The 72,089-nt window shown below is 32.7% G+C and overlaps 7 protein-coding genes and 1 pseudogene across 7 annotated transcripts; 4 read left to right on the top strand and 4 right to left on the bottom strand.

Annotated features, from left to right (window-relative positions):
• The first annotated feature begins 27,518 nt into the window (after positions 1-27,518).
• On the top strand, positions 27,519-29,028 carry LOC120218690 (heme oxygenase 1, chloroplastic-like). The gene is made up of 4 exons (XM_039215592.1): positions 27,519-28,003; positions 28,143-28,366; positions 28,566-28,673; positions 28,765-29,028. Exons 1-4 carry the CDS (start codon positions 27,574-27,576, stop codon positions 28,855-28,857), a joined length of 855 nt encoding a protein of 284 aa, XP_039071523.1. The 5' UTR covers positions 27,519-27,573; the 3' UTR covers positions 28,858-29,028.
• A 1,608-nt stretch (positions 29,029-30,636) lies between these two features.
• Positions 30,637-32,104, top strand: LOC120218931 (2-alkenal reductase (NADP(+)-dependent)-like). The gene is made up of 5 exons (XM_039215815.1): positions 30,637-30,885; positions 30,984-31,161; positions 31,300-31,466; positions 31,553-31,635; positions 31,726-32,104. The coding sequence occupies exons 1-5, from the start codon at positions 30,652-30,654 to the stop codon at positions 32,102-32,104; spliced, it is 1,041 nt and encodes a 346-aa protein (XP_039071746.1). The 5' UTR covers positions 30,637-30,651.
• Positions 32,105-33,402: 1,298 nt separating this feature from the next.
• Positions 33,403-34,740, top strand: LOC120218880 (probable sugar phosphate/phosphate translocator At4g32390). The gene has a single exon (XM_039215780.1). The coding sequence runs from the start codon at positions 33,563-33,565 to the stop codon at positions 34,652-34,654; it is 1,092 nt and encodes a 363-aa protein (XP_039071711.1). The 5' UTR covers positions 33,403-33,562; the 3' UTR covers positions 34,655-34,740.
• Positions 34,741-34,989: 249 nt separating this feature from the next.
• LOC120218879 (CST complex subunit CTC1-like) lies at positions 34,990-43,192 on the bottom strand. The gene is given in 17 exon segments (XM_039215779.1): positions 34,990-35,437; positions 35,539-35,876; positions 36,452-36,569; positions 36,699-36,816; positions 37,549-37,640; positions 37,732-37,950; positions 37,953-38,318; positions 38,455-39,177; positions 39,294-39,401; positions 40,573-40,714; positions 40,716-40,741; positions 40,880-40,957; positions 41,045-41,107; positions 41,252-41,330; positions 41,404-41,478; positions 41,856-41,974; positions 42,085-43,192. Coding segments are annotated over 17 exon segments (3,855 nt in total). The 5' UTR covers positions 43,111-43,192; the 3' UTR covers positions 34,990-35,272.
• Positions 43,193-44,467: 1,275 nt separating this feature from the next.
• On the bottom strand, positions 44,468-45,027 carry LOC120218878 (histone H3.2-like). The gene has a single exon (XM_039215778.1). It carries the CDS (start codon positions 44,967-44,969, stop codon positions 44,511-44,513), a length of 459 nt encoding a protein of 152 aa, XP_039071709.1. The 5' UTR covers positions 44,970-45,027; the 3' UTR covers positions 44,468-44,510.
• A 2,756-nt stretch (positions 45,028-47,783) lies between these two features.
• On the bottom strand, positions 47,784-50,827 carry LOC120218877 (chaperone protein dnaJ 49-like). The gene is made up of 2 exons (XM_039215777.1): positions 49,497-50,827; positions 47,784-47,917 (listed from the first exon to the last, which is right to left on the bottom strand). The coding sequence occupies exon 1, from the start codon at positions 50,618-50,620 to the stop codon at positions 49,511-49,513; it is 1,110 nt and encodes a 369-aa protein (XP_039071708.1). The 5' UTR covers positions 50,621-50,827; the 3' UTR covers positions 47,784-47,917; positions 49,497-49,510.
• A 6,553-nt stretch (positions 50,828-57,380) lies between these two features.
• On the top strand, positions 57,381-60,081 carry LOC120218876 (ribosome biogenesis regulatory protein homolog). Its single transcript, XM_039215776.1, has 8 exons — positions 57,381-57,592; positions 57,877-58,027; positions 58,207-58,258; positions 58,371-58,499; positions 58,668-58,785; positions 59,260-59,443; positions 59,534-59,647; positions 59,741-60,081. Exons 1-8 carry the CDS (start codon positions 57,486-57,488, stop codon positions 59,903-59,905), a joined length of 1,020 nt encoding a protein of 339 aa, XP_039071707.1. The 5' UTR covers positions 57,381-57,485; the 3' UTR covers positions 59,906-60,081.
• An 831-nt stretch (positions 60,082-60,912) lies between these two features.
• Positions 60,913-64,122, bottom strand: LOC120218875 (annotated as a pseudogene).
• Between the last annotated feature and the right edge of the window lie 7,967 nt (positions 64,123-72,089).

The raw sequence follows: 72,089 nt of genomic DNA, 5'->3' as shown, positions 1-72,089 counted from the left end.
AGTCTTCTTGAACAAGCAAGCGAGTAGTTGAATTTTGGTAATAGGTGAATTGTTCTTGAAAATGATTCCCTGGTAATAGGTTTGCACAATGGATTTTATTCTTCATGTCCAAAGGTTGAAGCTGTTGTAGGGTCTACTGTGGAATCTCACTTCAACAATGATCCTACAGGTGCTGCTGACTTGTTTAGGCTTCATTTCCATGACTGATGTCTTCTTATTAACTAATCTTTGGACATATCTTCCTAATGACGGAATGTGAATGGTAACATGATTTTCATACAGGGCTGAGACGGCTTGGAGTTGATCTCTGGCTCTTTCGCTGAGAGAAGTGCATTGCTGAACCTTGGACTTTGAGGACTTGCGGTTATATCTTAAGCATTGGCAGCTTACGATGGTGTCGACTTGGTAGCTTTTTTTCCCCTACTAACATATAATAGCATGTGCGCGCGCGCACATATCCACATGAAATTTCGTTAATTTGATTCATTTCAGAGTGATGGTATAATTTGGACTGTTCCAACCGGAAGAAGGGACGGCAGGGTTTCTTTTATCATCACAAGCCTCAAGTTTACTGTCTCCACTCGAGTCCGTTGCTGCCCAAAGGCAAAAATTTGCTGCAAAGGCGACCACGATCTTGTAACCTTAGTCGGTATGTATATACTACTATATACATAAATTACATAATTTCTTTGCCAACAAACAATAAATAAAGTAACCAAGTTTCTGATTCCGCCTATACAACTCCACTGTAACAGGAAGTGCAGACCCGGCGGTTAAACAATAGTTCTTAGCACAACTTCAATATTTTTGTCCGAGAAAAGGTGCCGGCTCGAAAAGGGTGATATTAGATATAAATAATCAGACAGTTTGAGGTGAGCTTCTTCAAAAACGTTGGCGATGGCAAAGGAGTGTTGGAATCGGACCAAATGCTTTGGGGAGATGTGACTACACGCAACGTGGTGGGAAAATATGCTGGGAACGTAAGAGGATTGTTGGGGTTAAGGTTTGATAATGAGCAGCGTTGAGGTCAAAACTGGTTCCCATTAGAAATGTTCAAATATCAATTAATAACCGATTGCATTAATAGCAGTAACAAAATGCTTGGAAACCCGACGCCTGAGAGATTCAGACTCTCGCGGGATAAACCGATGTACTTAGCAGGCACACACCTTAACCACTCGGCCAAAGCGACTGGATGTTACAGTTACATGCACTATAAGAGTTAGTGGAAGTACGACTGAAGATTCATTGTTGTGGCCAAAAGAGTAAAAAGAATCTATGATAAATTATATAAATATAAGTTACGAGAATTTGTTAACCAAAATGGTACATATTGATCACTATAATTTGATCAAATTGATTAATCCTATCATTAGCTCGCCCCTTATTGTTTTTTTTATTATTGTTGATGTTACTAAAAATTTGGGCTTACGATTTTTTATACTACAACACATTTAATTTCTATATTTAAATTTTTATTTATGATGATCATGTTCATTTTTTGCAGTTTACCCTTTATTTTTGTTTGTACTTTAGTATTTTTAGAACATGAACGAGCACAACAATTTTGTGTCAACATTTTTTATTTTATTTATTGACACCCGTTAATTGAACCGATGAAAACCATTAATTTTTAGTTAATAATGATTAAATAAAAAAACAGTTATTTTTATTGATTTACAACTGTTGGCTTTAAATCCAGTTTAACATCAACAATCGGACCGATCAATTTCCATCTCGATTATCGGATTCAGACAGGTTTAGACAAAACCTGTATGTGACCATTATGAATGAATAGTCTACTCTCCCACCAGAATACGGTGCAAGGTATGCCCCCAATTTGAGACGTGGCAAATTGCATGCCAAGCAACGGGCGGTTAGCCAAAATAATGCAAACTAATATATCTACAGCATAGGTGGAACCAATGGAATCATATGGCACACAATTTAACGAATATTAAAACAAATAAAGTATACCACATTTATTTGTTTTGCCCCACACGACCCACACACTAATATAACGTGTATATAGTTAATTAGCATGTAAAATACCTTTACACGTTAATTTAAACGAAATAACATAGCATAAGTATCCATGAGAACTATGACTGCTTAGTCGATTAATAGATTTTTCCATACGCTAACTTTAAACCTTCAACTTGAGTTCTTGATTACATGACGAAATTATTATCAGTGGTATAAACTCAGTTTGGATTTTTATCGATATTATTAATAATGCGTTTAATGAATTGAATTCTAAAAGTAACATAGGTTTAATAGGAATATTTTTTTATGAGGGAAAATCAATGGCGTTCGAGTAGGGCAAAAGAGTACCCAAATCTATTAATCAAAGATCAAGTATATTGTTTATAATATCCCGAGTAATAATATCAGGATAAACTGTCTAAAAAACATAGAACCACCTGAATGTAAAGCCCAGTTAGTTAAGGCATGAGCAACCCGATTACATTCTCTAAGGACATAGATAATACAAAAATGAGGGTGTTCCTGAAAAAATAGTACGAGCCTCCTGAACATACACCCCCAAGATGGAAATTTCTGTAGCAGTTCGTGTAATCTTATTGACAAGCAACAAACAGTCAGTCTCAAACTGAACATCAGACCATCACATATCACTAGTCATCCTAAGACTAGCAAGCAAGGCATAAAGTTCCGCAAATCCCGCCTCGAAACATCCAACAGAAGGCTGTGCCAAACAACCACAAACCTGGCCACTCTTATCACGAGCTACAATGCCAATAGTTGTTAGTCTTCGCTCCGTAACAAATGCACCATCCATATTTACTTTGATGATACCTCTAAAGGAGGAACCCATCTAGTAACTGTACATGCAACCTGTGACATATTCGTCCCCACACTAAGAGACCGTAAATAGTCTTTATGTAGTACCTTAGCATTGGTCACCAAGATCCAAGCCCGTTGCAACCTATCATTATGAACAAAAGAGTTTTGGTTATTCCAAGCATTCCATAAAATAGTTAAGAAACCAGCAAAAGTGTCAATTCCAGAATTTGAAAAAAAACTTCCTCACCTATAAAAGAGGAGTATCTGTAGCACTCAAATAGACAGAAGCAGGAAAATCTGCCATACGTAAAACCTCCAAAATTATTAGGCAGTCCCTCAGAGCATGTACAATCGTTTCCTCCTGTAACATCCCAAACTATGGGATAGTGACTTAATTGTAAAGTTTCAGAATTTGGTGATTAAAGTAGAAGAATGAATTAGTTCAATGATTTATCTGAAAATAAATTCTAAAAGTTGTTAGTAATTATTAAAGGATTTTAAGGGCAAAGTGGTCATTTGACTTGGAAAGATAAGATAATGATATATATGGGATAAGATTGAGAGATTTCTCCAGAAACTCTCTTTTCTTCCTCTTCTTCCTCTCCTCTCGTATCTCCAAGCTCAAAGGTGAGTCTTCTACTTAGTTAATTATTTGTTAAGTTTAAGATTGGGTTTTGATCATTAGATGATAACTAAGCTTAAGGAAAGCTTAAGTTATCTTAAGATCAAAAGATAAAGGAGATAGAGAAGATTAAAGATTAGAGGTTCTTGAATGAAATATTGGAATAGAGTTCATAACAAGAATTGAAAGTTGGATTTGACTTGTTATCAATCTAAGTAAGAGATATGAAGTAATAGAATTGGATTTAAAACATATTGCAAAATTGATGTAATTATTGAATTACATATGGAAGATAGGATTTTGAGGTTTAAGATGAAATAAATGAATATAGATTGGTTTAAGTATGTGTACTAGAGTTAAGAATGAATAAGGGGATGAAACATAAAGGATTTAATCCAAAATAAATGATTTTCGGGTTCAAAAAGAGGATTCTGGGCAGAGTGCATCGATGCATCAAGGTTAAAACCCAGAAATTTGTTTGAAGGTGTATCGATGCACAGGTAGTGCATCGATGCACTCTTTTAAAATAGAAACATCGAATGCAATTAGTGCATCGATGCATAAGGCATGCATCGATGCATCCCAATAATAATTCAACATCGAATGTATTTTATGCACCGATACATCAGTAGTGCATCGATGCATACCCTTATTGAAAGAAGAAATTGACATTTATCTTAATCTAAAGAGTGAACCATTAGAGTATATTAGTTATAATACTAATATAGATCTATGTATGATTATGTAGATATAGAACGTGATCCCGTTCTGAATCAATTGAAGGATTAGAATCGAATCAAAGCAAAGCTAAGGTGAGTGCACATTATTTAGTATATGATGTTAAATGGAAAATAAGACTTATGATAAGTCTATTTTCAATAGTAAAATGCATGAATTCATAGAGGTATGCATTTGTTATGATTTATATGTGTACATGAGTATATGTGTTATTGATATGATTTTATGATCATAAGATTTAAACTATGTGATAAGTGATAAGTGACTATATGACATTATATGAGAACAAGAGATGACAATGATTTACATGTCATATGAAAACCAGAGAAGTGTTATAAGCAAAGTGACATATATGTGATAAATGAATGATATGAAAAGTGAGATAAACAAAGTATGGTTGATATAGGGTAATATAAGAACAACTCATAGGTTATATGATAAAGATGGAACCATATATGAACATTAGTTGAGTACTTGATAATAAGTCATAAGGTTATATGCATAGGTAATATAAGTTATAAGATGAGAATATATATGAATATCAAATAAGTTATGAGATAACTTATATGAAATTGATATATAGGCTAAATGAAAGTATATACATGAATAAATATATAAGTTTATATGTTATTTTATATGCTATGGGATATACCCATGAACATATGTGATGTGATATATGTTATGAGAAATGACCCATGTGACTAAGTGTGAATTGATATAAGTATGTGATATGAAGTTATGGGTATATGTGTCATATGTTATTATAGGTGATATGAAATATATGAGTTTATGCGATATAAAAGTGTATATGTGAAATAACATGATAGGTGATAAAACCGTGAGCCTATATGATTATGTGTTATATGTTACATGATATGACATGCGAGTTACATGAACAAATGAGAAATGATATAAGTCATATGAAACGATCTGCGTGAATACATGTGTAACATCCCAAATTATGGGTTAGTGACCAATTTGTAAAGTTTCAGAATTTGATGACTAAAGTAGAAGAATGAAATAGTTCAATGATTATTGGATATATGATGAAGGTTATTTAGTAATTATTAAAGGAAATAAAGGGTAAAATGGTCATTTGATCATTTAAGGAATTAAAAATGGAATTATATATACGTGGAAAGGGAGAGAATTCTTCAGAGTTCTCTTCTCTTTTCTTCTTCTTCTTCACGTGGAAGCCAAGAGCCAAAGGTAAGTTTCTTTGTTTATAAATGAATTGTTGATTTTAAGGTTGGGTTTTGGTTATTAGATGATAACTAAGCTTAAGGAAAGCTTAAATCATCTTAAAACAAAGGATGGTGGAATTAGGAGAGATTAAAGATTTTGAGTTTTTGAATGAAATCTTGAAATAAAGTTGATAAGTTGAATTTTAAGTTGAATTTGATTTGTCAATAGTTAAATTAAGAGATTTGGAGTAATAGAATTGGATTTGAAACATATTCCAGAATTGATTTAATAATTGAATTACATATGGAAGATAGGATTTTGAGGTTTAAGATGAAATAAATGAATATAGATTGGTTTAAGTATGTGTACTAGAGTTAAGAATGAAAAAGGGGATGATATATGGAGTGTTTGAGAGGAAATGAAGTAATTTTCGTGCTGAAAAATGATTTCTGGGTTAGGGGGAATCGGTACCCATTCAAAGGGGTACCGATACCCTCTCAAACGACAGAATTCCAGAATGTTAAGGGGGAACTGATACCCCCACAGGAGGGAACCGATTCCCCCTAAAGGAAAATTGTAAATATTGGTTTAATAAGTTCGTTTAAGTTGCTAGTATCAAATTACAAGGTGTAGGTATCTAATAATTGTCTTAAAATGTATAATTATGTAGATTCAGAGCCTAAACGAGTTCCGGAATCATTGACAAGTAATATCGATAAAAAGGGAAGATAAGAGATTGGAATGGACTAGTGAGGCCAGGTGAGTGCAATTTCATTGTACTTATGTTATCGAATAAGCATTGGCTTGCAATGAGCCAGTGACGGAGTTACTATGGTAATAAGTAACTCTTAAAATGTTATTTGATTTGTGAATTTTATGTATGCATGAGTATATGTGACATGATTTATATGATTCATATGATATGTGATACTGAACTACATGAATATATGAGAATATTATATCAGTTGTGTGATATGTTTGACATGTTATTTTATGTGATACGTGTTTACATGATCACAAGACATGAGTTATATGAAAGAGAAAGTATATGTGATATGTTAAAGTGAATCCTATGTTTATATGAATATGAACTCATATGAGAATGGATATGAACTACGTGATTACATGTATATGTGAAGGAAACCATGAGCTTATATGAATAAATGATATGGTTACATGAATATGTAAAAGGATATAAAAGATAATGCCCATGTTATGTGTCATGAGAGCTAGGGGTATAGTTGGCATGCCAAGAGTCGAGGGTCTATGTGGTCCTTCGGGACATATATGTATTCTTTGGAACATGTGTGAAGTCTGGTGAGACACATACTTGATCTTTGGCATATGTATATGATTCTTAAGGAATGATATGTGGTCCTTTGGGACATATATGTATTCTTTGGAACATGTGTGAAGTCTGGTGAGACACATACTTGATCCCTAGTATATGTATATGATTCTTAAGGAATGATATGTGGTCCTTATGGACATTATTATATGGCACTACGGTGCAATTCTACGCGGCACTCCGGTGCAATTATTATATGGCACTACGGTGCAATTCTACACGGCACTCCGGTGCAATTATATGAGCTGTGGTGACAGCATTAGTGCACAACCTCTATGTACTCGCATATCTTTAGTTCTCACATGAGTATCATGGGCTATTAAATAGATAATATTAATAAAATGATATGATAATATGTTTGTTTCCTTGTGGAGTTTCATGGGTGATATTGATTGTACAAATGGTAACTTATAAGACCATATGATGAAAGGAATCAATGATAGTGATAAGATAAGAAAGAAATGAAGATGATAATATAATCGTTTGGGTGTACATGTTTTATGATAGTATATATATATAGTGTACACGACATGATATGTATATGTGCAATTGGTTATGGTATATGTTATATGATATGGACATAAGAGATCATAGGAACATGAGATAAGAGATATGAATGATAACGACATATATGTATGCATATATTTGTTACATGTAAAAGTATGAGTGGTATGAAATGATAGTAGTAATTGTTTAGGTATGATTATTAGTTACCGTTTACCTTATATGTTTATATGCCTCACTAAGTCTTTGACTTAGCGTGTAAGTGATTTACACGTAGGTTTCGAGAAGAGTAAAGAGCAATGTGGAGCAAGACAGGTCAGTTCTTCTTACTAAAGGTCAGATCAGAAAAGATGTGAATAATAGGTATTTTAGTATATAAAGTTCTAGTTGGCATGTTTTCAAAAGAATCTATTGTTTAAGCTATGAACGTTTATAAATGTTTTGAATAGTTATATGTAAATAATAAGTGAAAGATACATGCTCTGATTGGTTTTGTAATAATGAAAATGTCTTTTATGTAAATTAGTTATTTATATGTTATAAAAGTTTTAAATTACTCACTATTTTATACAAGTACATGTTTTTAAAAGTCAATGTGACACATCGGATTCGTATCCGGGTCGGATACGGGTTGGGGTGTTACATTTAATGGTATTAGAGCTACGGTTTAGCCGATTCTAGGCTTAAATCGAAATCACAAGTGTTTTAAAAAGTGTACATGCCAACTCAAAGTGAAAAATTCTGATCTGATAGTGTAAGGAGTATGTTGTCTTGCTAATAAAAAAATAGATTATTATGTGATAATAGAAGTATGATAATAAGAGCTTCGAAAGAAGTGAAAGGTAATAAACCTGAAGGTAATAGCATTCACCTGCCCTGGCCAGGCAGGGAGAAGAGCGAACACCTCAGGAAATGCCTGTATAAAATTTGGAAAATTATTCTTCATGTTGAAGAATGTTTTGATGTGTTTTCAATTTATACTTCTTTAACTCATAGAATGAATGTATCAAATTAGTTGATAAAGTTGCGAGCACCCAAGTTCAAGGGTGGATTTGAGGAAGGTTCTATTTTTTATAGACCTTTGGTTGAATGATATGATAAAGGTTTTCATTTCTTCAAAGTGGAGATGTTGAATTGAGTAGTTTTGTTACTACTTTGGTAAGTTAAAGTATGGTGGACAATTGTCACCATAAGAACGTTAAAAGATTAAATGATGTGATTAGAATTGTATAAGAGTTCAATAATAAGTGCATTGATGACCAGTTTATAAGACAGATGAAACTGGAATACACGAGCTTGAAACAAGGGAATTACACCTTGTATAAGTATGATTATAAGTTTATTAAGCTAAGCAGAATTGCTATTGAGTTAATTCCTACTGAAAATGATACATGTGATTTGTTGTTAGGACTTGCGCCTTAAATTAAAAGAGTGTTACTGGTTTTGAATTTGTTATTGTTTCAAGAAATGGTTAATTGTGTTAAAGCTTTAAAGAGAAAAAGCTCATAACGAAAAGTTTGGAGAAATAAAATCTCAGATGATTAAGAGAATTAGTGCTTCATAGAATTTTAGCACCATCAAAGAAAGGGAGAGATTCTGGTTCAACTTTAAACCAGACATGAATTAGTTGTATTCTCCGTCAGAGAATCAAATCAGATGAGAGTTCGACAGACTCCAACCGTAGGTTTGATCTTGAAAGATTAAACAAATAGTTAATTGAGGATAAGTCAGGGTTAAAGACAACCCTTGTGAATTGGGTTAAAATGTCTTTTAGAAGTTATGTAAATCGAAGCAGAAAAAGTATTTTAAATGGATTAGATGAGTATTGAAATCTGGTGATCTTTTTTTTAACAAGTGGAGAAAACATAAGTATAAGAATGGTAAAGAATAAGGTTTTGTGCGAGTAAAGTTGACTATCAAAGTAATGAAAATGTGATAAGGAGTGATAGTTAAGGATAAATATATGTGATATAAAAGAGCATGAGAGTATGAAGAACATGATATGGTTTAGTTATGTATAAGACAATGCGGATTATAAAAGGATAAATGGATAAAGATCAAGGAATGGATTAAGTGTTTTGCTAGAAATTAAATAATGTGAAGGATAAGAAGTATTTTAAATGTATCAAGTGAGGTAGATACTGTTTTTGTATTTAAGATGGAAAGAGTTAGCGTGGGCTAACAAGATTATGGGACGGAATGTATTGAAATTACAAGATTTCAAGATATGGTAGGTTATGATAACCAAATATGAAGTGAATCTGGATACAGTTGTATACTGTGATTATAGTAAAGTGATAGAGTGAAGGGAGTGAGGATTCGAATGTTTGAGTAAAACTAAGGATTGATAAGAAGAGTTTAAGTATGGGTACATCAATGATCAGTTTATAAATAAAGGAAGTTAGAATGTTAAGCTTGAATAATGAAAGTGACATGGTGTATGAGATTGAATGTTTATTTGATTAGTTGAGTGAACTATTGTTGAAATAATTCTGACTGCAAAGAATGTATATGAATGGTTCGATGAAGGTTTATGTTTTAGATTGGAAGAATCGATGTTGACTAACAGAGTTATAAGATAGTAGTGTATTAAAGTTAAAGGATTTGAAGATGATTTCAGGGTAAGCTAATTATGTATGGTGTGGATTGAGATATGGTTATGTATTTTAATCATTGAAATGAAAGGTAATAAAGGAGACAAGGCATAATACTATATATGAATGAGAGTATGGGTTCAATAAGTGAATTACGCTGGGTTGATTTTAACTGAAATGATGTGTATGATTAATTTGATCAGGGCTTACGCCCTAGATTGAAAAGTTGTTATTAATTAGCTATAGTGGCATGGATGTTAGAATTATCAGATTTGAAGGAAACATAAAGTAAGTTAATCAAATGAGATACGAATCTGGATGTGGTTGTGTATTTTGATCATATAGATATGATATAGGCAAGGAGATAAATATTTATGTGTTTTAAAGAAAATTTTGATGGAAGAAAATACAAGCAAGATACGATAAGAATGAGGTTCTGTATAAGTGAAGTGATTAGTAAAGTTATAAAGATATAATAAAGATTGGTAATCAGAGATGAGTTTAAGTGATAGGAAAATAGTATGTGAACATGAAAGAAAGATATGATTGGTGTATAAGAAGATTTTGAGTTATGAAGAAAATAAAAGGATGAAGTTTAAAGAATTAGATGTGATAAAGATTATGTTGAGATATAGGTTATAAGTTTAACCAGAAGTAAGAAAGGTATGTCAGGTAATATGAGAAATTGTTTAGTTATGCCAAGTGTATGTTTAATCAGTTATGATGAAGATTTAAGGTTATGTTTCTTGGTCAAGTGAATGTAGTCAGAGAAATGAATAAAGATTTATATGTATTAAGGAAGTTTTGGAGTCAGTCAAGTAAGGATGAAATAAAAGTTTGGTGATTCTTGAAAGACAATTGAAGATTGACAAGGAATTTGATTGATTTATGAGTTTGAGTAATAAGAATTAATGTTATTGTCTATCTGATAAGTGACATGATAGGAGATATAAAGTAAAAAGGTAGTCGAATAATTGGAAAGATAAGAACCAAGTTATTAAAGATGATACAAAAGATTAAGTTCAGAAAGCAGCATGAGAACGTTAGAAGATATGTCATTCTCAGGATGTGCAATGAAAATTCGAGGACGAATTTTTTTTAAAGGAGGGGAGACTTGTAACATCCCAAATTATGGGTTAGTGACCAATTTGTAAAGTTTCAGAATTTGATGACTAAAGTAGAAGAATGAAATAGTTCAATGATTATTGGATATATATGATGAAGGTTATTTAGTAATTATTAAAGGAAATAAAGGGTAAAATGGTTATTTGATCATTTAAGGAATTAAAAATGGAATTATATATACGTGGAAAGGGAGAGAATTCTCTATAGTTCTCTTCTCCTTTCTTCTTCTTCTTCACGTGGAAGCCAAGAGCCAAAGGTAAGTTTCTTTGTTTATAAATGAATTGTTGATTTTAAGGTTGGGTTTTGCTTATTAGATGATAACTAAGCTTAAGGAAAGCTTAAATCATCTTAAAAACAAAGGATGGTGGAATTAGGAGAGATTAAAGATTTTGAGTTTTTGAATGAAATCTTGAAATAAAGTTGATAAGTTGAATTTTAAGTTGAATTTGACTTGTCAATAGTTAAATTAAGAGATTTGGAGTAATAGAATTGGATTTGAAACATATTACAGAATTGATGTAATAATTGAATTACATATGGAAGATAGGATTTTGAGGTTTAAGATGAAATAAATGAATATAGATTGGTTTAAGTATGTGTACTAGAGTTAAGAATGAAAAAGGGGATGATATATGGAGTGTTTGAGAGGAAATGAAGTAATTTTCGTGCTGAAAAATGATTTTTGGGTTAGGGGGAATCGGTACCCATTCAAAGGGGTACCGATACCCTCTCAAACGACAGAATTCCAGAATGTTAAGGGGGAACTGATACCCCCACAGGAGGGAACCGATTCCCCCTAAAGAAAAATTGTAAATATTGGTTTAATAAGTTCGTTTAAGTTGCTAGTATCAAATTACAAGGTGTAGGTATCTAATAATTGTCTTAAAATGTATAATTATGTAGATTCAGAGCCTAAACGAGTTCCGGAATCATTGACAAGTAATATCGATAAAAAGGGAAGATAAGAGATTGGAATGGACTAGTGAGGCCAGGTGAGTGCAATTTCATTGTACTTATGTTATCGAATAAGCATTGGCTTGCAATGAGCCAGTGACGGAGTTACTATGGTAATAAGTAACTCTTAAAATGTTATTTGATTTGTGAATTTTATGTATGCATGAGTATATGTGACATGATTTATATGATTCATATGATATGTGATATTGAACTACATGAATATATGATAATATTATATCAGTTGTGTGATATGTTTGACATGTTATTTTATGTGATACGTGTTTACATGATCACAAGACATGAGTTATATGAAAGAGAAAGTATATGTGATATGTGAAAGTGAATCCTATGTTTATATGAATATGAACTCATATGAGAATGGATATGAACTACGTGATTACATGTATATGTGAAGGAAACCATGAGCTTATATGAATATATGATATGGTTACATGAATATGTAAAAGGATATAAAAGATAATGCCCATGTTATGTGTCATGAGAGCTAGGGGTATAGTTGGCATGCCAAGAGTCGAGGGTCTATGTGGTCTTTCGGGACATATATGTATTCTTTGGAACATGTGTGAAGTCTGGTGAGACACATACTTGATCCTTGGCATATGTATATGATTCTTAAGGAATGATATGTGGTCCTTTGGGACATATATGTATTCTTTGGAACATGTGTGAAGTCTGGTGAGACACATACTTGATCCCTAGTATATGTATATGATTCTTAAGGAATGATATGTGGTCCTTATGGACATTATTATATGGCACTACGGTGCAATTCTACGCGGCACTCCGGTGCAATTATTATATGGCACTACGGTGCAATTCTACGCGGCACTCCGGTGCAATTATATGAGCTGTGGTGACAGCATTAGTGCACAACCTCTATGTACTCGCATATCTTTAGTTCTCACATGAGTATCATGGGCTATTAAATAGTTAATATTAATAAAATGATATGATAATATGTTTGTTTCCTTGTGGAGTTTCATGGGTGATATTGATTGTACAAATGGTAACTTATAAGACCATATGATGAAAGGAATCAATGATAGTGATAAGATAAGAAAGAAATGAAGATGATAATATAATCGTTTGGGTGTACATGTTTTATGATAGTATATATATATAGTGTACACGACATGATATGTATATGTGCAATTGGTTATGGTATATGTTATATGATATGGACATAAGAGATCATAGGAACATGAGATAAGAGATATGAATGATAACGACATATATGTATGCATATATTTGTTACATGTAAAAGTATGAGTGGTATGAAATGATAGTAGTAATTGTTTAGGTATGATTATTAGTTACCGTTTACCTTATATGTTTATATGCCTCACTAAGTCTTTGACTTAGCGTGTAAGTGATTTACACGTAGGTTTCGAGAAGAGTAAAGAGCAATGTGGAGCAAGACAGGTCAATTCTTCTTACTAAAGGTCAGATCAGAAAAGATGTGAATAATAGGTATTTTAGTATATAAAGTTCTAGTTTGCATGTTTTCAAAAGAATCTATTGTTTAAGCTATGAACCGTTTTATAAATGTTTCGAATAGTTATATGTAAATAATAAGTGAAAGATACATGCTCTGATTGGTTTTGTAATAATGAAAATGTCTTTTATGTAAATTAGTTATTTATATGTTATAAAAGTTTTAAATTACTCACTATTTTATACAAGTACATGTTTTTAAAAGTAATGTGACACATCGGATTCGTATCCGGGTCGGATACGGGTTGGGGTGTTACAACATGCACTTATGATACATGTGATATGATATGAGATATATGGTTACACATACATGTGGTATGTGACAGAAGAGAAATAACAAGTGATATGAAATGTTATAAATGATAATGCCCATGTTATGTGATATGAGAGCTAGGGGTATAGTTGACATGCCAAGAGTCGAGAGTATACCTATGTTCTACAGAACATATGGACAGAACTACCTATGTCTTTCGAGACATATGGACAGTATACCTATGTTCTAAGGAACATATGGATAGTTTACCTAGGTTCTTCGGGACCTATGGACAGTTACCGAGGATCTTTATGACCTCTGGATAGTTACCGAGGATCTTTGTGACCTCTGGATAGGTCTTTCGGGACATTTATATGAGCTGTGGTGACAGCATATGTGTGCACAACCTCATTGTACTCACATACCTTAAGTTCTCACTAGTGTACATGGGCTAATAAAGAGATTAAACAAACATACTGAATGTGATATGTATATGATGGGTTTATAAATGGTTGTCAAAAGTAAGTGGTTTGAAATGTGTTACATGAACCATATGATGTTATATGTGTTTCTTAATGATAATGATAGAGATTATGATAATGATAGTATATGTTTATGTATGCTTTATGTTATATGAAATATTATATGTTTTATATGCCTCACTAAGTCATCGACTTAGCGTGTGATTGTTTCACACGTAGGTTTGGAAAGCGAAAAGAGAAGTAAAGAGGAACAAGACAGGTCAGTTCTCCTTACCGAATGTCAGATGAGAAGAGAGGTGAATAATATGTATTTTTTTATATATAAAGTTCTAGTTGGCATGTAATCAAAAGAATATATTGTATAAGCTCTGAATAGTTTTGTAAATGTTTTGAATAAGTTAAATGTTATAAAAGTTTTTAAAATTACTCACTATTTTATACGAATAAATGTTTAAAAAGTCAATGTGACACTTCGGACTCGTATCCGGGTTGGATACGGGTTGGGGGTGTTACACCACCTCATTAGAACATACAGGACATAAACCATCACTTACACCCGCACTCTTAAGGCGACTTCCCATAGGCAAAAGAATTTTCAATTTAACCATAATTGACCACAATTTAGATTTCCTCTCATTATCATGAGTCTGTTTCTGCAACCACTAATAACCAGATCTAACTGAATAAAGACTTGAATCGTGATTAGCCCAAACAATAATATTTCCGGCAGAAGGTGCAATAGGAACTGAAAGTGTAATACCCCAAATTTTGGTTAGTGACCAAAATGTAACTTTTGAAAGTTTGATGATCAAAGTATAAAACTTGGAAGAAATTTTAGGGAATTAAGTGAAAAAGTTCCTAAAAAGAATTTTATTTCATAAATAGATAGTTTACTCTTGAGAGTGGGGTTTTATGAAAATCATATTTTTTGATTTGAAATTTTAGTAAAGAAAAATAAGAATGGGTTAAAGTTCTGTAAGGAATCGATAATTTCATATTGAATTGGAATTTTACAAAAAATTTGAAGCATGTTATAAAATGGTTGGAAATATTATTTTAATATTTTGGATCAGAGAAATTTGGTTTGGAAGTGTTCAATTTTTCAGATTTAACCAAAACAGTGAATTTAGTGACTAAAACACAATTTTTGAAAATTCATGGGAATTTTCTTAAATCAAAGTCTAAATAATTCATGTTTGACTTTGAAAGATGATAAGGATGAGGTGTATAGGTTTTATGGTGAATATAGAGATTCATTAATGGCAAAAATGGAATTCCTATTGATTTGAATAAAAAAATTCCATTATGTGATATTATGCCATGTGATGGATTATTTAATATTAGACTATCAATAATGGTGGAGCATTTTCAGCTTCTTCCTCATCCAAGCTGCCCTGGGTTTTCTCATAAGGTAAGAGAAAGCTTCAACTCAATTTTCAAGCAATTTACTTAGGATTTTGAGTAAGTTGTAAATAAAAAATTGTTATATGCGAAAAACGCTATCATTTGGTACCAATATTGCATGATAATCTTGTTGGTGTGTAAAGACCCCAAATTTTATAGTTTTGTGTTCATAAAAGGGATCATGAAATTGATGATGGATCTTGATGTTTGTGAGATAGTTGATTCATATTTAACCATGTATGATGATTAGAACATGTTTAATCTTTCTAGAACTTGTTCTTTAAGTTTTGGCCATGGATTGTTTGAGTGAGAAAATTATGGAAAAATTATATATGGGTTGGAAATGATGAAGAAAGTATTCTACAAGTCTTAGAAAAATTTGAGGACCGTTTCGTAAATTTTGAAAAGTTGGAGATCAATTTGTAAATTCTAGAAAATTGAGGGGTTGTTGTATAAGTGTTGTATAATTAATGTACTATACTGGAAATTGTTGATTGGGAATTTAAATGAGTGTTATATGTGAAAAATAACTATTTTAGAAGTTTGAAATATTTGTGATTTAAGTACAACATTTGTATAGTTGGGGTACTTCAATGTAATTATGCTTTTGTAAAATCATTTGAATGAAAATAAATTCAATGTTGGAATTATTGGTATTAAGAATGTAAGTGATAAAATGGTGAAGGACCATTTTGTGTAAATTGGAAAAGTTTGTTACAATGTTAAAATGAATTATTAAGAGATAAGTATTTTGATAGATAATGAGTTTCAAATATATTATGGAGTTATTTTGGGATATGTTTATGTTAGTACAAAACTAACATATGTATTGTTATGAATTTTTGAATTATATAGATCGTGATTGAATTGTGATCGAAGCAAGTCAAATAGAAAAGGGTTTGTTGTGGACAATAGTGAGGCATATATATATTTAGAAAATTTTAAAGTGTCATGGTGAGTGCAATACATGCATGACATTATACATAGATGTTTTATACATCATCAGGAAGACTGATGATAAGTCGACCTTATTTATATCAGCATGATATTATGTCATATTTTTATAAATTGACATGACATTGATATGTCACAGTATGAAATCAGTATGAAATCATTTTGTATTCATTTCGAAAAATGTGATATTTTACCATGAATGTTTTCGGGTATGATTTGTCCAATGTTAAATATTGATAATATACTTTGCCATGGATGGATCAAATAAAATAGACTGTATGCCCAAATAAGTCATTGAGGGGCAGGGTATAATTGACATGCCATAGAGTCCAGCAGCAGCCTGCATATTCGGGAATACACTAAAGGATACCTAGTGTATATGGTGGGCACGACCTTATGTGTCATATTCGGGACTGTATTTAAGGATACCTAGTACAGATTGTGGACACGATCTTATGTGTCATATCTACATGTATTTGACTTACTTATACTGGGCTATTGTCTATGGTTTTATAGATTATTGGTTAATAAATGGTAAGCATGAAATTAAGCTTACGAGCTTATGGAACAAATGGCAAGTATATTGGTAAGAAATTTTATACTCAGTTATATTATTTTGATCATGGTAAAATATTGGATATGACGATAACATGATTTTAAGGTATTTTGCTTTTATAATGAAATTCATGCATGAGTTGTATGTCACTGTTATTGTTTTAATTGCCTCACTAAGTATATACTTAGCGTGTGATGATTTTCACGCGTAGGTAAAAAGCCAGTAGTGGAATAAAGAGTTCAAGCGACTTAAAGCATCGAGGCGTATATTTGAATATCAGTAAGACATCCTAAGATGTAATGTTGACTTTATTAGTGGCATGTAATTATTAATGTTTTATTTGCTTTGTTGAACAAATTTGGAAACAAAATGGTAATTTTATGAGTTTTGTATATAATGTTGAAATTACTGTAGCAGTGAACAGTAATGAACATTAACCACGTTTGTTAAAAATTTTCCAGTATGTTAAAGGGTAACGATTCCCTGCTATAGGTACTGATACCCTCACTGTTCACTGTTCACATTACTATTCATAAAAAAACTTTTGAATTAAATGGTTATAACGAAACATAATTTATATGATATGATATTTTAATAATATCAGTTATCATTTTAAGAAAATAAATTTTAAATCGCTTTTGAATTGAAAAATGGCTTTAAAAATTCGGGTGACATCTATAATCTGTATAGGTATAATTGTACGAGTTATGGGTGTTACATAAAGAACCTGCAAAACAACGTTCCTGGAAAACAAACTATAAATAAAAGGTTCATTCCAGACATTAGTACCATCAAACATAAGATCAGAACAAGAAAGAATGTTAAGTTCAGAATCATAATAACTTCCTATAAGACAAAAAGCTTTGGAGCCACCCCAACTATCATGATAAACCCGTTTATTACTACAAGCACCAATATGCCAGAACCCCCCCCCCCCCCAGCTCTTGTAAGGTATAGCACAATCCTTTCCAAGCATAGGAACTTCTGTCTTTTAATTTAGTATTCAATAGATCATCGTTTGGAAAATATTTAGCACAAAACACCCTAACCACTAAACTATCTGAATCTTTAATAAAAGCCATAATTGTTTACCCAATAAAGCCAAATTAAAACTATGCAAGTCCCAAAACCCCATTCCACATTCTCTTTTAGGTTTGCACATTGTTTTCCAAGCTACAATTAGACAACCACGTTTATTATCATCACCAGAACATTAATAGTGCCTCATATTATTTCCCAAATCCTGAACTAAACAATCAAGAAGCAGATAGCAGGACATAATATACTGGGGAAGAGCTTGAGCGACAGCTTTAAGAAATACCTCCCGACTACCAAAAGAGAGTAACTGCTTTGTCCACCCTTCAATTCGTTTAGACACCTTTTCCTTCAAATAACCAAAGGTATTTGTCTTATTTTTCCCAATGTGAAGAGGCATACCCAGATAGTGGCCCAACTCAGATACGCGAAATACGGACACGACATCCTTGACTCGTACTTGGACTAAAGTATAAATATGACTTCTTAAGATTTACTTTTTGACCAGATGTAGCTTCATAAACACAAAAAGCATCACGAATAACATAAGCCTCATGCACAAAATTTTTAATGAAGATAATGCTATGATCGGTAAAAAACAGGTGAGTAATCTTAGGCCCATTTTGACTGACCCCCATGCCACGAATATGTTTTTGATCTTGCAAACGATTAAGAATAGCAGATAATCCTTGAATACAAAAAAGAAATAAAAATTGAGGTAAAGGTCTCTTGTCTTAAACCTCGATTCGGTTGAAACTCCTGTATAAGGCTATTGTTGATACGAACGGAGAAAGAGACAGTTTTCACACATCACATAACAAGATTAACCCAATTAGAACATAAGCCAACTTTAATATAACCTTTCACAAAAAATACCACTACACTCTATCGTACGCTTTCTCCATATCCAATTTAATGACAATTCTTTTATTCGGACCATTATTAGAAGAATTCATATTACGAAGAAACTCATGTGCCACCAAGATGTTATCCGATATCTGACGACCAGGAAGAAAGACAACTTGCGTCTCATTAATACAAAATGACATAAGACCCTTAAGTCGACGAACCAATACCTTAGACATAATTTTATACACAACATTACACAGACTTATTGGTCGCAAGTGCTTCATCTGTTGAGGATCAAAAAATTTTGAGATAATAACAATCGTCGTCTTATTAACAGACTCATATCTAACGAGCCATTCAACAATTGCATGCACAACTGGATCATATCAGCTCCAACAATATCCAAATGTAAATGATAAAAACTCGCCAGAAGACCATTAATACCAGGAGTCTTCCTGGGATGAATGTCACAAAAGGCGACAATAATTTCATCAATAGTAAAGTTTGAACAAAGCGCACAATTCATCTCACCGGTAATAATAGGACAAATAGTATCAAGAACAGTATCATCAGATTCATCAGTCGCAGAAGCAAATAAATCCATAAAATAGTGCACATCAATATCCATAATATCATGCTTACATTCCTTCCAGATGCCATGTTTATCCAATAAGCCACGGACATAATTTTTCTTACAACGACCATTAGCACGGGCATGGAAATAAGAAGTATTTCGATCCCCATTAGCCAACCATTGTACTTTAGACCGTTACATCCAATAAACTTCCTCCTTATCAAGCAAATGATGAAATTCCTCTTTATCTCTTTTAATATCATGCATTGCATCCAGCTAAGTATGTCGACTAAGAGAAAAATTAATTTTAGCACGGAGCTCTTTAATTCGGCCACGAGTAGTAGATAAACGTTTTCTTTTCCAAGAACTAAGAGTATGACCAAACTCAGCAATTTTTCCCAGAACATTCGAAGGGGAATGAACCCAAGTATTCTTCACTAAAACTCGACAAGCTTCTTTAGAAGCCCAACATTGTTCAAACCTAAAATAATCATTACATCGCCCTCTATTTGGAGGTTGAACCCAATTAGTGTCCATTAATAAATAGCAGTAATCAGAGGTATCAGCAAACACTGTAAAAACATTTCCATTTGAAAACACCTGAAACCAATACTGGTTAACAACAAAACGATCAATATGTTCCTTAATGGCATGATCATGTGATCCTCTACAATGCCACGAAAACCAACATCTAGCAAGCTTAACATCAAATAAACCATTCTGAGCAAGCACCATACGAAAATCATCCATTTGAACTCTTGTTTTCCTTCGCCCACCTTGTTTTTCAGAATCATGAAAGATTGCATTAAGATCCCCACCCAATAGCCATGGAAGCGTATAAGCATTTCGTAAATAATGAATAGTTGACCAAACCTGAGGCTTGAGATTAGCATGATAACTAGCATATAAACTTCAAAAATGAAATTTTTCAAGCCAACGTCAATAACTGAGTCAATATGAAATCGAGATAACGATAAAATCGAAACATTAGTATTATTATTCCATAAGAGCATTAGGCCAGTACAATCATTGCTTTTATCGACAACAAAACAATTATCCATACCAAGCTTACAACGTATATAATTACTCTTGTTTTTCTTTATTCGAGTCTCACTTAAGAAAACAACATTAGCACTCTTAAGACCGATATATTGGCCAATCGAACGAACTGGCACAACATTGTTTATACCACTACAGTTCCAACACAAGATAATCATTGGTCACGGTGGGGTTGAATCTCAACCGCCCCTACAGAGTTTTTGGAACTGCTCATTCCAGTGTCATTTGTTGGAGTATTTGTGAGTAGTGCTCGTTTAGGCATAATCAGATTAGTAACCTCATATTTGCCATGTAAACCGCACTTAGACAAACGATTAGTTATAATATGTGGACCATCTTTAGGCTCGATATCTACATAAACATAATTTACGAGACAATTATCAAAAGCCTAAACCTTATCATTAACGTATAATAGCTTAAACAAATTTAATGAACCAAACTTCAACTTTCTTTAGGGGGAATCGATTCCCCCCATGAGATATCGGTTCCCTCTGCATAATCTGTAAAATTTACCCAGATTTTACTGTTCAAATCCAAAAATCATCAATTCTTCACTAAAATTTCTCATACAAAGTTCCTTTCATACCACCAAACTTAACTACAATCATTTTAACTAACTTCTATCATTTCAACACTTTAGAATCTCCCCTACTTCATTCAAATTCTTAAAACAAAAAATCATACCCAAATTTCAAACATGTTATTAATCAATTCTAACACTCCATATTCCTGAATTAACCTCTTAACAAGTCAAAAAATCTTATTCAAACTTCAAAAACTCATCCATATCAGAATTTCATCTAAAAACCCATTTTTCAAATCTATCTATAAATCATTTATCTTATTGTTTTAACGTCATATAAGCTTTCCTTTAGCTTATATAACATCCAAACAATCAAAACCCTCTTTAAAATTCCAAAAATTAACCATAAAAATCCAACTTACCCTATAGCCAAAGTCATCGTGAAGAAGAGGAAAACAAGGAGAATAAGAGAAATAGAACTTGGAACCAATTTTGCCTTCTTTTCCTCTTCCACGTGGGTTAATATAAACACATCCAAATTTTTAATTATTTTCCTTGCAAATGACCATTTTGCCCTTTAATTCATTTCATATTTACTAACAATCATTTTTGAACTATTCAATTATTCTACCTTAATTACCAAATTCTGAATTTTTACAATTTAGTCATTAACCCGTTGTTTGGGATGTTACATTTGGAGCTGCTCATTCCAGTGTCATTTGTTGGAGTATTAGTGAGTCGTGCTCGTTTAGGCATAATCGGATTAGTAACCTCATATTTGCCATCTAAACCACACTTAGACAAACGATTAGTTATAATATGTGGACCATCTTTACTATTTCTAACCATCGTAACAGGAGTATTGAAATACTCATTATCCTCCAAAACTAAAGGGGTCTCGACCACCACCTCCGTACCCGTGTTCTCCATGAATTGACCAGGTTCGATTGATGATAGTATTGATAAACATACAAAAATGAACGGTGTAAAAGAATTTTGTTTTAAATTATTCTTTGTATTAAAATTAAAAACACGTAGGATAAAGTACACAAATGGTCATCTAATAGGGCATTGCTTTGTTAAGTCTCCAACAAAATTTTTAAAAAAAATTATTTGGCTCCATCAAAAATTTTTAAAAATTTAGATAAGTTTTAAATTTTTAGAAAATTTTAAATTATAGTTTTAAATTTTGAAATTTTAATTTAAACCATAAATTTTTAAAGTTTTAAGTTACCCAAAACTCTAGTGCCAAGTTCCGCCACTAGACTACTTAGTTTCTTTTCTTCTTTATCTTTTTATCGGTAGCGGCACCAACCGTCTATATTCATTGTTTTTCCTTTATTTTATTATTGTGTATATTTATTTTTTTTATTGTTTTTAAATTTTTAACAATTCTATTGATATGACAAATTTTTCTATGTCTCTATGGCATGATTTTCTCTGCTTTTATGGCATGTTTTCAATTGTTTGGTCATTGTTTATGTTTATCTTTTTTCTCAGGTTTGGATTTAACATCGCCATGATTGATCAAGATGATGCTTATTTGTTATCATGCTGATCTTCCTTGCTTTGGACCCTCAAACTGAATTTGGACATGTGATTTGCGTTCATGTATAATTTTTTCATGTCGCTCGACTCTAATTTACGATTTGTTGGTGTCTTTCAATAACTTAATCTCTTTTTGTAGTTCATTTTCCAATGCGATCAGATCTATTCATATCTACCTTTTGTTCGAGTTTATTTAGTTAGGTTTATAACATTTTCCTTGTTGGTCCTCTAGTAATTTAAGTGGCTAATTTTCTTGTGTGAATGATTATAAAAAAAATGTCCATGTGTTTAGTTTACAGTTATGATTATAAACCTTCATTATAATTTATATTTTTTCTATTTTTAATAAAATTAGTTGTTTCTATTTTTTAAAAATCGAATGTATTTGCAATAGTATATAAGACTAAAAACTTATTTTAATACAAGTGGATCTATTTGCAATAGCTTGTAAGGCTGATAACTTATTTAATATAAGTGGATCTAGTTGCGATAGTATGGAACACTAAAAACTTATTTTAATAGACGTAGAAATAGTTGCAATAGTAAATGGATCTAGTTGCAATAAGAATTTGTTTTAATATAAATGAATATATGATTCACCAAATTTAATATTATTAATAATAATAATCTTATATTATAAAAATATATTTTTATATCTTTATAAAGAAGACTATATTGTGCTAGTAATTTCAATATTATTTATTTTTAAATAATTTTAATATATATTTTATTAAATTATTATTATGCATATTGTTATCTTTTTAATAGAAGTGATGTTTACATTCAACCTAAAAAATTAAACGTGCACAAATCAAGCGATTCCAGTGGTCAATGAATTATTTAATCCCTTGAGATTTTAGGTTTGAGCATCACATATACACGAGTTTATAAGCGTTCATTGTTAAATGATTGAGAGTGTTTGAATATATATTATTTTGTATTTATCTTATATTAATAAAAAATAAATAAAAGAATTAAACGTGGTAATATAGCATATCTCAGACTTTATTATTACATTCTAATAATATTATCAAAGATGATATTATATAACGTAAATCAAACGTTTCTGATTTAATTTCACATGTTTTTATAGTTCTTGTTGGATTTTAATATGTTTAAACTTTTTTATGAAATTTAAAAATATAATTACACTTATTTTTTATGTAAATTTTTAATCTATCTAATCGTATTCTAAATTAATAACAATATATTTTTTGGGTAAGATAATATAAAAAATTTCAAATTAAATAAATTAGTAATATATTTGATTTTCTAAAAATATTTTAATATAAAATGCAATAGCAAGTATGTATACCATAAATAATTCGAAAAGTGAAATTAATTTGACTAATAAAGCTTTTATGTTTCCAATTACCTTTAAATCAGGGTACAGTCAATTACACAAGTGGCCCACATTGTACAATGAAACATGATCGATCGATAAGGGGTTAGAAGAATTGTGTAATTTTTGAAATTTTATAATTTTATATAGATTAAATATTTTTATATTTTTATAATTTATATGTTTTCGTTTTTTTTTTTAAATTTTTTTCTAACTTTATACTCTAAATTTATAATATAAATTTTAAAAGCTCGTACTCTACATATAACTTTATCATTTCGTATTGATAAATTATTTTTATACAATACATAAAATTACTTATAATCTCTAATTTTAAAAAATAAAATATTATATATTAACTTAAATTCTTGATAATTTAATAATTTTAATTTATGAGATTAAATTTATGTATTAGGTTTGCTCTAGTTTTCTCTTTTTTTTTCTTGTCATTAGTTTTTTTTATCTTTATGATAGGCGACAACACCAATTTTGATAATGGTCGTTGAATGTCTGTATTTATTATTTTTAATTTATTTTATTATAGAGATTTTTTTACTTTTTTTTATTTTTAATCTTTTAATAATTTTATCTTTATGATACGTTTTTATCTACATTTATTGTACGTTTTCTTTTACCTTTGTAACACGATTTTGATTGTTTGGTCATTGTTTTTATTAATCATTTTTCTTAGGGTTGGATTTGACATCACAATGACTGATCAAGATGATACTTATTTGTTATCATGTTGATATTCCATGTTTTAGATCTTCGGATTAGATTTGGATATGTGATTTTTGTTCGTATATAGTATTTTCACATTGCTCAACTTTGATTTGCGATTTGTAAACTTGATCCCCTCTTGTTGTCCGTTTGTTTATGCAATTAGATATCTTCTTATCTATCTTTTGATCGATATTATCTGGTTATGATTTTTTAACTTTTTTCTTTTATGGTTCTTATGTAATCTTAAATGACTAATTTTCTTGTGTTAATGGCTATATATACGATAATATTCTTATTATATATTTAGTTAAGATTGTGGTTGTAAATTTTTATTGTAATTCGAATATTTTATATACTTAATTAAAAGAGCGACTTCTATAAAGAAAATAAAAAGTAAAATATTATATATATTTAAATTTACAAAACTACAATCTCCTAAATATTATACTAGCAACAACTTTAATTAAATTTAAACTCAATAACATCCTTTTATTTCAAAGAAAACTACTATTATACCCAATCATTTAATAACTCTATATGAACATTTTTAACACGTGAGTAGGGTGATTTTAGTGATTAAATGCATTTGCCGCCACAGAATTGATTGGTGATTTGGTACTGTTATTAATTAAGATAATATTTACGAAGATTCTTAAAAAAATTACTTTCACCCTAAAAAATGATTAACAGCGAAGTAAAATCAAATAACTTTTCTTTCTTCATTTTTTTCCTTATTTTAGACCAAACATAAAGTAGGAAGTTGTTTTAGTATATGTACCGTTTAAAATAATAGTGTTTATATATATGTATATAAACAATGCCTGAAACCAGCTCAGTCAAGTTCAGCATACAGCACCAAGTATAAAATAAAGGCTAATATATATAAAAGGCAAGATCCGATCAGATGCAAATCTCAATGATTGAAAATCAACTCATATCTTTCCCGTTATAAAAACTCGTATAAACAGTTACGCTACGTCGTCGTCATTTCTCACTTTTTATGTGATCGTATATTATTAACGATGCCTCAAACCAGCTCATATTATGTGATCACAAAGAATTTTATCATTTATCAATGAATTCTTAAATTAATTTATTATTCTTATATAATAAATACTCATTATTTTTTTTAAAAAAAAACATAACATAATTTAAATAAAATAACATATATTAACGTGGCACAATTGTTCAGTATAATCTTTTTACGCACTTTTATTTTTTTGAGTAATATTGTTAAATGAGATTTTATTTGTGTTTGTAAGATCATGTTTAAAATTTTATTTTAATGTGAGTTTAAACGGGAAAAAATTTATCTTTTTTTACTAAATTATTCATTTATATATGCATCTAACTCTGTTTCTTTTGCATATAATAAATCACTAAAATAATATATACTAACAACTGTATTTCTCATTATAAAATAATTTAATTTGCTGTTCCTTTTCTAGTTTTGAGCCCATAACATAAAGATAATATAAATAATACGTGATGATCCGAAAAATCGTTGGAATATAAAAGGATTTATTAATACCCTTGGAACTCAACTACAAGAATTGATTAATCGCATATCACACCTCATCATATCATATTCTGGCCAAAAGGATCCTCTCCTGTATAGTTTATCTACACCATAAAAAAATATTTAAAATATAAAAAAATACGAATATTTCAGTTCACATATGCCATAAATACAATACTAGTTAAACCTCATCCAGTGTAATAATTGATGCGTTCTTTTGGCTAATATCTTATAAAAGTCCTTAAACTATCACACGTTTTTAGACGAGTCCTTATATTTTATTAGCAGTTAAAAAGTCCGTATTATATGAAGTTTACTTAAAGGAGTCCTACTATATTTATAGTTAAATAAGTCCGCATTCTACGAACTTCACTAGTAATAACCCTTCAATTATAGTCTCCCAACTACAGAAGTTATAAAATCGACATTCAATTGAATACAATTAATAATTACCATAAAAAATTTAACACGTGATAATTGATATATTTAATATAATAATATATTTAACCCTTAATTTTGACATTTATTTTAAAGTAGTCTCATCTTAAAATATAAAAGTTGAAGGTTAAATTTATTGTTATACCAATTTAACTAATGGTAAAGTACACAAATGGTCCACCGACTATAAGATAATGCTTTGTTGAGTCCATTGACAATTAAAAGTTACAAAATAATCCTTCAACTACACGGAGTTGCTTTATTGAGTCTCTTGACTATTCATTATATTACAAACTCGTCATTTTTTGTTAAAAAATTAATGACAACCTGAGTTGGACGTTAAATTGCTAACTGAGATATGATAAAATCTAATCTCAAACAACTATCATATCTCAGTTAGCATGTTAATGTGCAGCTTAAATGGCAGTTAATTTTATGACAAAAAATGACGTTTTGGGAACATAAAGAATACTCAGGTGACTATTTTATAACTTTTAATAGTCGGAGTACTCAACAAAACAACTCCTTATAGTCGACGTATCTTTTTGTAACTTTTAATAGTTAGAGGATTCAACAAAGCAATATCTTATAGATGATGTGTACTTTAGTCTTTAATTAATTATAATGTTATCAGTGTTAAATTTTAAATGGCAACAGGTTCATTTGTTATTTTAAAGTCTAATAATCATTTTTAAATTTTATATAGTTGGGAGATTCAACAAAACATGCTTTATAATTGGAGGACTATTTTAGTATTTTACCTATTTTAATTTTGTTTTTACACATCTCGTTTATGTGTTCATCAGTTAAATTTCTATATATAGTATACCCTGTAAGAGCTTTAGCCTTCAAGACGAGTACTTGAACTTCCAATTCAAGCATTTTTAATCCTTTTGGAAAAAGCAAGTAATCTCTCTTTCAATGGCGTCTCTGGCCCCAAGTACACAATGCCGCTTTCTTTTTAAAAAACCAAACCCTAGTATCCTTCCATCACCCAATTTCTCCTCCAGTGTTATCCGGAAGGACTCCCCATATTCCAAATTTCAGCTTCTTAAATTTACCGGCATGGTTACCAGGAACGTTGTGGTATCGGCGGTGACGTCCGAGAAGCCATGGAAGAGGTACCCTGAAGGAGAGACCAAAGGATTTGTGGAGGAGATGAGGTTCGTGGCTATGAAATTGCACACGAGACAGCAAGCATTGGAAGGAGAAATGGAAGCGAAAGCGCCAGAGGAACAGCCCGTAGAGAATTGGGAACCTACTCTGGATGGCTACTTGAAGTTCCTTGTGGATAGCAAGTTGGTTTATGATACGCTTGAGGAGATTATTGATAAGGCTTCTTTTCCTAGCTGTAAGTGAAGTTTTCTGTTTTAGCCATTAAAAACTTTTGATTTACTCGGAAATCGTAATATACATTAGATCGTTGGAGTGAAAATGAATGATTAATTGTGATAAATGGTAAGTGAAATGAATGTTGCATAATGGTGCAGATGCTGAATTCAGAAACACTGGATTGGAGAGGTCTGAAAAGTTGGCGAAGGATTTAGAGTGGTTCAGAGAGAAAGGGTATGCAGTTGGAGAACCGTCAGCTCCTGGTATTACTTATGCTCAGTATCTCAAACAATTATCTGACAAGGACCCTCAAGCTTTCATATGCCATTTCTACAACGTTTATTTTGCCAACTCATCCGGTGGTCGTATCATTTCCAAGAAGGTATACTAAATTTTAATTACCTTATTAACACCCATTTATATATTAAAACCTATTTATATTAGCCTAGGGATAATAATTTTACACGTTTTCATAATATATAGCAATCATTTATTTATAATTGATTTTTATATTATTTAAAATTATTTATCTGAATAACGAATATTGAATTATCTCCGTTCTGACCCCCTCTTTGTATCAGATAACCGAGGAGATCCCGGAGAACAAGGAGTTGGAGTGTTATAAGTGGGACGGTGACCTTTGCCAGCTGTTACAAAATGTAAAGGATAAGCTGAATAAAGTTGCTGAGGTAATTTTCTTTGATTTGTTGCAAAGCTTTCCCTTCTCTCTTTTTAACAGTTGTAAATTTTATGAATAACACCTCACCTATGATGGTTCAGAACTGGTCTAGAGATGACAAGGACCGTTGTTTGGAAGAAACTCAGAAATCATTCAAATTTTACAGGTACATCCTTCGACTCATTTTGACCTAACTCCTACCTGCATTGTTTGTCGCGGACTTCAAAGATCAAATACTAGCGCAACCCAAAATGAACAAGTATATCATGTTAATCCCGAATATACCATGTCCTTCAAATACTCGAATAAATTTATAATTCGTAATATCAATAAAAAACATCTGCTGAAAATGCTTTCATATTCTCTACCAGAATGTTTCTGTTTCGTTGTAAGTTCCGATGATAATTTAGACTCATAATTATTTTATACAACCTATGTTATATAGACTTTCCATAAACTAAAAGCATTGACCGAAGAAGCAAAACAGAGTTACAAAATAAGATCCTGAAATTTTCAGCTTTTTGCTGATCACATCAGTCATCAACTGCTCTCATAAATCCCACAAATAAAATCAGATATTCCATAACAATTCCCACATAAAATCTCCCATCTACCATGCAACAAAACAAGCACCAACTGTATCAAGCTGGTATTGGCGTTTTGCTAATAATGATGCCACAGGATTCGTCAACGGAACAGTGGAATACCTTGCAATTAAGCACTGAGGAGAAAAAACACTTCCAAGATTACGGTCGTAAGACAAATGGTTGAATGGTGCATGAGAAGTGCCAGTATCTTGGAATATTTACATTCATCAAACTTGGGATTCGTAGACTACAAGAGAAGAAAAAGACCAACTCATGCAGTGGTCCGTCTGGGTTTGGAACCAATACTGTTTCCATTTCTACAATGGGTTGAATGGTAGATACGGCCCAGTACTAGGTGTCTGTTTTCAAACATTTTTAATTATCTAAATATTATTTTTTAGTTTTTATCCTAATTTAATTGTAGATGAAAGGGTAATATATTAATTATATATTTGAATAGCTGAAACAAAATATTTTGAAGAAACTTAAAAATATTCAAAATAAAAATAATTTAATGTTTATGTTATAAATCTAAATCTAAATATAATATATAATTTAATATTAGACGTTAAGCCATCCTTCCACCAGAAGTGGATCAAATCCCATGAAAAGGATTATTTGTTTCATCCCACTCATTTTCTTTTAGACCATTTGGATGGTGCCACGTACCAAAATTTGATTGAAAGTTAATTAATTTAACAAAAAAATACATAATTAGAATTAATTAATTTTGTTGACATGACAACACATATGTACATGCTACATCTGCATTTCAACTCACAAGGACATGCCTAATTAGTAAAAAGCATTGATTGTTAGTCATCTAGTAATTTTCAATCAATCAAGAGGTATTTTGTCTCAAAATAAAATATTAAAGATTAAAAAGAATATGAATCAAATTGATAATTTTATCAAAAGTTATGTACTAATTTTATCATTATATTTAAAATTAGATATGAATATAATAAGTATGAATTTATAATAAATTTAAATAAATTGTAACTTATTTATACGTGTAAAAAAGTTGACAAAAAAACAACTGTGATACATGCAAGTATAAATATTAATCTATTAAAATTATATATATTGACAGAGACATTATAAATTGTTTATAAATTTATTTATATTCAGTATACATGAGTTGGGGTAAAAATATAATTTGAACATAACTTTTGTGGTGCAAAAGCAAAGAATTTTGGGGGATGTCCATGTGGCTTTGATGAAAAATCAATTTTCTACCGTGTTTTTGACACGGCATTGCTTCTGTTGCTGATAAGAATTTTTGGGCTGAGAATGCTGAACGCACAACAATAGAACGCTAGGTGTACTCTCAGCAATAATTCCGATATCTTCCGTTTATTAAGATTCGGAAGCACAAAAGAAAGAGCTCCAAGGCTTCAAATGGAAGTTATGAATAGGTACATTACAATCAAAAACCACGTAAATGGTGCGCCCCAAGAATCTGATTTTGAGCTCAAGTCTTCACCCCTTTCTCTTTCCCTGGACCCTGACTCCGATGAAGTCATTGTCCAAAATCTCTACGTTTCAATCGACCCTTACCAGTTAAACCGCATGAAAAGCTATAGCTCCTCACAAGAGAGATCAACGTATGCAGTCGCCTTTACTCCCGGTGAGGTAAAATATTAGTCAAACCACCCCCTTCAGCTAAAACTAAAAGAATCTGTTCAACTATAAAACTCTGTGGACCATTATTTACTTTTTTTTTGAAACAGGCTATCGATACCTATGGCGTTGGCAAAGTTGTGGCTTCTGGGAACCCAAAATTTGAAAAGGGTGATATTGTTGCCGGCCTCCTCCACTGGGGAGAGTTCACGGTCGTAAAACCCGGTGGCATGCTGAACAAGCTCGACCCCATGGGCTTTCCCTTGTCTTACCATGTTGGGATTTTGGGTAAACCTCAGATTCTTTTTTCTCATCACTGATGTTAAATTATGCTTACTCCTCTTTGCAGCATGTTACGTTTTATATGTCATCGGGATATTACCACTTAATTCTCTGCTTTTGTTCAACATGGTATGCATGTTTCAGGGTTCAGTGGACTGACAGCCTATGCTGGATTCTACGAGATATGTAAGCCAAAGAAAGGGGAGAAAGTGTTTGTTTCTGCTGCTTTGGGATCAGTTGGGAACTTGGTTGGTCAATTTGCAAAAGCTTTAGGCTGTTATGTGGTTGGAAGTGCTGGTAGCAAAGAAAAGGTTTCATCCTTCATGTTTTAGTTGGTTTGAAGAATCTAACCTTAAAGCTTTAATATTAAAATGTTTTATACCAAATTTCGTTGCAGGTGGCATTGCTTAAAGAAAAGCTTGGCTTTGATGATGCATTCAACTACAGGGAAGAAACTGATTTAAACTCAACGATCAAAAGGTATTTCCCTTGTATGGTATAATATAAACTTATCTCTATTGAGATTGAACGGTAAAGAATTTAATGCGAAATGAATGGCACTTGTCATAGGTATTTCCCAGATGGGATCGACATATATTTCGACAATGTGGGGGGAGATATGCAAGCAGCAGCAGTAAGTAACATGAACATCAATGGTCGGGTAGCTGTTTGTGGGGTGATATCGGAGTATACGGATGGCAAAAAACGAGCGGCACCGGATATGATGGACATTATTTACAAGAGAATCAAGATGCAGGGGTTTCTTTCCGGTGATTACTTCAACCTTTTTGGAGATTTCCTTTCAACAACTTGTGATCACCTTTGGAGTGGCAAAATTCAGCCGTTGGAAGACATCTCAGATGGGGTTGAGAGTATCCCCTCTGCTTTTTTCAATCTCTTTAGAGGCCAAAACATTGGAAAGAAAATGGTTAAAGTTGCACAACACTGAGTCGGACAATATATTACTCTATGAAATTAGCATATATGTTGGGTTTTTACATAATTGAAGTTTGTGTCCTAGCTTTTTGTTTAATTCCAATTTTCACCCAGTATTAAACAGAATGAAAGACGTGATAAAATGTTGTTTCAGTCCCTTTAACTTTATATATAAACTTTAGTTGTACTTATCTGGCATATGGTACCCCGAGCGAATTAAGAATTCAAAGGTTTAAGTTTGCTATCCGTCCCCGTACTCTTTGGACTTTTGGAATTTAGACCTTTCTTAAGTATATCAACTTGTCTGAAATAAAAATTAAAGGGCAATTATTAAACTGTGAATAGAATCCCATAAAATTCTAATATGCGGCACTGTTTTGATTCAGATCTAACGGAATATCATGAAATGAACAAATAAAAAGGCGTTTTAGACGTTTGAGGCCGTGATAATAGTGTTTGCAACTTCCATTTCCATGGCTTTCGGCTTTTTGGAGTCCAAAACCGAGGGTAGGTGGCTTTCTTTCAAGGCTACTGCCCCCAGTAATTGCGGGGTTCAGACGCCAAATTCTACCTTGCACGCCCACTGAAGCTTCATTTTACTATTATTTTTCAAACTCAACACTGTATGGAGACGTGGACTCTTCATCTGTTGAACCACCACTGGAATTTCATTTGTGCCTAACAAGTATTGGGTCAAAATGTGAGACACGAATTTTCTGTGCGCCAAAATTAATCCTTCAAACACGCCATCACTTTGGTGTCAACTTCAAGAACATTACACAATTAGTCCAAAGGTAATTCTAATAAACAAATATGGGTATGGTATATTTTAATATATATAAACAAGTTTATGTTACTTTTATTATATTAGGAATAGTTAATAATTTTTAGAATAATTGATTAAAATCTTTTAGTTGATATTTCTCATTTCTCTTAAATTGTGGATTCAGTACTCATTTTTCCTCTTCTATGTAAAAATTATTTTTTTTAAAAAAATAAATTTTGTACAAAATGTATATTCATTTTACGATTTATATGTACATGTATATATTAAGAATGTGTGGTGCCGAACACATTGTATCTACCTTAGATGGAAGATTGAGGCGTTTGTTGTTATTAGTTGGTATGAGTCATGGCATTGTTTACTTTGAAACAATCAATCTTGGATAACTTTTAAGTTGAAGAAACTATATAAACGTGTAATCTTACTATTTGTCCATCCATCCTTCTGCCGTGAAATTTCTTCCTTTCTAAGCATTTCTACCATGAAAACTACGAAGCTTGTTGAAAGCAAACCCAAATTCAAAATTCCCTAATTAACGCCTCAGAAGTTCAGAACCCTCAAAATTTTCCATATTTATATCCGACCTCTCTAGTCCTTGCCCCATCAAAATTACCACCTTGTAGCCAGTAACACGCTCTACCCTTGCCCGGACCGTATTTCCTACAATAAAATCCACCATCAACCACCATGGGATCCGCCACCGATACCACCGGAACGTCCTCCTCATCCACCACCATCGTCTCCCCTTCCATCCTCAAAAAAATCATCCTCTCTTACACCTACGTAGCCATATGGATCTTCCTTTCCTTCACCGTGATAGTCTACAACAAATTCATCCTTGACAAAAAGCTCTACAACTGGCCTTACCCCATCTCCCTAACACTCACCCACATGGGCTTTTGTTCCTCAGTAGCTTTCCTCCTCGTCCGCGTCCTCCATGTCGTCGACCTCCCTTCTTCTATGACACCGCGTCTCTACCTCTCCTCCGTTGTCCCCATCGGCGCCCTGTACTCCCTCTCCCTTTGGCTCTCCAACTCCGCCTACATCTATCTCTCCGTTTCCTTCATCCAAATGCTCAAAGCCCTCATGCCGGTCGCCGTTTACTCCATCGGCGTTCTCTTTCGTAAAGATGCTTTCAAGTCTTCCACCATGATTAACATGCTCGCTATTTCCTTTGGTGTCGCCATCGCTGCTTATGGAGAAGCCAAATTCGATACCTGGGGTGTTTTGTTACAGCTAGGAGCTGTTGCTTTTGAAGCCACGAGGCTGGTTTTGATCCAAATACTCCTCACTTCAAAAGGAATCAACCTCAACCCGCTTACTTCCCTTTATTACGTCGCTCCTTGTTGTTTCGTTTTCTTGCTTCTTCCCTGGATCTCTGTGGAACTACCTTTACTTAAAGAAAACTCAACTTTCCATTTCGATTACTTCGTCTTCGGGACCAACTCCTCCTGCGCTTTCGCGTTGAACCTGGCGGTGTTTCTGTTGGTCGGGAAGACGTCAGCGTTGACCATGAATGTCGCTGGCGTCGTGAAAGACTGGTTGCTGATAGCTTTTTCGTGGTCGGTGATCAAAGACACGGTGACCGTTGTTAATTTGTTTGGTTACGGGTTGGCATTTTTGGGCGTTGCTTATTATAATCATTTGAAGTTGAAAGCGCTTGGAGAGAAGGAAGCGGCAGAGAGGAAGGATGAAGAGGGTGAAGATGAAGAAGGTGGGGGATTGTTGGATCAAAAAGAAAGGGATGAAACTACCAGAAAAAATGAATCAGAGGGTTAATTTTTGTTAACTTTTAGTTTGTAGAGGTGGTTTAGTTTCTTTTCTCTGCTTGCTCTGTTTATGGTAGAGTTATATTGTCAATGGCGTCGATTGGCAGCTCATGTTGTAGATCATAATTTAGACAACAACAAAGTAAAAATGAATGATTTATCGTATATAACTAATTTTACGTATGCTTGTGGACCTATAGAATTTAGCACAGCTTCATATCTCAAGAGTAGCGATATTTCTTCTGGAAAATTGTTGATTGATGGTTTATTGCGTAAAGAAGAGTGAATGATCATAATTCATATGAACTAAATGGTAATTATATCGGCAAAAATCATCAGTTGGCAAGATGGTAAACAAAAACTTAGTTGAGCATTTGTTAGAATAACACAAGGAATATCACCATAAGCATATTCCCAAATTGAAATTACAAAATGCCATGTTGGACGCCAGAAAATCTAGTTCCCATACACCGGCTCAAGGATGTTCTACCATGGATCTAGAGCCTATACAAGAGATCTTGTCGACTTATCAGACAACAACATTTATATAAATGATACATGTACCTTAAGAGAACAAGGAGTATATATTACCCCGTACAAAATGTGGTAGCATCGAGAGTTTACCTTTTTACAAGTTGTTTTGCATCATTTTTCTGCCCTCAGTTCGCTGATTCACAGAGCAAACTTCTGTGGCCCATAAGTTTTCCATGGACAGCATTGGCATCTGCATTTCAATGAGGTGTTCTGTTATCAGGTTGACTGCATTAGAATCCATCACTTCAGTAACCACAGTCTGTCGACTGACAAAAAATGTCATTTAACTAAGCATCTCAACATATACTAGAGAACATCTTTCAGCCATGTAAATATATTATGCTAGACCGATAAACTCACCCAGAATGTATTGATGCACGCATTGAAGATTATGGATGCCAGGAGGTCGAAATCATCATCCAAGCCAGTTAGTGCCCTTCCTGAACAAGCTGTAACAGTGAAGTCTTGATCAAAAGGATCAAAAACTGACCTAGTTCTTTTGACAGTAATCCTGTCATGCTTCTCTAATATTCTTTGAAGATGTTGCATGGTAGAGGTCCTGTCAGTGTTCTGTACACCAATCCACCTCCTTTTGTAACCACTGGCTTTGCAGCCAGATCGGGGGTGTTCCTCCAGCCTCAGCAGTGTTACTGCCCTCTCAGCATTGGCCCAGCAACACCAAGAACATGAACTGTCATCTACACTTGCAAGCGGGAAGGTTATCAGAAAAATATACCTTGCAAAGGTGCAAAATTAAGTAAAAAGAGAATAACAAGTGCCGATCACAGCACTTAAATTTTCACATTATTGAACAGTGAAGGAGGGAGAAGCAAGTAACTTAAGAGAACAATCATCCAATAAGCAGTTTCGCTTGAACAAAAGCATGCTCTCAGACAAATGGCCTAACTTATGCACAGCATATCTATATTATGACATTAGCAAATCTCATAACACGCATTAATAAAATTTAATAGAAGCCACTGACCAGTAAAACTTGAAATGCACACGGAAGAGCCACAAGGAAGATAAGAGTAAAATCTTCAAGAAAGAAATGAGCGAGATGGACATGCTTCTCTTACCACCAAGTTTGATCTTTAGGAACCTCTAACATAAAGCTTAACCTAGTAAAGTTTGAAGTAGCAATGCTAACTACAACAAAATATAACAAGAATGAAAATAGCAGATCAAAAACTGTGTACGCTACAGGAAGCATAGACAAATAGACAAATACATCACATTCCATCAATAATCTATTAAACAGAGGGTAACTCACCCAATATAAAGCAAGCAAGTGGAATATCAACACTTAGAGGTCTGGATTGCATATTTGATTTTAAGTCATCACATTTCCTGTTGCTTTTCTCTAGAACCAGCACATGAACAGCAACAACCTGCCACAAAAATGAACAGATAGATCGATATGAGCATCGGCTACCTTATTTATGACCAATTACCAACAATAAGTTAAACAACTAGGAGACACATTAAAAGGGGGCTTTAAAATGAATGTTGAAACTTACTCTGCAGCCGAATCGTCTTAGATTGCCATCTGAGCTGTGTGTTTCATTGACTACCCTTATTGAATTTATCACAATGCTGGATTCGGATGTTAACATCAATGTACTTGGGACCCTGGGCCTGGACCCAAGACATATATATCACATCACTACATAGTACGAGGTGTAAGTTAAAGAAAACAATTTAGGTCTAACAAGCATGTCAAATAATGAATGATTCAAGTGCTTGAATAATTGTAAGATCAGAATAACCACATTTACTGGGGCATATTATAGTGACCTTTGCAACCAGTACCAAGTTAAAAAGATGACATTAATCTTGTTTAAGGAATGGTAGAGTCTGAAACAGCCCAAGCAAGACTGTTAATATAATGCCAAGAAGATGCATGCATAATTAACATCTTCAGTATCATTCTCAAATCCCACAACCAATTCTTCTAGTTGTATTTCAAAACTATATTCATATAAACCGAATAAATCCAAAACTTTATCATCCTACAGAGCATAGTCTATTCTCATGTATCAAATGTGTGCATCTCAGTTAAATACATAAAAATTATCAAAAAATAAATAAAATTTTATAATCAGAGAGCATGTCCACATTAATTAAAACAAAATAGGAATACTAGTAGCCTTTACCATAACTCGTTAGCTAATTACTTTCAAACAATACCATATTTATCATCAAGAAGATTTTTATTGATAAAGAATATAAAGATGACAACAAGTTAAAGGGTCAATTTCATTGTTGGACATTAAGAAAAGGGGGAATGAGGACCAAAGAAAACAGGAAAGGATCCTGAAACAGTGCAGGATTGAAGGCAGTAAACTAGTTGGGTCCCAAATTTCATACCGGAGATCAAGAATCCGATGGAAAGTTGCATTTATGCAAGGCCCGAACCCAGTAGGGAACAAATACTGGTTAACAAATCCGAAAATCTTCACCTAAAACAATAATATTTAGCAATAAGATAACTCATAAATACTCCAGATAATGAAGTAAAAGAGATGAACATGGATTATAATAGGCATTTACGGTTTGATTTGCCACTGAAACATGAATGTAATTATTTTTTGTTCTATCACAAAACTCGTATTGATGAAGATCACCATTGTGCTCACGGCTCGAGCACATATCAGAAGAACCTTGGTCAAAACTGTGGACAACTATTATATCTCCACACAGAGAGGTAAATTTTCTAGCAGGAAAGAGGCAACTATGACCAAGCGAACTTGAGTTCTCTTCTAGGTTTACATTGATATAGTCTTCATGCCCAAAGAAAGACTCGAGTTCCCTAGGTTCACATCTGGTGCAGTTTGGTCGTTCCCCAGTTCCTTTGTATCACTCTCAAGAAGATCTGTTAGACTTGAAGAGACACGAAGATAAATGTCTGAAACTGAAGAACCGCTGGCAACACCCAGTACTTGATCTTTCGTAAAGACTTCATTACATAGAGAAGAATCATGCAATGATTTATCAGTGGTAACAACCTCATATGAGAATGAAAGTCTTCGCAAATATGTTCTGGAAGTAATAGGAACTTTAACACCTTTCAAACCAGAATCCTTAATATTACAAAGAGGACCTTCTTTATGGTGTTTCATTAAGTGAAAACCACCAATCTACAACAATTAAAATTAAATGGAAATGAACAAAACGGGTTTTCTCTACGAGTAAGATATATGTACAAACAATCCATCATCATTTGTGTTGTATGAATAATAACATAAAAAGGGAAAAGTAAGAATTTAAAAATACCTGATACTTCAAATCATTTTCAGATGCAAAAGCCAGAAAAATCTTCTTTACACTTCCTTGACAAACTTTAGTTTTTGCATTGGCTTTTATTCTATACAAGATCCCTGAACTTGAGAAGATAAAATTATTAACACCTTGTATGGTAGCCAAGCATGGAATTTCATGAGAAAAGCTTGTTCTCATGCAACTCTGATCCCTACATGTTTCCCTTAAAGAAGTGCCTTCCTCAAAATAGACACTGCAAAAACTGTCCTCGAAACCTGGAGCCGACTGACTAGATGCACAATCAGTCTTCTGCCTCTTACTAGAAGAATGATATGAGGGATTACCAATAGTACAATCTATCAAAACTTTATCTTGATGTATACTTCCATCTTTTCCAGTTAGAAACAAATACCACTGCATGACTATGGCCTCGACAAACACAGCTCTCTTTAATTTCATTGAATGACATGGGGGAATAAATTTGCGGGTTATATAGATAAGATGAAATATTCCATTTTTGGTATCATTCAGTTCATCCTCAGAGGCTACAGATGGATAAATGAGACAATTCCTGCATGTTGCATCACGTAGGTGAAAGTAGACAAACAATTTTAGGTTTGGTTTTCTCGCCGATGGGAAACCCTGGAAGATACTTCGAGGCAATAATGAGTCATCACAAGATAACCCTGGATGGTCTGATTCAGGCATGCCTTCCGCAATTATAAAATAATCAGTTACCTGAAAATTGAAAAAAAAAAAAGAATAAACTGAAGTGGTGTATAAACCCCCTAATATCATGCAGCTAAAAACAAGATGATAAAGAGAACACCAAAATATAATGGATATTTTATGACTTCAAAAACGCTATTAGGGTCCCAAAATGATGGAAGGTCTGGTATAACAGCATCAATGCTACTATCAGTCATATCAACCAATTGCAATCTTCCAGAAGATGGAAATATCTGCAGAGTTGTGATAGAACCATGATTAGATAACGATGGCTATTATTCCAAAAATAATAATAATAAGATGATGATGGAGATATCTGTCGAGTTGAGATAGAACAATGATTAGATAATTATAGCTAATTTATGCAATAATCATCATTATCTTCTTAATCTTGAGCAATTTCTGTATGTTTCATTTAAAATAGTGAGGAGCAATATAAAAGGACGGAAAATTACCTTTAATAATTCTTTGCTAACTAGCCTAAAATCCTTCCCAAAAGTTGCAATTTTGTAGCAATAAAATTAACTTTTGTAGTTTTTCTTTTTATAATTTCCAAAATAAGTACCTTATTTTGACAAGTTACCAACAAAAAGCAGGCTAAGAAGGTGGGGGATGAATGTTGAAGAAGCTTGTGCAATGTGTAAGAGTGAGCAGGAAACTAGATATCACCTACCATGGAATGTTCATTTTCAAACGAAGTTTGAAAGGGTATACTACAGTTATGTGCATCGCAGAGAGAACCAAGGGCTTGGAGGCAGGAGCAGCGATGGCTTATTTCGAAACTAAAAGGAAAGACTTTCATAGCATTGGTTCTTCGATTGGCTTCGAATGCTTATATCTACTGGGTTTGGAGAGGAAGAAACGGTAGGCTATTTAGATGTCAGCAAAGGACTATACATGAGTTGCTAAAGATGTTATTCGAATGAAACTATATGATACTAGAATTAATTGGATAGTTAGAAAAGTGTATAGGATATGACACAAAACACAATTAATCCAAAAATAGGTCCCTTGACATCATATATAATCCATCAGAATGGTTGTGATAAAAAACTAAAGCAAGATTCGATTGAATTTTAAACCACTTGTCACCATTTCCCTTTACTTTGTTTATAACTTAAATTGCCAAATGCATATTACAAGAGAGAGAGAAAATACTCAAACATGAACACTATGGCTTTAACGCCTCATCAAACATCAAAATCCTACTCATAACTTATTTTTGGTCTTGAAAGATTATTTTTAATAAAGCAACAATATTTAGTTATCCTTTTCCACTCTTTGAAGAACTTGAATATTCATAGCTACATACCCTCCATCACGCCATTTGTACTTTCAGTATTCACTTTAAGAGTTAAATGATCTCACTTGCCTGCATATGAGCATACGAGTTAAATTACTAACCTTTAACATTCCAACCAAAATGATACCCAAGTCTTCACTCCGAAAAGTCTTCCTTTTTGATCGTTGATAATATTTTCTCACGCATAAGACAGGAAGATTATTATCTGATGGTAGCAGTGCCTTTATCCATAAATTCTCACAGATGGATGAAACTGGATATTGGTACCACCTAAAAGCAACCAAAATACATAAAAGATAATGGTTAACAAGAAAAGCAAACTAGCAAAAAGTATAATCAACTGGACACTTGAAAAGTTTAATTATGCTAATTCAAATCTATTCCAATAAAAGTAGGGCCTGGAATTACCAACATCAGGTTGCCATGATATGGTTCAGTAGCAGAGCAACATGATTCATGTTTATTGAATTCCATTAGCACACCATGCTGCCAAAGCAAATTTATGACAAGATTGTAATGGAATGACCAACATAGAAACAAAATCACAAAATCAACAGGAGTTAACTAATTTACCCGTGCTCGAAACACTGACGAATGCAAATGTGAGTTAGCAAACATTTGAACCAGTCCTTCGTTCTGGAAATACCTCAGAAATAATATCCAAGGTCAGATCAGCAGAAATAAATATATTGATTGTTGAATAAAAAAAGAGAAATTTCATAAAACTAGTAGTCCATGCCAATCAAACAAGTTTCACAAAAAGGAAAGCAAGTGAATTACATGTCTTGATCCCAAAATCTTCTTTCTGGATATAATACCAGAAAATGTTTTCTGGAAACACAAAACAAGAAGTAGTACCCTGAAACCCAAAATTTATATAAGTGCACCTTAAACCAACCAAACCATGAATATCGCAAGAAAAATTTCCATACCACAGTCTCGTAGAAAAACCTAATGTCTCAATGAAGTTCCCCAACTGGCTTTGTGAGTATGACACAATAAGACACCTGCAGCATAAAGATGAATTACGTTTCATGCTTGTCAGTTATCCTTTCAGATCTTAAGCACGTCAAATACCTTCATGAAACCATCCATCATTGAACTGGTAGAGCCAACATATAAATGGGTTTATCAATTAAAAAATATGAAAAAGAAATTCAATTTCAGTTTCTATAGTAATTATATAAAAAGAATAACAGTAGTTATATAGCATTGCTAAAGTGAATAAAGGCAATATTTAAATGGGTTCATCAATTAAAATATATGAAAAAGAATTCAAATTCAGTTTCTATAGTAATTCTAAAAAAGAATAACACTAGTTATATAGCATTGCTAAAAGTGAATAAAGGAAATATTGAATGATAAGTTCAGGAATGAGTAATACCTTGTATTTAATGGCGAGAATGATTTTACTATGATGCTGGTATTGAAGCAAGCCCCGAGAACAAGAAACTTTGCCCAAGAAAATTGTGGATCCACAAAATGGACATTTCTAATTGAAATCTGCTCATAAGAAACAAGCAAATAGATAAAATGTAAACAAGGCCGGCGCTGAATAAGCAGAAGATTATGATAATAAAACAATGAATGAATCAAATGAATATTTTACTCACAACAGTAGCAATCCTAAGACCGTGTGGTGGCATGAGTGACTGATTCGTTAGTAAAAGCCACACTTCTTTTTCCAGCTCAACAACCATTCCTTGCATATAAACATTTTTGACAGTGCCTTTATAAGAACCACGTACAACCTTTCTTTTCTTCAATAATCTTGGCAAATGAAGAACAGTGTTCTCAGCAGTGACAAGCATCAAAACAGACTCTTGCTTCCCCATCATAACCAACTTCTTCATCAAACCCGAAATTGTAACAACCTTCCTAATGAGCTTCGTCAGCACAGGATGCCAATACCAAGCAGGCCCACGAAAGTACACATACACCGGTACTGTAAAAGAATGACAATCCGCTTCTCCAAATAAAACGCTGACAGGCTCTTTAGAACGACACAATTGGCATTCACAAGTCATAATTTTCACGTCAAAACCTCGAAGATTCATTGATTTACTTGAATTTGAGTTTTCAACTGAACATGGAACAACAGAGACAGGACTAACTACTATTATTCCGTGAATTCGATAGGACTTAGAATTGGTAGTTTTGGGTACGTGTTCAATAGAACTTGAAACTAAAGGAAACGAATCTATAATCATGCTTGAACATCGACTGAGCCCGTGATTCGAATCAGACAAGTCCCAATTAAAGATTTCCAAGAATCCATTAGAAAGATGATCCGACCTAATGAAATTCCAGGTAAGAACGTTGATTTTCTTACCAATGGCGCGAAGATCAAATCCTACAATGTCGCAGCAAACGGCGACTGCATCGTCAGAGAATTCGGGGCAGTTCTCGTGTGGGCAATTAAGAGTCAGGGTAGGGAGTCTTAAGGTTCCGACGAAAATAGCAGGGTAATCGAGCTGAGCCAGAAGTTTAAGGTCCCGGTTAGGGTTTGAAGTGGAAGAGCCAGGTGGCGGTTGAGGGTTTTGATCAGAGATGATCGGAAGGCCAAGAGTTAAAGATCCAGTGTGGGAGCGGCCGTAGTTGAGTAAATCAGAGACAGTGAGGATCTTCACGTCTTGCATTTTTGTATATGATTTGCAATAGTAAACAGTAATGCTCTACGATTTTAAAAGTGTCGCTAGAGGAAACGAGCGACAAAAAGCCTTTTCCCGCCAAGGGATCGGTTTATCGACCTGACCCGTGAAGAAATCGGGTTGGAGTGTTAGCAGGTAACGAAAGGGGAAAGGTTGAGGCTTGAGGGTAAAAGTAGGATAGTTTTCTTTGTTTTATAATTTCGACTGTCGAAAGTTTTTTTTTTTTTTTATGTAAGTTGTTCTCAATCTAATATTAAGAATGAAAATAATTTATTACCTTACTTCCCCTCATATGAAAATAAAGTCAACTAATATATATATACATAAAGGAGGAAAAAAAGATAATTACATAATTACTAAATGATATAAATTATTCCGTAGAGAAAATTTCAATTATTAACTTGTTTAAATTTTTTGTTCAAATGTACTTTTAATATTAAAGTCTTAAGCACTCATCTAAACATGCGCGCCAGCTATTCGAAGGAAGTCCTTATTCAAACCAACCACTCCTTTCCCTGTTAACCACTCTCTGCCCAATTTTTCGCGTGTTAATTCCCCTTTGACGCCTATACAGGGTTTAGAGAACTCCTTAAATCAGGCCAGGGTAATGCCATCCATGAAGTTACTGTGGGTCTGGTTCTCAAGGCGTCTTGCAATAGTTCAAGACAGGGGACCCAGATTCCGAATTCTTCTGTGAATAAGTACTCCAAATCAGGGCACTTTGACTAGTTTTTTTGCATCTTTGAGAGCTTAAATGATCCCAATATAGTTTCGTAGATTACTCAGCTTTTGTATTTTTTTTAATTAATCGACATCCAATCAATTGATCAATTAATTCCAAATTAAATACTAAAAAAATAAAACAACCCTATCAATTTAATTTGCTCCCATCCTAACCTTGCTTAAATTTTTTTTTTGTACATCTTTAATGGGGGTTGCTTTCGATGCAGTAACTTGTATAACAGCGTTTTCTTTCTGTTTAGACATTCAAGGCTTTATTATTGGGTTGAAGTTTCATGTTCTTGTATTGAAGTCTGCATTTGACCATAACGTAAGGAGAATGACGAGCCAGAGAGGAGTGAAGAAGGAAGTGAGATTTAGTTGGGTGGATGTTGGCGACATCAACAGTTCTTCGTCTTTACACGGGTTCTCATCAGGAGACAGACCTCAACTTCAGTCTGAAGAGATTCGCAAAATGGCAGAATGCTTGGGTATTACACATAACTTTTGTGGTAGACGGGCAGAAAATAAAGAAAACAGAGTCAAACAATTGAGATCCAAAAAAATAAAGAGCAATCAAAGTAAAAAGAAGCACGCTCAACAAGATCATAAAAGCGTCGATTTTACATCACTTGCACAGAGAGCAAATCCTACGAATGATCAAAGGCTTAGATCTCTAATTCCAAGTATAAATCAACTAAAAATACAAGTAACCTAAGCTCTCTCTCTCCTCTAATCCTCCTAGCAAGCTGGATATCCTTAGGCATAATCGTAACTCTCTTAGCGTGAATAGCACGTAGGTTTGTATCCTCAAAAAGCCCGACGATATATGCCTCAGCAGCTTCTTGAAGTGCCGCGACAGCGCTGCTTTGGAACCTCAAATTAGTCTTAAAATCTTGAGCGATTTCTCTCACCAACCTATGGAATGGAAGCTTCCTGATTAAAAGCTCGGTGCTCTTCTGGTACTTCCTGATCTCTCTCAAAGCCACGGTTCCGGGCCTGAAACGGTGAGCCTTCTTCACCCCTCCGGTCGCCGGAGCTGACTTGCGAGCAGCCTTTGTGGCAAGCTGTTTACGTGGAGCTTTACCACCGGTTGATTTCCTGGCTGTTTGCTTAGTACGGGCCATTAGATTAATTGACGATGCGCAAAGAGTGCTCCTTTGGAGCAAAGAAATTATCAAAGAAAATGTTGGCAATTTTTTCAATAAATCAGCGGTGATCGGTATATTTATCTATCTAATACTGATCAGATTATATTTTTTGATTTAATACCCGTAGCAATAAAACGCACCCCTTAAACCGTGCTATAGGTTGATTTGACGTCACGTTGGTATAGCGTGCCCTCTGTCCCACGATATACGGTGATCTGGCGCTACGTGGGTATAGTGCCCCCCTAATCCGCTCTATATCTAGGTATCTGACATGTGGGGTATAACGCGGTGCAGGGGACGCACTATACCCCTAAATACCCAACCCTTCACGTCCCCATCCTCCCTATAAATACATTCATTCTCAATCACTTTTATCACATCAAATTCTCTCAAAATCTCTAAATTTCTCTCAAATATTCTATATTTTCAAGGTATATTTTATAATATTTTTTATTATTATGTATTTACTTTATTTAATAATTTACTAATATAATTCTTTTGCAGATATATAATGGAAGGCAGTCTACTTCGTTTGGATAGAAATCATATATCTCTACACTTTGCTGATACGGTAATATTTTAACGTTTTAATTTAATTTAAATTATTAGTAATAATTAGTTGATTTATTTAATGCATGATTATTAGATTAAGAATTAAATATCTCGACACTTTGCTAATACGGTAACATTTTAACGTTTTAATTTAATTTAAATTATTAGTAATAATTAGTTGATTTATTTAATGCATAATTATTAGAGTAAGAATTAATTTTTGTAATTATTTATTTTTAGGAGAAGGACCATGTATTAGATCATTTTATTAGGAATCTTAAATTAGTGATACCCAGCTGTGTCTTGCTGTATTTAGTAGAGGTTGGATTCAGTTACATAGGTAGATATCAGGGTCACTGTAAGATAGAGCCAGACCTGATTTCTGCCTTAGTAAAGCGGTAGAGGCCGGAGACCCACACATTTCATCTTCCGTGCGGAGAGTGCACGATCACGCTTGAGGATGTTTCTATGCACCTGGGGCTTCTGGTGGATGAAGATGTGATATCAGGGATAGCTTCCGGTTCTTGGACTACTTTGTGTCGGGATAGTCTAAGACGTGTATCTGAAAATTTTATCGGAGATAGGATACCGTTAAATTGGTTAGATGCCAATGATGATTTAGAAAAAATTAGGGTGCTAATCGATCAGAAGGCTGACACACAAGTATGAATTTTAATGTTTAAAAATCGATTTTAGATTTAGTTATATGTAATTATTATATAGCGCGGATCAGAGACCGCGTTAAATATAATTTTGGTACGGCGTATAACGCGGATCAGAGACCGCGTTAAATATAATTTTGGTACGGCGTATAGCGCGACCCCTGATCCGCGCTATACCCCTACGTGGCGTATAGTGCGGAGCAAGGGGCGCGCTATACCCCACGTATAACCCAATCATCGTATAGCGCGGTACAGGGGGCGCGCTATACTCCACGTGACGCCAAATCAACATATAACGCGATTCAGAAGGCGCGCTTTACTACTACGGATGTTAGATCAAAAAATATAATTCGATCGTTATTAAATCGATAAATATACCGATCACCGATGATTTTTTTTTTGGAAAATTGCCGAAAATGTTTTGATGAGCGTGGTTATAAATATTTGGAGGAGATATATATATATATATATAAAGGGGAATTTCAGAGAAACAGGAAGAAGTGTGGGAAATATTTTCAAAGGGAAAATATGAACCGTAGATTAGATCGGTTATCAACGACTGTTAATTTATTAAAGCTGTGATCCGTGAGATATGCAAGCAGCCAATGAAATTCATTACTTATCGTGCTTTACATAGATAAAATTATATTGTATTTTCTCTTTTATTGTCTTCCACTTTTCTAATAAAAAAGGCATAATGTCAAAACTAGCCCCCAATATTTATCAAAATGATCATACTGCTCCTATTCTATTTTTGAAGCATTTTGACCCCAACATTTCATTTTAAGACAAAAAAACTCATAATATTTGATAAAATAATCACCTTATCTCTTATTTTTTCTAAGATATTTTAACCCTCAATGTTTCAATTTAAGATAAAAAAGACTCATATTTTAGAGCGTTAATCATGTGTTAACTAATAATTTTCATCTATAAAGAGAGTTTTTTACCCCTAAAATAAAACATTAACGGTCAAAATGCTCTCAAAAAATATGAGCTAAAATAATCATTTTAATAAACATGGAGAGCTATTTTTGATATTATGCCATGAAAAAATACTACTTTAAAAATATACAAAAATTTTTAATGCAGTTGATATCTACATGTATTGAGTCATAGGAAAGTGTCCAATATTATACTAGATCAAATTATATATGGATAATTTTAATTGCTATAATTGAAATGTTAACATGAAAAACATTTATGAAAATTGCAAAAAGCTATGATAAAATATAAAATTATAATCTCTTCTATTTTGAAAAGCAATTTATTCAAATATTTCTATGATTTTTTATGTTGAACAATATAATTACTTTTAGATTTAAGTTTGCTCTGTTAGAAAATTAAATTTTTCAATTTCGTGGACAAGGAGGAATTATTTCGTTAATATGAAAATGGTCGGTTGTGCATTTGTCATACGAGCCCAGGCAATATTCTGGACATACATCACTCTCCAAATGTAGCATCTTACACTAAGCAATGCCAAGAAAAATTTTGTATGTGGCCTTAACGCTCTCCTAGCAAGCCTAAGAGCCCACTATATCGAATGTACGAAATGAACCTTAACTAAGAAATTGAAAAATATTTCATCGTGTCACGAGTATTGTCCAGTAGGGAATCGTGAATCCAATCGTTCTTGCTGTGACGTTGCATAGCATAGAAAGCAGAGAGCTCAAACTGAAAAGCGTGGCCTTTTTCATTGTCTGCCACCTGCACCACAAAAGCATATTGTTGGCCTATTAACATGAAAGAAAAGTTATAATTCTCAATATCAAGTCAACAACTACATGAATGCAAGCAATGATATTTGGTGTTAGATATTTGATGCCATTCCTGCTCAAGAGACACAATCATTCACAACAGTTGCAACCCATAGTAATCTACCTATCACGAACTAAACAAAACGCTCAAATTAGATAGAAAATGTATCTTATTGTGGATGCCATCCCATTCAACGACTAGGTTAACCAACAATGGAAAACACCACCTCACCTACTACAAAAATTGACACCGGGTTAATTTATTGTATGTAGAAAGTAAGGTAAGCTACTCACACCCCACATAATCCCGTAGTTAATTAATGAAGCCCAAAATTGTGGCTAAAATAGGACCAATAGAACAGAAATTCAGTTAAGCACACGAGGAAAGATACAGTTCTTGCATGATAAAACATCCCAATTCTAAAGTCAAACAGTAGTCAAATAACATGCCAAAAGTGGTGCAGGGATTCAGTTGTCTTACTGAAATTGCTCCAGCAGCATATGCTAGGAACATGCAGCCACTAGAGCTAAGCTCCATTATCATCGATAATGCAATTATTTATGCAGTGCAGTTGAAACATTGTGCAGAGTTTTTCAAAGGGCAAATTTTTTGTCATGTTTGATTCACCTAGATAATCATGCAGTACAACAAGAACTGATTTAATTGTGACCATCAAATTGTGGGATTGCAATCAACCATCATAAACACAAGTTTCAACTCAGTTTAATAGTCATAGGACAAGCTGTCTCCAAGAGCAATTGATTACATTGACGGAAGGTATTGTGAAAATTTTCAAAGAGAGAAACTTTTATTAATATGTACAAATCAGATTGAGGAAATAAGAATTGGGTGGCATCCTCTTATTGCTGCTGTTGGAAAGTTGAAGTTTCCAATATCAACCCATTTTAGGGGAAAACAAAGCAGGATGGAGGCTTGAATACAATTGTGCAATAAGGTGTATCCTAGGCTGTTTTGAGTTCTGAGATTGAAACAGTCAGCCTGATGGCTAGAGTTCTTGGGGTATGTAGCTTAATTTGCAAGTATCAGTTTCAACTTCTCTTGGTTTTTTTCATTCCTTTTCCTCTTTTTAATCATGTTAATGAAAAGGGTTGCATATGCAACATAACAAAGAAACGAATCATTTCAATAGTTCAAAAAGTCCCAAGACCTCATCCGTAGTAACAACAAACATAGTTCTAAATTATGTAGCACCTGGTGCAGCAATAACCTGCTTTAAGAAGGAAGAATGCACTACTTTCAATGAGCAGAAAATGAAGTTCGAAACAAATTGACGCAGATCATTCAGAAATACATAAGGTAACCTTTTATGGACCCAAATTTTAAACATCTACATTTTATGGCAAATATAAAGGTATTCTCCCTTAAATCCCGAGATTGACTCACCTTTATGGTCACAATCATTGGACTTGCCACTATAAGTCTTAAAATTATATTCCAAACAAACATCGCAAGAAACCATGAAACTACTAGTTTACAATAACAAGTAATAGGGGGACATCGAAATGACCTTAATGGAAGCGATTAAGCTGCCGACTGAAACTTCTGCAACATCTCACAATGTGGTATCTCACGAATAAACCCCCATTGCCGCCGCTGCAGCTCAAGCCTACAATTCTGTGCCAAAACCTTATAATATTCTCTCTCAACAAGCTCCTCGATCCTTACACGCTCAGGACTATTAACAGGATAATCTTGCTCAAAATTAGTCGTTCTCACATAATAATTAACATCCTTTTGAGTTGTGAACTTGTACTCGTAAGGATACGACCTGGACAGCGAAAAAAGAGGCTCAGAAGAGGGCAAAAAGTTCAACAAGAGAATTAACAGAACAGGCAACAGCTGAATCAGCGTGCGGATATTGAATCCAGTAGATCCCTGATCCCCTGTTCTAGCTCCCATTCCAGGCCCAAAATGGAAAGTACGAAATTGAGTATTTGCAGGAGCCATTCCACCAAAGAAGCTCCTAAATATCTCATCAGCGTCAAAATCGGTATCATAGAAGCCATTAAATCCATTGCCTCCACCACGATATGCTGAAGCTCTCCTTTCGTAAGAAGGTTCATCTGATCCTACAAGATCATAGGTTTTCCTACTTTCTGCATTGCTTAAACACTGAAACGCTTTTGAAACCGCCTTAAACGCTTCCTCAGCCCCGGGAGCTTTGTTCTTGTCAGGGTGAACTTTCAAGGAGAGTTTTCGATAAGCCTTTCGAACATCTTCAACGGAGCAAGTTTTCTCTAACCCCAGAATTTCATAATAATCCTTCTTTTTCTTGATTTGTTTCACGATCGCGATTTGTTCTTCAGTGTAAGAATCTGCAACTGCTGCCGTCGAAGAAGAAGAAGAAGCAGCAGACCCATTTGATCGAGACCTATGGCGAATTGAGGGTTGATCAGACGGCTTGGATGGAGAAGTACCAGAATGATCTTGGGTGGCGCTGGAAGATTCCGGCGCGGGTTGATCGTTGGATTCTCTTTCGACAGCTTGCGATATGAGATTGTCAACGGGAAGTGTTGGGTCAAGGCGACGTGCTTTGGAGAGGAACTTGAGCGCACGGGCTCGATCTCCAGCGTCCAACGCTTCTTTCCCGATTTTCAAGCATTTGAAGGCATCATCTTTGTTTCCATCCATCTTTGATTTTTCCCCCGAGAGATAAATATGAAATTTCAGGTGCAAAATTGATGAAAAAACTCGCCCTAGGAGAACTGGGGGAGTTAAAAGCAGAAACGAGAATGAACTAATTAGGGTTGTTTTTGAGGGGACTAGGGTTCATAATTTTGGGGGGAAATGAGGAAAGACGCAGAGAAGAAAGATAGCTTCCGCAAAATTGTCGGTCGGCTGCTTTGGAAATATTTGATCCAACCAAAAATCGAATTGAATTGAAATTGTTAGATTAGACGTTTATAATATATAAATATAACTTTCTATCCTTCAAAAAATAATAAATATAATTTTTTTTATGATTATTCGAAACAAATTGAAAATTTTATTTAATTTATAATTTTAATTTTATAATAAAAATAATTGGTATGTATCTCAAATGATAAAAAAATTGCAAATTTTATATAAGAATTTTTAATTAGTTATGTTCATTTCAAACTAATTTTAATATATTTATATATAACTTTGAAAATTAAATAAATAAACTTCATATGAACATAAAATAAATTTATTTTATTATAAAGTCAAAAAAGATATAAACTAATACATAATATGATAATCCATAGTCGAATCAAAATAAATAGACAGTTTTAAAATGTAATAAATTTGATCAAACTAATCTCATCTTAGTTGATTCCTCTCATTTTTGGATAAATTAATTTGTGTTGCTTCCTCTCATATTCTTATTCTGATCAGTCAATTTTACAAAAAAATAATAATAATAATTTCATTTTTTAACTTGTGAATTTCACTTGTTTTAAAAAAAATGGCAAGTAATACCTAATCTATCATATTTTTGTGAATTTATCATAAAAGCTAAGATTGTTAAGAAAAGTTGGTCTACAATTGTCATAGATAACATCATCAGAAATGTATCACATTCTTGTGGACTGAAATCATAATTTTTCCATTATCGTTACCATTTTTTAGAGAAAATATGATAAATAATATAGTTTAAGTATTGAAGTGGTAATTAAGGTATAGTGTAGGGACCAATTTATCAATGACTCCATCAAGTTTTAATCATTTTTTTTTAAATAAGACCTCGACTGGTTTTGCTTTGCACGTTCGGTGCTGGGTTTTGAAAAGCAAAGCATGTTTAATGATTAACTAAAGATTAGTTATATCAAAACATTTAACATCATACGATAAAACTATCTCATCTTAATTTTAAGCACTATATAATTATGAACCACATGGTTTTGCATGGGACGCAAGCCCATATAAACAACAAGCTAATGTTTGGAGGAATCAGTTAAACAAGGCTAAGCACAGAATGAAGTTTTATGCAAACAAAAATGAGAGTCAAAGGGCAGTCTTCTGCATCATAATCTTAGTCTAATGATTGAAATTATATTTAATACATAAGAAAAATAACACAATCACATAATATAATATTATATATTTGAATCCAGTAGAACCCTTTCCTGGCTCAAAGAAATTGTTCCTGAATATCTCATTTGCACCGAAATCGGTGTCATAATAGCGTTGGAATCCATTGCCGCCTCCACCACGATACGCCGAAGCTGAGCTCATTCCATAAACAGGTTCGTCCGATCGAATAAGATCATAATTTCTCCTACTTTCTTCGTTGCTTAGGCACTTGAACGCTTTTGAAACCACCTTAAACGCATCTTCAGCCCCACGCGATGTATTCTTACCGGTAGGGACGGACCCTTAAATTTAGGTAAGGAGATACAAACTTAATAAGTTATGTTAAAAATTTTAGAGAGTACGAAGTTATAAAATTGTAGGGATATAAAATTAAATAATCAATAAAAAAATATAAAGAAAAAATTTAAAATATAAAAAATTTAAAATTTACAGGGTGCTATCCCTACTTATCGGGGGTGAACTTTCAACTATAGTCTTCGGTAAGCCTTTCAAACATCTTCAACGCTGCGCATTTTCTCTAACCCCAATATATCATAATAATCTCCCTTTTCCTCGATTCGTTTTACGACCGTGATTTGCTCTTCGGTGTAGGTTGCTGGTAAGAGGTTGTCGAGGAGTCGGCTTTTCTCAGGAGTTTGGGCACACGGGCTCGATCTCCGGCGTCTAACGCTTCTTTCCACATTTTCAAGCTTTTCAAAGCATTATCTTTGTTTGCATATATATATATATATTGAATTAATCATTGATATTTGATCTATTAACCGACTAATTTAATTCGGGTATTACAGAGGCGATGACGACCCTCTCAACCCAGTTTACTCAATTCGTAAATGTCAGGATTTGAATCCTGACCTTGCTTAAGATATTTAGTGTCTCATCCCACTAGACCAACTAATTGTTGGTTTGCATATATCTTTAATTTCTCTTAACCGAGACCAACGATGAAACAGAAGGTGAAATTTTGGTGAAATTTTATGCAAACTAAGGGTATATTTGTTTGTCGTAAAATAAATTACGGAATTGGTTTTCTTCGAAATCTCGTGTTTGTTTCACGTAATTCATTTTTCGGAAAATGTTTTCCCGTGTTTGTTTCACGTAATACGTTTTCCATAAAATGTTTTTCAGTGTTTGGTTGGAGGAAAACTGGTTGGTCAACGTAGTTCATTTTCCTGGTCAACAGAATTTCCTTTGTATTTTTTAAAAAATGACTTACGGTCTGATTTTCTGTAAGTCATTTTCTGAACTTTTCACTTCAAAGAATAAATACTCAAAATAATTTTATTTTATTAATTTAATATTAATAAAATATTTTAATATCATTTTCATCAAAATATTAAATATTAAAATATTAAAATATATTTATTAATATTTATAATATATATTATATTTTAAATATAATAAAATAATCAATTATATTATAATAATAAGATATTATATTTTTATTTTAATAATATATAATAAATTTTGTATATATTTAATAATGAATAATATTATTATATATTTAATATTAATATAATAATCTAATATATTTAATAAAGATATTTAAAATATACTAATTAATATTTTAAAATATAATATAACACTATTACTTTAATAAATAATTAATATAATTTATAATATTTTTATTTCACTAAAATATACCAATATTAATAAAATTATAAAAAGAATATTTAATAATAAATAAATTATTTTAATATTTTAAAATAATAATATTAAATTTTTATGATAAATAATATAATTTATTGTATTTAATATTTGTAATAAATAATTTTTAAAAAACTCATCAACTAGTGGAAAAATGTTTAAATAACATCTTCCAAATATCATAAAACGTTTTCCAGATGTTTTTCAGAAAAATGTAATTTATTTTACGTAAAACATTTTTCGGAAAACGTTTTCCAGAAATGTAATTCATTTTCCTGAATTCAAATTCCTGTAATTCATTTTTCAGTAATTAAAATTCCAGTAATTCAAATTCTAGTAATTCATTTTCCAGAAAACTAATTACAACCAAACAAACAGACCCTAAGATAATTAATAATAAAAAACCACGTTTACATCAAAATTGTAATTAAGTTTTATGGAAAAAAATATACGCTACCATAAATATCGGCATACAAAGGTAAATTAAGGGTATGTTTGTTTGACGTAAAATAAATTACGGAATTGGTTTTTCCCGAAATCTCGTGTTTGTTTCACGTAATTCATTTTCCGGAAAATGTTTTCACGTGTTTGTTTCACGTAATACGTTTTCCGAAAAATGTTTTCCAGTGTTTGGTTGGAGGAAAACTAGTTGGTCAACGTAGTTCATTTTCCTGGTCAACAGAATTTCCTTTGTGTTTTCTGGAAAATGACTTACGATCTGATTTTCTGTAAGTCATTTTCTAAACTTTTCACTTCAAAGAATAAATATTCAATATTATTTTATTTTATTAATTTAATATTAATAAAATATTTTAATATCATTTTCATCAAAATATTAAATATTAAAATATTTAAAATATATTTATTAATATTTATAATAATATAATATATATTTTTAATATTATAATAAATAATTAATTTATTATAATAATATAAGATATTATATTTTTATTTTAATAAATATATAATAAATTTTGTATATATTTAATAATGAATAATATTATTTATATATTTAATATTAATATAATAATCTAATAATATTTTAATAAAGATATTTAAAATATACTAATTAATATTTTTAAAATATAATATATCACTATTACTTTAATAAATAATTAATACAATTTATAATATTTTTATTTCACTAAAATATACCAATATTAATAAAATTATAAAAATAATATTTAATAATAAATAAATTATTTTAATATTTTAAAATAATAATATTAATTTTTTATGATAAATAATATAATTTATTGTATTTAATATTTGTAATAAATAATTTTTAAAAAACTCATCAACTAGTGGAAAAATATTTAAATAACATCTTCCAAACATCATAAAACGTTTTTCAGATGTTTTTCAGAAAAATGTAATTTATTTTACGTAAAATATTTTTTGGAAAACGTTTTCCAGAAATGTAATTCATTTTCCTGAATTCAAATTCCAATAATTCATTTTTAAGTAATTAAAATTCCAGTAATTCAAATTCTAGTAATTCATTTTCCAAAAAACTAATTACAGCCAAACAAACAGACCCTAAGGTAATTTATAATAAAAAACCACGTTTACATCAAAATTGTAATTAAGTTTTATGGAAAAAAATATACGCTACCATAAATATCGGCATACAAAGGTAAATTAAGGGTATGTTTGTTTGACGTAAAATAAATTACGGAATTGGTTTTTCCCGAAATCTCGTGTTTGTTTCACGTAATTCATTTTCCGGAAAATGTTTTCCAGTGTTTGGTTGTAGGAAAACTAGTTGGTCAACGTAGTTCATTTTCCTGGTCAACATAATTTCCTTTGTATTTTCTGGAAAATGACTTACGGTCTAATTTTCTGTAAGTCATTTTCTGAACTTTTCACTTCAAAGAATAAATACTCAAAATTATTTTATTTTATTAATTTAATATTAATAAAATATTTTAATATCATTTTTATCAAAATATTAAATATTAAAATATTTAAAATATATTTATTAATATTTATAATAATATAATATTATATTTTTAATATTATAATAAAATAATCAATTATATTATAATAATATAAGATATTATATTTTTATTTTAATAAATATATAATAAATTTTGTATATATTTAATAATGAATAATATTATTTATATATTTAATATTAATATAATAATCTAATAATATTTTAATAAATATATTTAAAATATACTAATTAATATTTTTAAAATATAATATAACACTATTACTTTAATACATAATTAATATAATTTATAATATTTTTATTTCACTAAAATATACCAATATTAATAAAATTATAAAAATAATATTTAATAATAAATAAATTATTTTAATATTTTAAAAATAATAATATTAAATTTTTATGATAAATAATATAATTTATTGTATTTTATATTTGTAATAAATAATTTTTAAAAAAACTCATCAACTAGTGAAAAATGTTTAAATAACATCTTCCAAATATCATAAAACGTTTTCCATATGTTTTTTAGAAAAATGTAATTTATTTTACGTAAAATATTTTTCGGAAAACGTTTTCCAGAAATGTAATTCATTTTCCTGAATTCAATTTACAACAATTCAAATTCCAGTAATTTAAAATTTTAGTAATTCATTTTCCAGAAAACCAATTACAGCCAAACAAACAGACCCTAAGATAACAAATGTCATGTCATTTACTTGTATTAAAAGTATTTATATTTAAAGTAAATATATTTGATACTGTTTATTTTTCTTTCTTTATATTTTCTTAGATCATAAGTTTTAGACCCATCAAAAGGAGTCTATTTCTTTCCCTTCCCTTCCCCTCTAGATAAGATTTGGATTAAATTTATAATTTATCTAAAATATTTTCATTTACATTTTTAATAATGTGATATAAACATGAAACTGAACACATTTAAATATTCAATATCTTTTTAATTCAAAGGATGAGTCTAAATATATTACAAAAAATAATTAATTTTTATGTTTTAGAGAAAAATCTACCGTTGAAGTTACCTACAAGTATTTGATGCATATAAATATTCTTAATCTTTTAAATGTATTCATTTATACGAAAAATGTAGCACATATATATAGATCGTGCAAGCTTTAGTTTATACGTATATTTAAAATTTAGAGTGTAGGGTTTAAATTTAAAATTTAGGGATTATAGTTTTATATTTCAGAATTAAAATAGATAAATTGTGTAAAATAATTTTTATATAGTTTATGTATCAAATAATAAAATATATCGTCAGTATATTATACAAGAATCTGTGTAATTGAACATGCTTAAACGTTTAATATTCTTTTATTTATAGATAAAAATAGATTTAGATAGTAAAAAATATTTCATCAATAATTTAATGTTCAAAGGAGATTTAATAAGAATATTATTAAAATTAAATTTTTTATTTTAACTTTTATAAAATATCAATTTCGTATAAAATAAATTTCACTTATAAACACGAAAGAAATTTCCTTTTACTAAGCAATCTTTAAAGAAAGTTCGTTCTCAAAAATTAAAATTATTTATTTTATTTTCATAAATAAGAAAGTCACCAAATATTTTATTTTTTTATCTTTAAACATTATTATTTTTTAATTAAATTTATAAATTAAAAAAATCACATAAATGGTATGAAAAGGGAAAAAAACAGAGCCAACAGGCGTGGGCTCTTTGTTTGTGTTAAGGCCCATAAAGTGGCTAGTTTTTTGTTGAAACTTAGAACAAAATAAATTGATAGCCGCTTTGTTTTCCTTTCGGCGTTAGGTTTTGAAAAGCCAAACCCAAAGCTTTGCCATACAGCAAAACAAGATGGAGATGGAGATGGAGACGGAGAGCCAGAAACCTTATCATGTAGACGTAGGAAATCTTTTGGCTTTTAACCCTTTTCATAACTTTCCTTCGCTCCCCACTTCCAGGTTTACATTCTTTTTCCCTTTATAAATATAATGTTTATCTTTCTATTTGGGTTGATTTTTATTAGAAGTACGATAAATTCATGTGGGGCATTTTGGATTTGAATCTGATGCTATTAAATGTAATTAACTGGACATACTTTGGAAATTGGGATATTGGTTTCCTTCCAATCTAGTTTAGTTGGTCTTTTCAAAGCATTGTCTGTCGGCTGGTTTCTAAAGTTGTTCTTGATGTTCTTTTGTGTTCCTTTTCTTGATCTTATATGTCTGCTGGCCAATACGTTTAGGGATGAGCTAGTGAAGGAATGTTTACAGGAGGGTACCAAGTTAGTTCAAGCAGTTGCAGATAGTCTTTTTAACTTGCCTTCAAATGAAGATGTAGATGGACCTCTTGTTAAGCTGCCTCCCCCAACAACAAAACTTCCTAGGGAGAAGCATGTGAGCCTAGCTTTATGCTTTATTCTTTTTTTATTTTGTATTTTTGGACTTCTGTAAATGAAGAACATGTATATCCTAGCAAATGAATTTGATTTTTAGTTAGTTTTTCATTTCATTGAAAAATCTAGTATGCAAGGTGCCTTGAAACCTGAAATTCTTTATTTTGTTTCTGTTTTCAGCTTCCGAAGCCTAAACCTCCCACAAAATGGGAGGAGTTTGCTAAAAAGAAGGGTAAATCATTTCACCTAGCATATGAAGTTTACATGTCAATGTTAAATTTTGAGTTAAATTTTGGTCTGAAGATTCTTTATTTTCACCTTCTCTCTTTTGAAATATCTTGTAGGTATAAAGAATCGTAAAAAGGACAAAGTTGTATGGGATGAACAGACTGGTAAATGGAAACGTCGTTTTGGTTATGATCGTGTCAATGATGATAAAGATATACCGATCATTGAGGCCAAGATGACTGATGGTGAGTACTTTTAATTGGTTTTTTTTCCTTGTAAGAAATAATTACCAGTGCTATTAAAATACAATGTAAATGGTAGTTGAGATAATAAATATAGAAATAGTTTACGAGTACCAAAATGGTATACCGGACTTATTTGATTTTGTTGATCGTGATTGTTTCTTTTTGCAGAGCCAGGAGTGGATCCTTTTGCTAAGAGACAAGATGATAAGAAGCAGCGAATTGTGAAACAAGAGAAGAATCGCCTCCAAAACTTGAAACAAGCTGCAAAAATTGGTGCTTTGCCAAGGTTTTGCCTACCCATTGTAGTTCTCTATAATCACAATTGTTATCTTCAGTAAGAAATTGATTTGTCAATTATGTTTGAGATAGTATTGGTATAAATAATTCTCCTTTTAGCTTATTCTTTATATCACATTATTATGCTGCTTTAATCTTAAGTCTTATTTTTTGATACTATTCCTTTACACCCTAATATTTATGTCATTTTAGTGGTTAAGGGTTAGGCTATGATTGCTGACCATGCTCATAGTAATTTCTTATAAACATCAATGAGTTTGAAGTCAACTTTGTTTCTTTTCCATGGGCAATGTTTTCATTCAAACTGCTCTAGTTCTTGATAAGGAAACTCTGGCAGTTAGTTGACCACTTTAGCTTGCGTTGGACGGACAAGATCTGTCGTGGAGTTTCATTTAATTGCTCCTCATCTGATTCTTGTAATGTTTTTGTTATGTTGATTTTAACTTAAAATTGTTTGCTGCAGCCATGTTCAGCTTGCTGCTACAGCTCTGCCAATAACAGGAACACAGGCACCATCTAAGAAAGTTACTAAAGATGAATTAGGGAATGTAGCTGGGATGGCTGCTACTTCTACAGCTAGTGGTGGGAAATTTGATAGGAAGTTGCCGGGAGAAAAGCCTGCTAAAAAGCAAGGAAAGCATCGCAAGGTTTGCGTTCTTAGCCTTTGCTTTGCTGTAAATATTTCTCGTGAATTATATAATGGCATGCTCTAATATGGTCTTTTGTACTTCTGTTAGTTCCTACCTGTCGTCGAAGGATCAGGGATAGGCTCACGAGAGAAGGAGCAAACTGAGAATGTCCTAAATAAGCTAATCTCTAAGCATTCCCATGAGATACTCAATGTTGGCAAGGTAAGATTGAGCCATATAATTTGGCTGGTGGTAAAGTTGATATTTCTAATGGAAAATGGTTGTTCATCTGAGACATTTATTTTTTGAAATCAGGCTGTTACAATGTATAATGTTAAGAAAGAGAAGAAAACTAGGAATAAAAGGAATCAAGAAGGGAAGTCGTCGTCAGCCACAGACAAGTTGAAACCGAAAAAGCAACTTCATAAGAAGACTGGAAAGAAAGGACCAGGATCCTCAAAGAAAGGGAAGGCAAAATAAAATTATAGATGCGTCAACCATTCAGTAAGGTTGTAGAGATTTTGGTTACTGGAAAACAAGAGTTTTTTATGTATCAAGTTGGTTATTGCTTGAAGACAGGTTTACAACTTACAGTATTCGTTCTGCTGACCCTAGTTATCTTTCTCTTCTTTTTTCCAAGGAAACAATCATTTGTTTGAATCTTGTAGTGATACTTGCAAGAAATGCAGTATCACTTGTTCTGAGTTTTGATACAAAAATAGTTCGAGTTATTTCCTTAACACAAGGGATTGATGCAAAGTTGCCAATCCTGATATCTTTTTGAGTAATCTACAGCCGCAGCCCGGATTGCGCTTGCGTCGACCAGATTACGCTTGCGTTGACCCATTCATGAAAATAATTCTTATCATTTAGCATGTGTAGAAATGTTATTAAGTGATATCTACATGTTCAGCCCCATATATATATTCATTAAGGTATAACTGAAAAATCTTTTTGATAGCCAACCATTATTTAATACAGTAAATGCTTGATGTCAAATCACACTTGTAGGTTTTTTCTATACCATTGTCCTCTATTAATCTATTATTTACTCTTGTCATATTACTTCTCCAAGTTTGTAAGGTGAGTTAACTTGTTCCTAGACACAAGTTAATGAGATAGGAATTTGTAGATTATGGATTATAGATTAATTTCAAGTAAAGTTCAATGTTGCATGGCTTTGTTATTCGAACACAAATTTGTTCAATTTTTAGATAACACTTTCATGTATTTAATTGCAAATGTGCAGTGAGCGAATTCTAAAACCATTATTTAGATTCCACCCTCAACACACTTTAAAATTCAAATCTTTTCAACTAAGGGTTTCCAAAAAAGAAATTCAGGGAAAACTAATAAGAAATTTCAAAAGTAAATTTTGATATCCTAATTCAAATCTCACCTAAATAAATATCTTTTTAATTCCTCAAAATCTTATTTCACTTGATACATATTGTCCTACTATATAAAAAAAAAACTTTCAAAAACCCTGGTCGGAACCTATTTGTGAGCATTAAAACCAACGATAATACTACATCATCACCTTCATACAGAGTTCTCAACAACCTACGGTCGGAACCTGGAAGCGGGATCAATTTTAGAAATCAAAACCCTGAATATGCAGCCTCCACCATCGTGTTAATGCAATAAGTCAAATATAAAGGTAACAGTGCAACTGTGAATGGATGAAAATTATACCACATATTACTTCCTATTGAACTTACATGTAGACTGCAAAACCTCATCCCTTTCTGTTTACTGATTGGCTCTGAGTTCATCTGATCATATTATAACAATGTCGGGTTTGACTGTGAAACACCATCTGCGGAGCTACTTTCACTCAACAGACGCTTCTCCACCTCCTCGATTCTTTGCAACCATTTTAGTCCAAGGTCACATCCAACTGTTGCTGCTATTTGGAATTTCTCTTTCGCCATTTCAACAGGGTTCTTCAATGGGTGTTCTACATTTTTCCTTCCTCTTTTGGCAGCAGAAACCCTCTCCGAACTAAATTTTGTTAGGTGTTCAGGGACTTGAACGCCTAAGAAGTTGCCAGCAAGAATAGTAGTTTATAAGAATTCAGTTCAAGCATATGTCAATCAGAAGTAAAACGTAAACCAAGTTAAAGTCATATTTATGATGTAAATGGTTTCCTAACAGATTGAACTCAAATATAGTATTAGCTATTAAAACTAGTTCAGTGCTATATGTTTTTCTTTTACCTTCACCCTAGATAATAAAAACTAAATGTTAATATGATTACATCTGAAAATCTCAGTAGTACACTAATACACTGTCAAAGGAAAACCATGAGAAGGCGTGCAAATATATTTAACCTCTAAGTAGCAGAGATCCATATGCTATGGCTGCTCCAGCATGTCCCTGCATATATTTTAAAAAATAGAAGGTAAAATATTTACATTATAAAAATTTAATGCGCAAAATTAATGCAAAGAATATTCCTTTTCACTTTTATAGCACACCGGTTGCTTAAATAATGAGGGATAACCAGATTTGTACTTCATACATAGATCATTGATTTTCAAGTAAAACTATCTGGTTTTGCTCGGTTCAGCTTATCTTTAATTGGTAGCTGCTAAGGATCACTTAATCAAATTCATAATTCCTGGTTCCCACTTCCCACATCATCAGGGTTATAATGTTCAACTGAATAAGTCCTTCCAAAAGTTCATAAACATTAGTACATTACTGACCTCCAATTTTGATAATCATGGAACAACCATAGAAGATCCATGTGCGATAAACAAGATCACAAAGTATAAGACCAAAGAGAAACCTCACCTTCTCTGATGTCCTGTGGAAGCACCATAATGCTGAAGCAATGTCTTTCTTCACAAGTCCCCTGTCAAGTACACCGCACCTAGAAGGTAAAGAGCACCTGGATGCAACTATAAATATAAGGAGTTCTAGTAAGATTTAGCGAGATATAAAAAATGCAGCATATACAACTGGCTTCCAAAGAAACATACCTGGTCAACTGCTTTCTCCAAATAATAGAAAGCTTGCTGATCTGATTGAACATAGTCATTCTATCCAATAGGACAATGAATGTTAGAAAGCAGAAGATATCATTTGCAGGAAAATGTAATATGTCACAGAGACAAATCCTTTAAAAAAGTTCATTGACAAACTTTATTAATGGAATGTATGCAGCTTCATAGAAGCAGCTTAAACTGCTGTTGGTAGCAATATTTTGAGAAGGAATATCCTAACCTCAACTCTTAGGCGACAACCCAACTCATATTGTGCGTCTTTATCACCCATATCCGCAGCTTCTACCAACAAAGCAGCGCCTCTATCATAACAAGGATGTTAGTTTCCACAGTCATGTTTATTAGATAATCTAATCTAACATGTAACTACAAAGAAAAGATGAGATTACAACAGAAAAACACTAACATGGAAAATAGAACATAAGAAATCATATACATAATACATGGACCCCAAGAAGCATTTAAAATTACAACTCATTCCACTGTCATAATTTCAACCAATGTAGCTAACAATCGTGAGAAAAGAACAAGCATAATCTGAATTCTGCACTCATAATTCAATAAAATAATTAAGCAATTATGTCGGGAATGAGGATTGCAAATTTTAAGTAAACAACCCTCCACTTACATGGCTTTACATGCCCCAGAAACATGGTATTTCAAATGCAATTTGGACAGCCAGTACCTAGCATGTGTATTGGAATTGTCAGCTTCCAATGCCAACTCAAAATTCTCCTTTGCTGCCTATCATTAAACGTTAAAATTAGAGAACAAAACCCAATTAAAAAAATCTTAAGAATAATATTAATAATAATCTGATAAAAGAAGAGTTTCCAGTTACTGTGAAGTACCCTTAGGAGAGGGACGAGGCGTTTATCATTGAGCTCGCAGTAATCAATAACTCTATCTACCTCTTTCAAAGCACTCCACCCTTTTGCTATCAACTCCATTGCTTTCTTATTTCTGCTATGCATCTCCCTGTAAACATAAACAAACCCACAATTGTAAAATTAACCAATCGAATGAAAATAGGTTGGAAAAGTAAGAAAATTGGAGGGAAAAAGAAAAAAAAAGGCAGATAACGGGTCAGACCGGTTCGAGTTAACTCAGATCGATTTGAGTTGACTCGAAATGGTTCGAGGACATTCCAATGCTGGTGGACAGACCCACGCGCGCTGCCCGCGCGTGACTGCGCGTGTCGGTGGCAACAAGGGCTGCTGAGGGCGGCCGTCTACTCCGGGAGCAACACACAATAACAATTGACTCATGAACGATCATTATTCAACCCAAAATAAAGGGAAATACTCGAAATATAAACCGAAGCATACAAAAAAGGCGATCGGCGACGGGAGTGTTTTGGACGATGAACCCGATTGGGTTTTGTGCGGACGACAACGATGAGGCTAGTTGAGGAGGTGGTGAGACGATCCGACGACGGATTCGACCGAAATCTAAAAAAAACTGTGGCGGTTGGTTCTCCTCAACGCACACTCAAGCGTCGATTCGCGACGAAAGACGATGAATTTCGCCGTATTGACGGATGGTCTTTGATAGCTGGATGATGGAGAGCCGAGCAGTGGGAACGGTGCGTGCAATGGTGGTCGGACGATGGAGAATCGAGGAGGGGTCGATGAGGATGGGGTTAAGGAAATTTGGGGGTTTTAGGGTTTGAGGGATTTCAGACGAGGGTCTGATTGGGTAATTAGTGTATTCTTTATTACTTTTTATTAAATTTTTATATCTATCAAAAGTCGAATATATAATCATAATCTTTTAGAGCTGGGTATATGGGTTAAGGCCCGTGGGCTACCAGTATAACTCGCGACCCGTGAGGACTTCGGACCTCAAAAAATAAAGCTCATTTAAATTACGAACTTATTAGCCCAGACCGTTAAATTCGTGGGTTTAATGGGTATACCCTCGGGCTCCGTGAGTAGCCCGCCTAATTTAATTATTTTTTCAATTTATTTTATGTTTTACGGAAGACAATTCACGTTTAGCCCAATTCACGTTTTATGTGCATTTTAGCCATAGTCCAATTCATGCACTGAAATATGAAGCCCAATTCACGTTTTAATTTGATGATATCCAATTTTAAAGTTCGAACGTATTAATTATACCTATGATAACGTAATATGATAACATAAATAAAAAGGTTTCCATCTTTTTATATACTTATTTACCATTTATAATTAAAACCATCAATATATATATAAATAAGCCATAAAATGTTTATTATACTCCTATAATTAATCATAAGAAAAATTATATACATATACGTTAAAAGATAGGAAAAAAACAAATCAAAGTATTAAACCATGTATAAATATAATAATTAAATTAAAAAGGTAAAGTAACATAAATATGCAAATAATATATAAAACTTGAGGCAGTGATAACATAACATACATAAAATTGGAGCGCAAAATTAAAATTATAAACTATATTTAAGGATTATAATGCATTAATTCAAAAGTGGATGGAGCCCTTACACGATTAACACCTTAAAACTTGTCATGGTTGCTCTAAATCCCTAAACTACGTTGTTTTGTGTGACTTATATTATATAAAAAGCCCGAGCTCTTTGATAAAGTTGACAATTGCTTCAAGCACTCCAATTTCTTGTCAAGCAAAATTGAATATTGTGAAGCACAAATTGAATTCTCTCGTTCATGAGTATGCCAAGATGTCTAAGAAAGAGTCAACTAGCAATATTGATCATATTCAAAATAGAATGTGTCAAATGTCTACTCCAAGTAGCATGCCTAAAGTAAAGTCACTAGCACTTGTGGATGTAAGTCTATATTTTGTCTCTTTTTACTTTCATTTACTTATTTCAGATTTTCAATTATTTGCTGGTTGTTTCTTTTAATCTAACTTCTAATTTTGTGTAATTGATGTAGGAGTTCCTACAATTTGAGAATGATTTTTTGTCACAAGAAAGAACTTCTCAATTGGATACTTATTTAGATGAACAAAGGCTTTCTTTAACTTACCATCCAAGCCTTGATCTTTTGCATTATTGGAAGGAGAATCAATTTAGATTTCCAGATATTGCATTGATGACATGTGACATTTTGAGCATTCAAATTACAACTGTTGCATCAGAATCGGCATTTAGCATTGGCTCTCGTGTTCTCAACAAATACCGAAGTTGTCTCCTTCCGGAAAATATTCAATCTTTGATATGTACCAAAAATTGGTCGTTATGATTTGAGGTTGAATGTAAATATTACAATTCTTAATGTTTAGTAAAATTGTTTCTTTATAAATTTACTTTTGATTTCAAAATTTAAATTATCTAATATGTTATTATTTTCTTATATTGTAAATGAAGTGGACAAGTCTCCGGTGATTGGAAAAATGGAAGATTCAACTACATCCAAGGATTCAAAAAACATTGAATATTATTGATGTTGATTTTATTTAGACTTATTATTAGTGTTATGGTGTTTTTTTATTTTAGACTTATTGAGACTTAATGGTGTTATTTATTTTAGACTTATTGAGACTTAATGATATTATGGTGTTATTTATTTACTTGTTTATCTTAAGACTTAATAGTGTAATGGACTTTTCAAGTTGCTGGATCATTTTTAAAGGTGTAGCATGTTAGAACATTATTTTTATTGCATTTAAAGCATTTAAAATTGTTGTTATTTAACGGGTCGCGGGTAAGCCCGTTAGCCCGCGAGTCTTAGAATTCAAGACCGTTTATGATTGCAGGTTTTTTAAACCGCTCCGTTTAAGCCCGCACCGTCAAAACCCGCGGACTAAACGGACGGGTAGTACGTATACCCATCTCTATACTCTTTAGAAAAAAAATATTATTAAAAATTTATTAAAAATTGAGACTTAATGGTGTTATTTATTTTAGACTTATTGAGATTTAATGGTATTATGGTGTTATTTATTTACTTGTTTATCTTGAGACTTAATAATATAATGGACTTTTCAAGTTGCTGGATCATTTTTAAAGGTGTAGCAAGTTAGAATATTATTTTTATTGCATTTAAAGCATTTAAAATTGTTGTTATTTAACGGGTCGCGGGTAAGCCCGTTAGCCCGCGGGTCTTAGAATTCAAGACCGTTTATGATTGCAGGTTTTTTAAATCGCTCCGTTTAAGCTCGCACCGTCAAAACCCACAGGCTAAACGGCCGGGTAGTACGTATACCCAGCTCTATAATCTTTAGAAAAAAAATATTATTAAAAACTTATTAAAAATTGATACAAATAATATTTAATTTCTAAACTTTATATTTTTATTTGATCCCGAACATTTTAAAGTTAATTTTTTTCGAATTGAAATGAGCCTAAAACAAAAGGTAAGGCGAATTAACAAAGGCGGATATAAGGAGGCCCAACTGCATCCCGATCTAAGGTCGCCTGGAAACCGGTAGGAGCACTGTCAAAAATCTTGATGTCATCATCAATGTCGTCAGTGAGATTAGCTAAAAAATCAGCAGCCATGTTTGTTTCGCGTCGGATAAGCTTAAATTCAACTTGCCAGTCTCTATTAAGTACATCAAAAATATCACGCACCAGAACTATCAGACTATTGATGGAAGCCGAAGTAATCATCTCAAAGGCAACAGAGCTGTCGACCTGTAAAATTAAGTCACGAAACCCTTGCTCTAAGCAAATTTTAAACCTTTTAAAACCCCCACATCTCGGAATTAATAGCCGTGTAAATACCCAAATTTCGAGTGAAACCAGTAAGAAAATGGCCTTGATGGTCACGCAACACACCACCTGCTGAACCTCGAATTTCAACTTCAACTGAACCATCAGTGTTTAGGCAACTAAATCCGAAAAGAGGGGGCTCCCAACGAACCTCAGCAGCATTTTGACTAGGTTGAGTAACAGATGGACCAGAAAAATAAGTGTTCGACCAGGTGAGACCTCGGTGGAGCAAAGAGTTGATAGATTGAAATTCATGCTGAAAAATGTTTTTATTTGTATAAGTATTCAACTCCTACTTTAATTAACTGTTAAAATTTAAAATAAATTGTATTTAATTATTTTGAATTAATTATTGATATTTAATTTTTTGATTGACTAATATATATGAGATTCTATAGAGACTCGTTATGGAACGATCGTTAAGATTTAAATTATTGATATTACTTAAGAAATATGGTGTCTTATTCATATGAGACTAACTTTTTGTTAATTTATTTAATTTTAAATTTGACATTTTTATTTAATCCTTAAACATATTAACATACATTGTAAAAAAAATTTGAATTATGAGTTTAATTATAAATTAAAAAATTACGAAATTCAGAACATGCCGTAAAACCCATTATAAAAAAAATGTAACCAGTAAACCAAAATAACTAGTTTTATAGTTTAATATATGATTGAGAATAAATAATTTTTTTTATCTCTAATTAGTTTCATAATTAATTATGTTACAGTTGGTGGAGATGAGAGGGAAGAGATCGAGGAGGGCGAAGAGAATGAAGGAATAGGGGAAAGAGGAGGCCTAGGGTTAGGGATTGTGGATGGTGAATTGGGAATCGAAGCGAGAGAAAGAATGGGAGGGAAATTAGGGATTGCAATTGAAGAAGAGGAAAGGATGCATTTACCCTTTCAAATGATGCGTGCAGCTGAACCGGTTCAGGAGGCATTGGATTTAGTGGAGTTCCAGACCCAAGCAGAGTTGAAGCAGCCCAAGAATGGTGGCCCAGTAATCTGAAAGAGGAAGATAGAATCGGTTTGTTATAACTGTAATGCCAGCTGGCATTATTTGCTATTCACATTTCTAGCCTTGTAACAAAATAAGACTGGCTGTAAGGATTGATTCCTCAGATTATGAATGAATCATTTTCTCATTTCCTAAAATCCTTGCTTCTCTATTTCCTCATTCTCAAACTCTTCTCTAATTCTCTTGAACTATAACAATTTGGTAATCAGAGCTACGATTCTGGCAAATTTTGTTTTTGAGGGCATGCCAAAGAAAAAATCTATCTATGACAGAAAAATGATTTAGCTGGAATTCAGAAACAAATTGCAGACCTTGCTGCTTTGGTGAAACGAGGCCAAGATGAGACTAATCCACCTAAATGGTGGGAGGCTCAGAAAAACAGGATTACTGCACTGGAGGCAAGGATGACCACGAATCACAGTTATGTGGAAGATATACTGAAGATCTTAACTGGCAGAAATGGTGAACAAGAGCAGACTGCATGGGAATAAGTACAAACTCCTAGTAACTCTAAAGATGGGGAGAAAAATCCAGTTTTGGTGACTACAGTGAAAGATAAATCAAGATTCACTTATAAAACAGATGAACCTGGGATTTTGAAAGATAAACCGGATGATTGTTTGGCCATTAAGAACAATTCTAGGTCTGAGAATTTAATAGGTGAAAACAGTAACACTAGACCTAATATGATGGGGTTGGTAGCTGAAAATAAGGGACCAGAGGGTTCATTTAGCAGTACAGGGAATATGTGGCATAGGCCTAAAATTGAACTGCCTTTTTTTTGAAGGAGTTAATTCGAGGGGGTGGATTCAGAAATGCCATAAGTATTTTTCTATTTGTAGTGTTCCTATTGAGCAGAGAGTGGAGGTAGCTACTGTGTATTTAACAAGCAAGGCTGAAATATGGTTTGATGGGTATATCATGCAAAAGCACCATGTTACCTGGCATGAATTTGAGGCTGATCTCTGTCACTGATTCAGTGACAAATTTTTTTTTGATATTGTTGAGGAATTCACTAAATTGACTCAGAAAGGGTCTGTGGACGAATATCAAGAGAAATTTGAGGAGTTACAACCCCATATGTTGCTGCATAATCCTACTTTAACTGAGGAGTTTTTTGTGTCACTCTTTATTAGTGGACTCAGGGATGATATTAAGCATAGGGTCAAAGCCTTGGATCCTAAGAATTTGTTTAAAGCATGTAAGCAAGCTAAGCTCTATGAATTGTCTGTGGAGTTTGAGAACAAAAGGTTGAGGACTTCTTTTAAATTCCCACCCTACCCAAACCCCATTACTGTTTCTAAATCAGTTTCATTGCCAGTAAATACAAGACCTACAGCAGTGCAAAAATCTAAGCAGAATCTTATTGAGCACAGAAGGCATAATAACCTCTGTTTTAAATGTGGAGAAAAATTCCTTCCAGGTCATCAATGTAAAGTGAAGCAGCTAAACATGATGATGGAGGATGATACTGTTTTACCTTCAGAAAATTCACAAGCAGATTTTGAGCAAACAAGTATGCAAGAAGAAGATAGCTTAGAAATATCAATGAATGCTATTAATGGATGTATTGGACATAATACATTGAGGATACAAGGAACAATCCAAGGGAGACCACTGAGTATATTGATTGACAATGGTAGCACCCACAGTTTTTTAACACCTCAGTGGGCTGATACTGGTAAACAGGTTAATACTCCCTATCCTTTAACTATTACAGTAGCTAATGGACAGCAACTCTACAGTTCAGCAAGGTGTAATGAGGTGGAATGGAAGATGCAAGGGCACTCTTTTATACATGACTTTAGACTACTTCAGTTGGGGGGCAGTGATATGGTACTAGGTGTGGATTGGATGAAATTGTTCAGTCCAATTTTGATGGACTTCAATAATATGACATTGAGTTTTGTGCATAAAGGGGAGCAAATTATTATACAAGGTCAGCAACAATCTAATTCTCTGCAGCAGATTTCAGGAGCTACTCTATTGAAGATGACAGCTTCTGACTCATCTATTTTGGGACATGTAGTCCTATTTACTATATTTGAAGGATCCAAGTCTGTTCCTACAGCTATTCAATCTCTCTTGGACCAATATCACTGTTTTTTACTGAGCCTACAGGTCTGCCACCTACAAGGAATCATGATCATGCTATTACCTTTAAGCCTGAAGCTGCTCATATCAATTTAAGACCTTATAGATTTCCACATAATCAGAAAGTTGAAGTGGAAAAGAAGATTACTAATATGCTATCATCCTCTATTATTCAGCCAAGCAAAAGTCCATTTGCTTCTCCATGTCTTTTAATAAAAAAAGAAGGATGGTACTTGGAGGTTTTGTGTAACTACAGGAAGTTAAACAATATGACAGTGAAAGATAAATTCCCAATTCCTGTGGTGGATGATCTATTGGATGAGTTACATGGAGCAGTATATTTTTCCAAAATTGATTTGAGGTCTGGTTATTGGCAAATCAGAATTAAACATGAGGATATCTACAAGACAACATTCAGAACTCATCAAGGCCACTATGAATTTAAGGTAATGCCCTTTGGGCTTACTAATGCCTCTGCTACATTCCAAGCTCTAATGAATGAATTATTTAGTTCATTTCTTAGAAAATTTGTCTTGGTTTTTTTTGATGATATCCTAGTTTACAGTACCTCTATGGCAGATCATGTTGTTCATCTTCAATTAGTTTTGGAAATTTTGAAAACTAATCAATTATTTGCCAAGAGGTCCAAATGCTTCTTTGGGCAGACTCAAGTGGAATACTTGGGCCATATTATATCAGCTTCTGGAGTATCTACTGACCCTTCTAAAGTTACAGCTATGAAGGATTGGCCTGTGCCAAAATCTCTAAAATATTTGCGTGGATTTTGGGATTAACAGCTATTACAGACGATTTATAAAGAGTTATGGTACAATCAGTAAACCCTTGACACAATTGCTCAAGAAGGACAGTTTTAAGTGGACTGAGGTGGCTTTATTGGCTTTTGGGAAATTAAAGTCTGCTATGTGTGAGGCACCTATTTTAGCATTACCAGACTTTGGTAAATGTTTTTATTTGGAGACAGATGCAAGTTCAGGGGGAATAGGGGCTATATTATCTCAGGAGGGAAGGCCTATTGCTTACCTTAGCATGGCACTTAGTCCTAGACATGTTGCTCTTTCTATATATGAAAGGGAGTACCTTGCTATTTTAATGGCCGCTTCTAAATGGAGACATTATTTAGAAGGCAATCCTTTTGTTATTAAAACAGACCATGAACCTCTTAAGTATTTATTGGAGCAGATATTAACTACTGTTATTCAAAAGAAGGGCTTGACTAAACTGCTGGGATTGGATTACACTATTCAGTACAGGAAGGGAAAGTCAAATGTAGTTGCTGATGCCCTTTCTAGACAATGGGAAGATCAAGGTCAATGCTTATCTTTGAGTACTACTTTGATCATTCCAAGTTGGGTGCAAGAGGTGGAAGAGATTTATAAAGAGGATAAAATGACTGTTGAATGGATATCTATTTTAACAGTTGCTCCTAGTGTTGATACTAGGTGGAAATATTCTAAGGGCATCCTTAGATTCCAAAATAGAGTTTATATTGGTGCTAATGGAACTCTAAGGTTGCAGATTATTCAAATCTTACATGTTCACCCCATGGGGGTCATTATGGTATACAGGCCACTTATCAGAGAATTAAGGCTTATTTTTACTGGCCTAGATTGAAAGCTATGGTAACAGTTTATATTAAGGCTTGTACAGTGTGTCAACAAACAAAGGTGGAGCATATTGCTAAACCAGGACTTTTACAACCAATTCCTATTCCTCACCAAGCTTGGGAGGTCATTACTATGGATTTTATTGAGGGACTACCTACATCTTTGAGGAAAAATTGTATTTTGGTGGTTGTTGACAAATTTACAAAATACAGTCATTTTCTAG

Source organism: Hibiscus syriacus, unplaced genomic scaffold (genome assembly GCF_006381635.1).
Source record: "Hibiscus syriacus cultivar Baekdansim isolate YM2019G1 unplaced genomic scaffold, ASM638163v2 tig00110201_pilon, whole genome shotgun sequence".
NCBI classification, from domain to species: Eukaryota; Viridiplantae; Streptophyta; class Magnoliopsida; order Malvales; family Malvaceae; genus Hibiscus; species Hibiscus syriacus.
The sequence above is the reverse complement of the archived record's forward strand: the minus strand, read 5'-3'. Positions and strand labels throughout refer to the sequence as shown.

What these genes read in the sequence shown, in the direction of transcription:
- LOC120218877 (XM_039215777.1), bottom strand. Translation starts at nt 50,620, where the DNA reads ATGGATGGAAACAAAGATGATGCCTTCAAATGCTTGAAAATCGGGAAA.
- LOC120218878 (XM_039215778.1), bottom strand. Translation starts at nt 44,969, where the DNA reads ATGGCCCGTACTAAGCAAACAGCCAGGAAATCAACCGGTGGTAAAGCT.
- LOC120218690 (XM_039215592.1), top strand. Translation starts at nt 27,574, where the DNA reads ATGGCGTCTCTGGCCCCAAGTACACAATGCCGCTTTCTTTTTAAAAAA. An exon ending in TAAGGCTTCTTTTCCTAGCT is followed by an intron (nt 28,004 to 28,142) that starts GTAAGTGAAGTT and finishes ATAATGGTGCAG; the next exon opens with ATGCTGAATTCAGAAACACT. An exon ending in AGCTGAATAAAGTTGCTGAG is followed by an intron (nt 28,674 to 28,764) that starts GTAATTTTCTTT and finishes ATGATGGTTCAG; the next exon opens with AACTGGTCTAGAGATGACAA.
- LOC120218931 (XM_039215815.1), top strand. Translation starts at nt 30,652, where the DNA reads ATGGAAGTTATGAATAGGTACATTACAATCAAAAACCACGTAAATGGT. An exon ending in TCGCCTTTACTCCCGGTGAG is followed by an intron (nt 30,886 to 30,983) that starts GTAAAATATTAG and finishes TTTTTGAAACAG; the next exon opens with GCTATCGATACCTATGGCGT. An exon ending in TTAAACTCAACGATCAAAAG is followed by an intron (nt 31,636 to 31,725) that starts GTATTTCCCTTG and finishes CACTTGTCATAG; the next exon opens with GTATTTCCCAGATGGGATCG.
- LOC120218880 (XM_039215780.1), top strand. Translation starts at nt 33,563, where the DNA reads ATGGGATCCGCCACCGATACCACCGGAACGTCCTCCTCATCCACCACC.
- LOC120218876 (XM_039215776.1), top strand. Translation starts at nt 57,486, where the DNA reads ATGGAGATGGAGATGGAGACGGAGAGCCAGAAACCTTATCATGTAGAC. An exon ending in AAAATTGGTGCTTTGCCAAG is followed by an intron (nt 58,786 to 59,259) that starts GTTTTGCCTACC and finishes TGTTTGCTGCAG; the next exon opens with CCATGTTCAGCTTGCTGCTA. An exon ending in AGATACTCAATGTTGGCAAG is followed by an intron (nt 59,648 to 59,740) that starts GTAAGATTGAGC and finishes TTTTGAAATCAG; the next exon opens with GCTGTTACAATGTATAATGT.